The 69,168-nt window shown below is 53.0% G+C and overlaps 3 protein-coding genes across 5 annotated transcripts in view; 1 reads left to right on the top strand and 2 right to left on the bottom strand.

Moving 5' to 3' along the window:
- Nucleotides 1–14,114: 14,114 nt before the first annotated feature.
- MFNG (MFNG O-fucosylpeptide 3-beta-N-acetylglucosaminyltransferase) lies at nt 14,115–30,859 on the bottom strand. The gene is made up of 8 exons (XM_033514634.1): nt 26,470–30,859; nt 21,819–21,867; nt 21,209–21,311; nt 20,968–21,121; nt 19,864–19,949; nt 18,433–18,598; nt 17,848–17,933; nt 14,115–17,009 (listed from the first exon to the last, which is right to left on the bottom strand). Exons 1-8 carry the CDS (start codon nt 26,806–26,808, stop codon nt 16,943–16,945), a joined length of 1,050 nt encoding a protein of 349 aa, XP_033370525.1. The 5' UTR covers nt 26,809–30,859; the 3' UTR covers nt 14,115–16,942.
- Nucleotides 30,860–31,315: 456 nt separating this feature from the next.
- Nucleotides 31,316–47,469, bottom strand: CARD10 (caspase recruitment domain family member 10). 2 transcript variants are annotated; one of them, XM_015626891.2, is made up of 21 exons: nt 47,405–47,469; nt 45,310–45,528; nt 44,835–44,972; nt 44,185–44,510; nt 42,178–42,360; nt 41,671–41,826; nt 41,423–41,548; nt 41,094–41,288; nt 40,857–40,994; nt 39,999–40,114; nt 39,715–39,755; nt 38,922–39,042; nt 38,289–38,469; nt 37,336–37,459; nt 36,743–36,983; nt 36,397–36,466; nt 35,963–36,062; nt 35,500–35,658; nt 33,415–33,536; nt 32,661–32,776; nt 31,316–32,437 (listed from the first exon to the last, which is right to left on the bottom strand). In XM_015626891.2, the coding sequence occupies exons 1-21, from the start codon at nt 47,409–47,411 to the stop codon at nt 32,230–32,232; spliced, it is 3,087 nt and encodes a 1,028-aa protein (XP_015482377.1). In that variant the 5' UTR covers nt 47,412–47,469; the 3' UTR covers nt 31,316–32,229. The 2 variants fall into 2 exon arrangements, with proteins under 2 accessions (XP_015482377.1, XP_015482376.1); XM_015626890.3 differs by lacking the exon at nt 47,405–47,469 and having other exon boundaries at nt 45,310–45,652.
- A 14,392-nt stretch (nt 47,470–61,861) lies between these two features.
- Nucleotides 61,862–69,168, top strand: part of CDC42EP1 (CDC42 effector protein 1) — an 8,125-nt gene continuing 818 nt past the window's right edge. The window contains exons 1-3 of one of the 2 annotated variants that reach the window (XM_015629522.3): nt 61,862–62,176; nt 65,691–66,578; nt 67,580–69,168. The exon at nt 67,580–69,168 is cut by the window's right edge and continues 818 nt beyond it. In XM_015629522.3, the coding sequence (XP_015485008.1) occupies nt 66,134–66,578; nt 67,580–68,379 (1,245 nt within the window). In that variant the 5' untranslated portion in view covers nt 61,862–62,176; nt 65,691–66,133 and the 3' untranslated portion in view covers nt 68,380–69,168. Of the gene's footprint in view, nt 62,177–63,477; nt 63,583–65,690; nt 66,579–67,579 lie in introns of those variants that run through there. The other variant, XM_015629523.3, reaches the window with a different exon arrangement.

The following is a 69,168-nucleotide window of genomic DNA, read 5'->3' as shown; positions in this document are numbered from 1 at the left end:
GGCACAGAATTAACCTTCTTCCCTCTCCTGGCTGTGGATATTGTGGACATTGTCCAGGGGAAGCCACTTCCAACTCTCTTGGTTCTTGTGCTGTCAAGAAGAGCAACAGTGAACTCAAGCAAAGATGGAGAAACAAAATCAAAGGGCAGAAAGATGTTGGGTTTTTCCGGCTCTGATCCGGAACTACAGTGGGACAGTTCAAGCCAGACTGTTGAAACAGTCTGGAGACAGAAGAGCAGAGAACAGAGGGACCAACCCAAGTGCAACAAATGGTCCTCTCCACACCCCCAACACCTCAGGAGTGAATAAGAGCAAGTATTGGCTCTATCAGACTTGCTTCTGAAAAAATGTCGTTGTCAAAACAGAAGATCTCACCTCTGCTGACACCTGCTCTGCAAGAGGAGGAGTAGCCAAAGGAACCTGGCACCAGTTTGGTCTGCTCCAGCCTTCTTCCCACATGCTCACTTCCTGAGGGGGCTTCACATCACCATGGATGGAACTTCCATTGCAATGGGTTGAGGACACCTTGGAGCTTTCTTCTGCCTTATCCCAGAGCCCTCCAGCACTACAGACAGTGTAGGGAAGGAGTGTTCCTCAGAGAACAAATGCCTGAAGACAGACAGCTAAAGCACTGTGTTATTGGGCTCCCCCAAGCTCACACATATCCTTTCTCTCCACCTGCCCCTGCACAAGCGTCAGAGAGTGGCCTTGAAGGTGGCCAGCACAGCTCAAACTGTCAAAAGGCAAGGGCCTTTAGATCTGCAAAGATCAAGGTGTGGGAGGGGAAGGGAGGGGAATCAAGACAGGAAAAGCAGGAGAGGCTTCCCAGTGGTCTGTCCCAGCAAGAGGGAAGGAAGCAGCAAAGTCCATCTCATCCACTTTGTGTCATCTTTTAATCTCTTGGGTTTTAATCTTTCACATCAAGAACGAGACACATCATTAAGAGTAGAAGAAATCCCAGTTGGGAGGCAGATGGGGATGGTGAAGGAGACAAAAAGTCGTCTTACTTCTAAGTCTTCTGACTTGTTCCCTTTCTCTATGTTTCTCTCTCCCCTCCTTCCTTTTTCCTCTCTGCTTACAAGCAATAATATAGGTGATCTGAGAGATACAGAACACACTGGGGGCCTCAGCACCTGCAGGAAGGGCAGTGTCATGGCCTAGGGGTGGTGCAGGTCAAGCCCTCCCTTGGTGACAACCTGCGGTGACACACAGGCACAAGGCTCAGTGTGCCAGCTCCTCCAGAAAAGCTCTTCTGCAGCCAGAGGGACAAACAGCAAACATTGCCAGCCAGCTTTTCTCTTGTCAGAGACAGGGTGACCTGTAGAAGCCAGCCCACCCCTCATCGTGAGAGGAGAGACAAGTTTTTGGAGGGCAGAGGAGGACCTGGTGGCACTGACTGACTTGTCCCACAGCCTCAGGCTGGGCACTCCACATCTCAGCTTCTCCCATCTGTCCAATCCCGTGGATAACAATCCTCACCTCAGAGGGTGATTGAAAGAGGTTAATGAATTAACATTTGTAAAAGCTTTAGATAAAAGGCTAAGGATTATTACTGTTGTTATGCATGGAAACAACTCCTAACGAGCATTTCCCATCTCCTCCCTCCTCTGAGCCTGGGGGATCATCTGACACAGATCCTGCCACACAGGAGCTCCCCCAGAGATGGAATTACAGGGAGAGGGCTGCAGGCTGCCAGAGACACTAATCAGGGGAAGACAAATTGGGGCCACTCCATCAACCAGCAGTGCGCAGGGCTGTGGGGCCGAGAGCCTCTCCACTCACTCTCTAATGACTGGTGACAGGTCCATGCCACTCCTGTCCAAGTTCAGCAGGAAAAGGCTGCTGACTTCTGACCATAGCAAGCCTGCCCCTCCTCTTGCCCTTTCAAGGCTGTCGACTGACCCAAGATAGATGCGCAAGGATTTGCTTTAAGGAAAGCTTAATCCTCAAAGGAAACTTCTGGGCTGCTGGCTTGCAGCAAGATTCAGGAACAGGCCAGACAGACATGCCAGTCATAGGCATAGGAAGAGACTAGCTGGGATCAGTTTCTGGTGTCTTAAACCTTGAGCAAAACGTTTTTTAGGGTTTGGGATGAGAAGTAATTCCAAGCAGAAGTCTTAACGTTATACATCTCTTCCTCACACACAAGTACAACCTCAAGGGAGAAAAGCCCTCCCTAACTCGCCTGCTATAAATACACCAAACCACTTAAAATGGCTACGTTAAAAGAGAGCTGGTAATTTGATAGTGGTCTCCACTTAATTAGATTAGGCTCTTCTTGAACTCAAGGACTGAAAGCAGCTGATCCTCCTTTCTTTTTCAGTACTATCCCATCAGCTGCCATGCAGGAAATAATTGTAGTCGCTGATGTCTTGGGCAGCTGGATCAGCAGCCCCACGTGTGCCACAAAGTGCAGAGCTCCAGGTCCCAGAAGAGAGTGGCTGCAGCAGTACAGTGCCCCGTCTGGGCTGCTCAGCAGTGCTGGAAGGAAACAGTGCTGTGCACAGCTTGGTGACAAAGTTCTTCTGTCACATCTGGGGCACAAATCAGCCTCTCTGCACTGCAACGGGTGGGAATGACTTTGAGCTAGGCAACTAGCAAACACCACAGTGAGTCCCCCCTGCAACAGGAGACCAGAGGACAGCACTAACTTGGTCTTCTCAGGAGACTAGAGCATATGCTAATAAACTATATATGCAGCCAGAATCTTTTTTAAAGTATCTTGTTTGCCTGACTTCTCACTTAGAGGGAAATAAGTGACCTGTTTGTAGGTGACTGGAGCTAGTTGGCAGGGTCTGTATCTGATCAACATTGATAGTAAGACAGAAAGTCACTTGGAAGGGAGAGGTGAAGCTGTTCTGGCCTTAGGACAGTGACTAGACTTCATCAACTCTTGAGGGATTTGCCAAACCTCCCCAGCAAGGCAGTCAGCCAGTCATTACCTTTCTCCCTGGAGTCCAATCCAGCTCTCACTCAAACTGAGGATAATTGTGGCACTGCTATTAAACTGCTGTATTGGACTGATGCCCTTCCTATCCGGGTCTTCCAACCTTTGCTCAATGAACTTTATTCTGTCCCTAGCAGGGCTGCATTCTGCTCCCTCCACAAAACACCTCCAGATTTGGAGAATTAAAACTGCCAGACCTTTTGCCCTCCTTCAACAATGGAGGAACCTTGTTTTAACAACACACAATTTTATATTCAGTATGCTCTTAATTAATAATAAAATATGTCTCGGGTTGTTTTGTTGTGAGGTTTGTTGTTGTTGTTGTTGTTTTTTTATCCTCCTTTTTTTGTTAGTTATTCAGTTTGATTTTTTTATTTTACCTCGTTAATGTAGTGGTGATTTAGATGCAGTTTCCTCTCTCTGCTGCACTTAATGAGTCGTCAGCTTTATTCACTCTCACCCGCATCCTCATGGGAGCATGCTTTGATTTTCTAGTGGGTGCATGAAAACACAGATTAAAGCAATTAGACAGAAATAATCTTAGGGAAAGGGGAAAGAGATCCAGAGCACCTAATTATACCATTTTAATCAAGATACAATTATGCAGAGACTTTTATAGATTATAAATTAACCAAACTCCAAAGGCAGAAAAAATACCATTTTAAATATGGTTCATTACGCTTGTTGTTTCTGTCTTCTGAACTCCCTCAAACTGGACTTCAGGGTTAATTTAGACAAAAAAATCTGGACAAGGCTGCGCAAAAATGGAGGAGAAATAGAAGACCCTGCTTGCTTGGATCAGGGTCTGGAAATGGCCTCTGAGGGAAGGTGGGTGACCAGAGCACATTTCTCACTCGCTGATCTCACCAGTCTTTTCACAGTGAGTAGGTGGACCTGCTGGTCAGCCAGGCTTGACTGAGGACCTCCAGCCACCTGCATGGCTCAGGTAAGGAAAGCCCCAGATGAGCTCTGGGTCTTGCTTTGTCCGAAAAGGCTGTGCCACGCTGCCAGTGAAGGACTGTGGGTACTGTAGTCTAAGGAGCAATTTTCCAAGCTACAAACATTCCAATTAGAAACACAGTGAGTGGGCAAACAAAACACATCAGGCTGGATGTGTTTTCTTCTGAACCCTGGAGGAACTTAAGCCAGCTGCTCCAGATTTATAGCTGCTCCAGATTTATTGCAGCAAAACCACGAGGCACTCAGGCTCTCAGAGCACGTAGGAAGGTGCTCTGCTCCTGCCATCTCTGCAGAGGAGACAGGGAGACCCTCACCCCCTCAAAACTCCAGGGAGTCCCAGTTTCCCATGTAGCTGTCACACTGACTTTATAATGGGGAAAGTGTCCAGACATTGGGCAGAAGCAGGAGGAGAACTCGGGCACCTCTGACTTTGTGGCTGCAGCCCAGTGATGTCTGTGAAGCATCCCGCTGTTCACTTCTGCCGTGAGCACAGCTCAAGTGATCCCTCCTGCACTGGCATGTGGCACTCCTTGAGCTGCTTCCAGGTGATGAGGAGACAGGAGAGGGCTCACCGCAGTGATCCTCAGCTTCCTGAGAGGTTTGCCAGCAAGTCTCCTGAAAGGTTTTGCTGCACTGCGGCCTGTGCAAAACACTTCTTCAGAAGAGTCTGCTGCCAGGCACCTCTCACAAGGGTATCTCAACCCATCAGGGCTGCTCTCCATGGCCATGGCCACCCTATACCAGGAGCAGCAGTGCTGAGATGGCTCCTGTCCTCTCCATTCAGGGCAATGCTGTCATTTGCCAAAGGACCAGCCTTGACCATTTCCCACCTGCGAGTCAGTCCTGCTGGCATTGTCTGGGAGGTGAGGAAGGCTGGGATGTGCCCACAGTGACAGCGACATCACCAGGACAGGCAGCTGGGAAAGGAAGGGGACTGATGGGTCCTACTATTGAGCCTGAGGCTCCAAGGAGTGAAAGACAGCTGCCCTTTCACTCAGCTGTGCCAGAGCCAGGCTGCATCCACTGCCTCGGCGGGGAAAAGCCTGGGCTGTGTGTCCTGTATCTCCCATCCACGGCTGTGTCCGAGGGAGCTGATGGAGACAGACATGGGAGATTCCTAGGACATCTCCCTCTTGCATCCTCCTCGCCCATTTCCCCCTCCCGCAGTGATGAAAACACGGCTTGCGAGGCTGCTGCACTTCATCATCACCTCCTCCTCCGGTCAGGGCAAAGCCCCTAAGGGCTGCAGGGTTTTGGGGGCGGCCCCGTTCCCCATCGGAGGGCTCGGTCTGGTGGGTGAGCGGTGGTATCGGAGTGCCCTCTGCTGGCCCCAATTCCGGACTAGCTGGCCTGTCCAAGCCTTGCACACCCCCCTGTAGCCCTGGAAAGCTGAGCCTCGGCTTGCCCCGACACCCCTGCCATGGTGGACACCTCTCCAGCAGCCACACCAGCCGGCCCACGGGCAACACGGAGCCCTGCCAGGGCCAGCCACAGCCCCAGAAGAGCCAGCACGGTGGGGAAGCGGGGACAGAAATCACTGGAAGTCAGCAATTGCTCTCCTGCTTACTGAGTGCTACGGCAGAGATGCGGCAGAGACTCACGGTGACCTTCGGGAGGTGTCCCCCATTCCGCGGAAGGAAAAGTCCATCCCCTCCTCCTTAACCCCAAGAGGCAAGAATGAGAGCTGTGGTGAAGGGGGCAGTGGAAGAGAACTCTCTCTCCCTTTAGGTTTGAGGCTATTCAAATGGTTGACCCTATGAATGAGTCTCAACAGAGCTGGGGCAAAACATCCTGACCATTTACCTGTTCTAGGTGGTTGGGATCTTCCATCACACTGGGATGCGCATGCTTCTTATTCTCTTACTCCTCATGCCAAATTTTCCTGCAGAGCTCCCCTAGATAACTCCCAGTGTTTTGACTGCCCCAATTTTCCACAGTGAAACCGGCAGGGAAGACTGGAATCATTCTGCCTGGGCCCAGGACACCTGGATTAGGACCCATCTGTGGATTCCTGAGTTATGCTAAGAAAGCTTCCAGGACTGAGTATGCAGAGTGGGGGTCTGAAGTCCCTGTGGATCAATGCTGATTTACACCAGCAGAAAACCTGGCACGTCGTCTCTGGGCTCTGGAACTAAAAAGGTGACCTTCAGGTGCTCTCAGGAGTGGAGAAAAGGAGAGAGACGACAATCCAAGGAGCTCAGGTCCCTCTGTGGAGCCGGTCATTGACGCAGGGATCACGCTGACCTGACAGATACGAGGTGAGCTAACTAGCAGTGCTCTTCTCAGGCTCTTTCCAAGCTCAAGTGCTGCAGAAATGCTGAATACCAGGTCTAGTTACCATTCAGGGCAATGGTTAGCTGGAAAGAGGTAATGGAGACTGGTTGTCTGGGGAGATGACTTGGGTTTGGATCTGGGAGTGTGTTGAGGTATTTGGGGGCCTCTAAGGGAGAGATGCAGCGAGGTGCTGAACATGCCAGTACGAATGGGCCTGACAGAGCAGAGAGGAGTCCCAGAGGAGCCCTGGAAAAGAATCCCTGAGGAGAAACTTCTTCCCACATGTCATGGTAGGCAGCTGAGCCCTGCAAGCACTTCCATCAGGAACTGCCCTTTATAAATATTACAAAACAGTGACAGAAAAAAAAAATGCAGTGGAAGGAGGGTTTTTTAAAGGAAAAAAAAAAAAGGCATCCTGCAGCCTCATCAGGGGGAACAGTGCTGTGTCCTGCACTGGGAGAAAACATTGAAATTGCTTAGATATGCAGAACATCAAAAGACTACATCATGGGACTAACACGAGGTGTTGCCACCCTCACTGGGACTGCTTGTGGTCTTGAAATGCCATGCATGGCAGCTCTCTGCCAGGGAGGGGGCTATGAGTGGACACCATTCTTTCCTGCCCTTCATTAGAGTAATGTAAAATGCAAGCTGACAGCATCTGAGGTGAAGTAAAAACCTGCCTTTCCCTCAGCTTTTCATTAAGCACTGCTGAAACCACTGCCCTCTCTCCCATCTGATAGTCATCTAAATGTCGAGCCACAGACAATGAGGAGCCAACCCCTGCTCCTATTAACCAAAGTGCTGGAAGAATTGCAGGGCAAAAAAACTACTTTGCCTGGTAAAAATGTAAATGTCACTTTACAGAAGACAACTAAAATTTGACAGAAAATCCATCACCTCTTCCAAACACTTTGTGAGCTCTTTTGGATGCCATGCCATGGCTTGTTGAGCAAGTAAGGTGGAACACAACTGCTCTTTTTCCACATCCATCTACTCAATCTCCATCTGCAGTCCATTCATCTGTCACTGGATGGGCCTGTCACTGCCACAAGGGCTCCCATTTTTAAAAAGCGCCAAAAAAAGTGAAAGGCAGCCAAGACCTCCTTCCTTTCTCCTCACTAGACAAATTCCAATCCCTAAGATGTTGGCATGGATCCCATTCTCCATGGTCCCCTGGCTAAATCCCAACCACAGTGGTGTCAGGCTGGGAGTTCCCTGGGCTCCTCTAAATGAAAATTATTTTCTGCAACTGAAATTGAGATCCCATTATCCCACTCTGGATCACTTCCAAGTAGCACAGAAGCCTTCAGCCTGTTTTCTCACCCACTAGGTACCAGTTCCTACCAAGTAAATCAATACACTTTCCTGGTGACCTGCAGCAGTGTTGGGGAACAGCTTCAGGGCATCTCAGGGTTTGAACTCAAAGGTTCTTCCTTCCAGGGGGAAGAAGCCTGTGATGATTCCTGTGCCACCAAAACTAGACTTTCAAGAGAAGAGCTGAGAGATAGAAATCCACACTGAAGTCCTGGAGCAAGCCCTGACTACAAAGCTCTGCAAGATTATTTTCCTCAAGGTCTCTATGGCCTTCTGCCCTATTCACAGCCTGGTTGATCTGTGTTGGCACAGACCATGTGGGAAACAAAGAACCAGAATTCTTGAGATATAGGAAATGCTTTTTATCAGAGCTCTACCCAATCCACTCATCCATTAGTCAGTGACTCCCACTGTCTGCCAGACCGCTTTAATTCCCTTTCTGTGAATTCTTCCTGCCTTCACCACCCTGGGAGTTCCTCCATAGATCAGGTGGAAGGCACGAGGCAGTATGTGAAATAGTTAACTCCCCTGCTGAAGATGCCAAGCTCCTTCAGCCGTGCCAGGGTTCCAAAAAACTAAGAACACTCCAGGTATTTTGCACTCCAGTGCACAGAGGGCTCTCAGAAAAACTCACAGCACTGTGGAAATAACCACAGAGAAACAACCAGAAGAGCGAATGAGAAAAAGAGATATAAAAAGGAAAGCAGAAAAATGCACACATTTGAGGGCAGGAAAGAGCAATGTGGAGATGCAGAGCATCATAAAGTGAGAAGATAAAATTATATTCACAGACACCTGGCTATAGGGAAAGAAAAAGGAGGAAGCCATATAGAGGGGAGAGCATAGATGCAAGGAAAAAGAACATGGAAGGGAAGGGGTGAGTCAGACAGGGAGAAAGGGAGGGATCTGTAGGGATTGCCTGATGTCAAATCTGATAGAAAAGAGGATTTATCTGCAAAAATAACCCACATCTAAGCCACAGCTTCAGAGCAGCTGCGCACACAGCCACAGCACCATTTGCTCTTAAGCAAGAGAAAAAATGTGCTGGTGCAGGTTGCAAGGCAAAGCAGGGTCGTGCCACACCAGGAGGCTCCCCATCCCAGCCTGCCCATCAGCCTGGACCAGGGCGAAGGCAAGGGAGAGAGAGAAAGAAAGGCAAGTCAGAGGAAGGCAATGGCGATCAGGGGCGGCGGGTCCGTCCCTGTCCAAGGTGCTGACCAGAGCCTCCTTCCTCCAGACCCGGCTGCTCTCCTCCTCCTGCCCCTTCCCAGAGGGCAGGGGCCACTCTGGGGACTGCAGGCAGACAAAAGCAGTGTGGTTCCTGGAGCGAGCCGAGCAGCGGGGAAAGACACACACAGTCAGCTACAAATAAAATATATTTTCCCCATTCCTCTCTCCTGTCAGTATTTTCAGCAGTGGGGCTGGGCTTTCTCAGGGCAGCACTGGATGACCAGCAGCAAAGTGTATGTGCATGGCTGGGGAAGTGAATGAGCATAAGGAACCTCTGCAGCTGCATTTCTGACCTGTCTGGAAATGCCATCGTACGGACTAGACATCCTCTCCAAGAAGGACAGCCCTCACTCCTCCTTGAACCAGCCTGTGTTGCCCTGGATGTGTCTGGGTGCGCTCTGTCCCTCCTGCTGCTGGATCCCAGAGATGGGAGGATGAACTCACAGCTGTCCCACCCGCACCTGATCCATCCAGAGTATATAACCAGGAAATAGCAGTCACAACAGTGTGGGTGTGTTGGGCCATGTTTGCCACCAGGGAGCTTTTGGTGGGGAGGTTTCACTCCATGGCCTTAATGCTTACAAAAGGCTTAGTCTGAAAAGAGGTCTGAAAACCACAGCCCACCCACAGGTGGACAGCTGCACTGTCCACACAGCAGTTTGAGCTGTGGACTGCCAAGTCATTTCAAAAGATGAAAGGGCTGGAATGGAGCTTGGCCTCCTCTGCCCTCAGCTCTAGGATGTGTCTCTGTCTTTTCCCAAACACATCCTGGCCTCACCAGGCCATTTTTGTTCCACAGAATTGCAAAGCAGCTGCCTCACAGAGGAGAAAGCAGTGCCCAGGACCCTGACAGAGCTGCTCAAAGGGCATCTACGGATGGTGTTGGCACAGCGTTGCAGAACAAACCTGTCTTTTCAAGATCAACCAGGTATCAGTGCTTTACTATCAGAAACTGGGTTTTCAATTCCCAATAGTCTGGCCCAGAACAATGTGTTTTAAAGAGCCAGTTGGACAAACATTTGATGGAAGGGGTATAAGGGGCTGCAGGACTAGATAACCTCCTGCTGGCTGGATAACAGCACCTCTCTAACTCTCTGTGATTCTAAAATGTGACCAAGTCAGAGAGCAGTTTCCAGTCACGCAGATCGTTGTGCTACCAGACTAATAACAACACAAACACTTTTTAACAGCACTGAAATCTTGCTTATATGTCACATGTAGCAGGAACTTGATATGGCACAAACATGATTCACGCTATGCCCATGTAACAACAAGCAGGACTCTAAAAGCACCTTTCTTCAGGTCACCATAAGAGGCAAAATTACCTCCAGAGATGCAGATGCAGGGCATCAACTGGGTCCCAACTCTTCTGTGAACCAAGCAAATTAGGGAGCTTTTAATCAACTGGGCCCACCTTACATGAAGATGTTCTGTCTGGCAGCAAGCCAGCCCCATCTTTTGGGATGCCTGAAGCCAGGAAAATAAATCAGGAAGAATCAGAACAGAACAGTGCCAGGTTAGCTAGGATAAATTACCTGCCCTGTGGCATCTCCCCCAGCTCTGCTCTCCTTGGCTGTCCTATGCCCAGTAGCTTGCTGGCTGAGTAGCCATCCCTCTCTGGTGGGCCAGTGCCACACGTTTAAGTTGGAACATCATTCTCCAGTTCTAGGAAATTGGATTAAGGGTCAGACAACACTGACTGTTATTTACCTTTGATTAAAACCAGCCCTCCTCCCTCCCAGGCCTGAGAGACCGATGTTGCTGTTATTTACTCTGCTGCCAAACCCGGAGTTCAATCCCTGCCCTGCGGCACTCAATAAAAGTCAGCACAGAGGTGGGGGTGTGCAGCAGGCAGGGCTGAGTGGGTGGAAGGGGAGTGATTATCCAGGCCACCATGTGCAGTTTGTTTCTTTTGAGACTCTGGCTCAGCAAGGACAGGGGTGGTCAAAGTGCCTGCCTCTGTGGCTCATGGGGCTGAGGAATCGAGCCAGGGTGATCCCAAGCAAGCCCTGTTTGCCCCATGCCTGTCTCTGGTGCTCTCCTCTCAACAAATCCCCATTTCCACACAGCTTCCCTTTCTGCTTATGTTCTTCTTTCTCTCTCTTCCTTCAGCCTCCCCTCCCTGCCTCCCCTTTCTGCCTTTTCCTCTCTTCTGCTCCCACTCCTTCCCACCCTCTTCCCCCCAGTCCCTTTCTCATTCCTCTCATTCTCCTCCTTCCCTCTCCCCCACTCTCCAAGCCGCTATTCCAGGACAATAGAGCAGATGGCAGGCTGTTTGTTTTATATGTCCCTTTGGAAAATCAGCTCAGCTGTTGAATCTGCGACTTTTGCTAAAAACAGACACCGTCCAATAGAGCTGAATGCCAGGGAGAAAGGAGAGGGTGTGGGGGGGCCCTGCTCTCCCCACCAGCTGCACCGAGACTCTGTCTGCACCCCACGCCATGCCTTTGGGAAACAAGCCTGTCAGAGAGCCCAGAGAGGAGCTTCTCCCCTGCAGAAAAAACACTGGCAAGCAGGGAGCTTGGCCAGCTTCTACAGCCAGCCTCGCTGCAGCCACAGCTGATGGTGATGTGGGAGAGGTGGGGCAGTGTGGAAGGGGCAGACTCTTGTCAGCACATCCATCCTGATCCTGCTCATTGCCCCAGCCTGCTGCTTCTCCCAGGGCTCGTGGAAACGGAGGTACGTGGGGTATGCTCAGGCAGAAGATGTGGCACAGAGCAGAAGCTGATGCTCTTTGCCAGCCCCACATCTCTTCCTGTGCTACTGGGAGAGCTGTGAGTGAGAAACCACCAGCCAGCAATGAGTGTGTGGAGAGGGGAAGACAGTCCTTGCCTTTTTCCTTCTGGCTTTCCCCTCTATTCTTTTAACCCCTAAGCCCCAAGGTACTGGTCATCAGGCCACCATTCATTTTCTGCCAGCACAGCCATGAAGAGGATGTAGATTTTTTTTCTCTGGTTCTTTCTCTTATCCAAGCCACTTGCTTCATCCCTCACCTCTCCCTTCACATGTGATTATACCAAACATATTTCAGATCTTCATGGTATTTCTGGGTGCAAACTCTGCTCCTGAACTCTGCCCCTCCCTGGCCCAAAAAAACATCTTCTTCTCCCTGCTTAGACATGACAATACTGCCTCATCAATCCTGTAAGCCCTCTCCTCCTTCCTCACCCTGTCTCCGCTTCTAAGTAATTCAGAGTAAGCACCCTGTCCAGCATGAAGTACAAACTTGCCTTGGCTCAGAACCAGGGCTGCTGGATTCTCTCTCTGCCAGTGCAATTGCTGGATATTTGATGGCATATCCTGCATCTGATACGTGGCCAAAGGCACCAGCTGCAGATTCTCTCTGTGCCCCACTTCTGGGGGTGGGATGGGGAAGGCAGGGTTTCAGAATAGCAGCATCACTCCCCATCCAAATGCCCTGTTTCATCACACTACTTTTTCCTACAGTGCTAAAATCAACACTGTTTTGTTTTTGAGCAGTGGCAGAAGGGTCAGGGCCAGAAAATCCTGTTTAATTTGTTCTTAAAGTTCACTATGGATCACATGCAGCTCCCAACAAAACCAAGAGAGGCTTAACCGAGGCACAGTCAGCTGTAAAATCGGAAGAGGCTCCTTAGCCTTGCAAAATCCTGGAAGGCATTTTAAACACAAGAGATAGGCAAGGAGCCTATTCTTGGGGTCTGTAATTAATCACTTACAGTTCAGGCAGGGAGAGAGATAAGTTCCCAGCTTTCTTGGAGCCGAAGCTGGATCAAACATGAAGGGAAAAAACCTCTCAGGCTGTCAAGGAACAGCCTGAAGAGGCAATGCCACCTGAGCAACAACAGCTCAGCTCTGCACTCCTTTAAACTCCCAGGTATTTAGGCAGAAAGTCTCCAGGAAAAATTCCTGCATCAGCTGGTGAGAACAAGCACAGTTACTTGAACACTTATGATGCTGCTTTGTCTTCTGACAAAGTGTTGCTTATGTCTGTGGCAACACTTGCATCCTTTTCAGTGCAGCCACACGATGAGCACTATTTGGCAGAAGAGAAAGTTCCAGGTAGTCTGAGATTCCATCTCGGGCTCCAACTGCTAGCAGGCTCCTCGAGGGAAAACATAAGGATGGTCCATGCCTCCCTGTGACCGTGCACTCACTGAATGCAGTAGTCACCCACCCTCCTCCAGCTTTACATCCATCCCAGAAGTGTGTAGAGCCAGATGTCAAGTCGGGTTTTTGAGATTGATGACAAAAAAAAAATTAACAAATTAATTAAAAGAGCTGCTGATCCCACTCTGGACTGTCTGAAAAGCCTGCATTGTAAGCAAGGGCAGAAGAAGTAAATTAAGAAGCTAAATCTATTGTAAGCAAGTGACTGCAACACTGACGAAAAGCCACTGACTTATCTGCAGTGTTATTAAAAAAAGGAGAGGTTCAGGGCCAACCAAACGGATCTCACCTGAACTCTGTCTCACAGGCTGGCATCCTCAGTGGCACTGCTGAGCTGCAGTTGCCCTGATCACAAAAAAAATCCAGAGCTGGGGGGCCAGGCAGCTCCCAAACAGCACTTTCAATGCACTGCTGAAACTCCCATGCTCCTCCAAGGCCTCGCTCAGTGGTTTCTTTCCTTCAAATCTCCCTTCTTCCTCTTCCTATTCCTCATCCTTTGGCTTCTGTCTGATAAACTGCTTGCCTTTTGAAGGCTACTTCCTTAGCAAGAAGCCTGGGGAGAGAGCTGAAGGCTGCAGTGTGAGTACAAGTTGGGCAAATCCCACAGAGGCTCAGGAATCTGTTTTTCTTTGGCAGCAGAGCTGTTAAGAGGAGTTGGCACCAGAGACAGAACCATTGTCTAGTGTTGCTATTCTTCTCTCTCTCCCCTTCAAGTCTTTAGCAACAACTGCAGTTTCCCACCTATTTCAACTAACTTCTCTTTCCCCCTAAAGAAAGGATAGTCATTAGCATTTTTTTGCACTGTCAAATAGGGCTCTTCTTATAAAAAAATCTTCACGCTAAGGGGAAAGTGAAGAAAAGATATTGTTAACATGAAAGCCTTACTTAATATTTTACATTTCAAATACTGTAACTGCTTTTTTTTTTTTTCCCCTCCTTCTCCTTTTTCTGAATTTTCAGTACACAGTTTAAACATCATTAATAGTGGTGGTTGCTATGGCGTTGGGCAGGCAGAGGTGTCTGTATTTGAAACCTTGAACTGCACTTAATGTTGTACAACAGCAGGGTCATGCCAACACCCTTGACTTTGACCCCATTTTTCCCAGTAAAATATAAAGACCATGTCTCCATTCCTTTTTATTCTTGGGAGAGGGCTTTTTTTTTTTTTTTTTCCCCTTTTTCCCCTGCAATGAGAAAAGGAAGTGTGAGCTAGAGAAAGGTAAAAAAAAAAAAAAAAAAAAAGAGAAAATACAAATTTAATAGACCCAGCGGAACCTTTCCAAAATGTTTGTTACATCAAGAGAAAGAGAATAAAAAAAGACAGCCCCTGAAAAGTTTCACATGAGATTGTTTCTCATTTTCCCAAGCAGCTAAACATTTTAATAAACTAGGAAAATGAGATTGTAAAACCACAACATCTGACAGCAAGCCCCAGGGGCAGGAACCATTCCTGAAACTAATTTTAACTCATGTTTTAGCGTTGATCAGATTTCATGTGGTGAACGTCCCATTAAGCTGTCTCTCTGTTCTTAGAGAAAACCTGGTTTCTTTTGTCGACTCAGAAGCTATTTTCTTTCCAGAGTACTGTCGTCACAGGCATAGCAGGACTTTTCTGTCATTCATTTCTCTACGGCCCAAGAGCTGCCCTGCCCCAGACATCTTCTCATCTGTTCTGTTTCCTTATGAGACAAGACATTTTCCACAAAAGTGGCACTTAACTGCTCCAGCAATGAAACCCAGTCTTAAACAGGTCCCCATACAGCCACTCAAGGATTCAACCCATTAAACATCTGATCTTCAGCTGTGCAAAATGCACCAGGTCAATTCAGACCAACTGAATCCAGGATCCAAAGCAAGCTTTCAGTTTCTCTGCTTTGCTTTTACCCCAGGGAAGTGAAGCTGCTGTACCAGTTTCCTCACATGAATTGCATTTTGCTCTGATTGTCACCAGGACATCTACAGACAGGACCAGCTTTTTAGCTCAAAGTCTCCATTAACATCAGCTGAAAAGATGAATAGGGAAAAATGATATATCCACGTAGTGTAGGTTTCTCTTGAAAACTCATTCTTTCTCACAAAACTGTATTTCATCTTCTGGCTGCGTTCAAGCCCAGCCACTGTGGGGCAGGACTTTTTGGTGCTGCAACTCTCTTCCAACAGCTGTGTCTCTGTTTTGTGCCATGTAGATTCTTGGCTGGCATAGCCACGTGAGCCAAGGGCTTTCCACAACTCAAGGAATGGTCACTGGCATCAGCTCGCTCCTGTGCCTGCTCAGGATGAGCTTCTACTTCAAAGGCCTGTTGTGCAACAGAAGAAAGCAAGGATGTGTGCTGCTACACAAGCTGACTAAATGCCAGTAAGAATGACCAGGTTGAAAAACAGCTCTACAGGCTCCTGCCTTCTGTTTTTTTCCAGAAATTAAAGTGCTTGTTCCTTTCTAGATTCCCCCTTTGCAGAGGTGGAAGGTCTTTCTGACGCCTTTCCTTTAAACTTTGTGTGCGCTGTGTAGGAGATGCTGGTGCTTGGGGGTGGAAGGAGGTGACAAAGTGGCCAGTTTTCAAAACAGCAAAGCCACACTGACAGTCCCCTTTGGCTCTTCCAGCCCACCAGCAGCAGGCTTAGTCACATCAGCAGCATCAAAGCTGAGCAGCTCTTTAGAGAAAGGGCATTTGTCCTTTCATCTGGAGATTACAGGATCTCTCACAGATCCCAGCAGTCTGTTTTGAAATGCTCTTTCAAGAAAAATACCTGTTTGTGGCACCACCTGCCATTTAAAACAGCCTCTTTTGCCTTCCAGCTTTTCCTGAAAAACCCTCCCCCAGCCACTTAACTGTGGGTACAAGGACAAAATGATGCCAAAGTTCATTCCCCAGCAAGGACCATTGCCCAGCTTTCACTCTGGGCACTGTATTGAGAAAAGAACCCTTCACAGACATGCCAGAAACCTTGTAGCCTGTTTGGGTCCGCTCCTTCCCCCTGTTGCGCTCAGCAGGGAGAGCAGGAAGGCAGAAAGCCGCAATTAGCATCTGGAGGAAAGACCCACAGAGATAAAAAGCTCTTTGCCTTGCTGTCTCCATTCCTTCGTGACTCAATTTTTTTGGTTGGGGACAGAAAAGATTATAAAGCTGTAACCTCTAATCCGCTCCTAAGCGCTCCTTCTCCATCTCTTCCTTTCTCCTCTCTTTCAGGCAGTTCTAATCCTTTATGTCTCTTCTCACAGATAGGAGCTGGAGTCTAATCTCAGACGACAGGTTGGTAATTAGAGCAAGAGATTATCCTGACCCCACATCAAGAAGGTAAAAGGAGAGGAATAATGCAGCACCATACAAGATCGAACCCTCAACATTCAATGCGGGAACCATCCCCATCTCACTCAGTTTCCTCCTGGCTCCCTTACCCCACGCCCTCCCTTTTGTTCCAACAGAGCTGGGAATTCCTAATTCTTCGTACTTCCTGCCCATCTCCCCTCTGTTGAGCAAGGACTATGCTCCTCCAGGATTCATTCAGACAGAAATGGTCACATTTTCCATTTCTATAGACTTTGACTATGCAGAGACTCAGCAGGTCTGTGGCTGCAAGTGTGGGCAGTAGGGAAAGCATGGATATGGAGGAAGAGGCCCTGCTCAAAGAGTCTGGAGCCATGACGTGCTGCCACCCACCAGGAGCTGGTATACACACACATATATATATACACCAGGTATAAACACACAGGGCCCTTCCAATCCAGCAAGACTGCCAGCCAGGGCACAGAGCAGCAGCAGCAAGTCCTCATCTCTACCCAGGTGGCCAGCAGTCACTGTCTGATCCTCGATGTGCTCAGAAGGCACACTGCTGCCATCCCTTGCACACAGCCCAGCACAGCTGAGAAGCTCATTCATGTGTCCAGCCCATCTTAGCCATCTTTGGATCAGACCTTGTCTCTTGTCCTGTGTCACCGGTACTGAGCAAGGCACAAGAAAGCCCCAAAACCACCACAGCGAAGGTGAAATTGGGAGCACCAAGCTTCTTCAGTCTCCCACTCCCTCCAGAGTGTCACCTGGATCTGCTGTAGCTGGGGCTCAGGCATCACCAGCCAACAGCCTGCAGGCACCAGGATGTGTTGGGGTAGAGGTGGCAGTGGAGGGATCGAAACCTGCTGGGGAAAAAGCAAAGTAAGGTCAGAGGACAGTTTTTACACCAGCACACAGCTGGAAGATGAAGACCTCTCCCTCACACCCCCATTCCACATCAGGCGCCCACCCTGCACCACAGAGCTCAGGACTGGCTGTTCACCCTAAAATGTCTTTTCTCAGCAAAGCCTCCCTCTGATACCCAAATCCAGCTCTAGCCCATGGAGCCCAAGCCCACAGCTCACCCTAATCAGGGAGATGAGCACTGCACCAGCCCCTGCTACATGGTTCTCTTGATGCTCTTTTCATCACCTAGCTGCTTCCCACCCCTGCCATCTCCAGCCAGGATCTTCCTACTCATGCTCTGCAAATAACAACTTTAGGTTTGTTCACTCAAAGAGAAGAAGGTAAATCAAAGAACAGTTTTGTTTGCAGTCAGCCTGAAGTGAACCTTTTTCTTTTTTCCCTTCAGTTTTCTCAGCAAAGCATAAAATGAAAAAACAAGCAGAATTTCCTTTCCTGAGTTTAAAAGACCATTTCTGTTCCTGTCCCTGAGGTAAAAGGTTAGCTTGTTCAGCCTCAAAATGGGAAATAAACAGCAATACTTTTGGCTTAGGCATTGTCCAAATAAAATGTTTTGAATGCTTCATTTCTTCCCACTCACCCAAAAAGGTTTGCAAAGTTTGTAAGTGTTCACAAACAGATTAATGCTGGGGTGCCCCTCACCCAACAAGGCATGGGGCTGTAAGGTTTCTGTCCCTCCCTGCAGCCCTCCTGCACCCCGTTGGGCTGCCTCCCCCTCCCAGCCTGTTGTCTGAGGGCTCACACAGCAGCAACACCCACAGCACTCATGCCCCATACCTTGAGGGATCCTCCTGGGGCGAGAAGGGGCCGCTGAGCTCAATGACATTGAGTTTGTTCTCAAACACACCATAGCTGAGGGTGACCTACAAAGTAGTGGTGAGAAAGGAGTAGAGAGAATGAGATGAGTTCAGAAGCCAGGAATTTGCTGTGGATGACAAAAACTCCCATTCTAGCTCTTTCTCTGCTGGCTTAGCCTCTATCTTCCACATCTCTTCCCTCTTCCTTCTTCCCATGATGGTCCACCCTACTAATCCTTTGCAAGGCATACACAGTGCCATGTCAAAGGCCCTTTTCCAATCATCATTTCTGCTTGTCCTTGTACCACATTCTCCCAGGGATGCCCTCAATCCTCCCATCACTCCCCATACAGTGCTCCCCCACCATTGATCCCAGGGCACCGTGACTGCCAACTGTGCTGCAGGCAACATCTGCTCCTTATTTCAAAGAAGCATTTGTCAGGAAAGCCTGCCCGGAAGAATGGATGATTGATTCAATGCACATCAGTGCAACAAGGTGCCTGTAAGCTCCCCTCCACCTCTCCTTCCTCACACACCTCCCTCTTGCTTCCTTTCCCCTCCTCACCTGCTGCACGAGCTGAGAGGTGGGGATGAGCTGCAGGTTCTCCAGGTGGGAGTGGAAGAGTGTATTGGGAATCAGCTGCCCACCGACTTTGCACTCGATGATGTAACCCACGGTGCAGTCATCCGGCAGGCGGATGAGCTCAGAAGTGCTCAGGAAGTTCCTGCCACTGGAAGAGAGTAGGGCTGCACAGGTTAGGAAAAGGGTAGGGGCAGATGTGGGCATCCATTTGGGCAGGAGATTACTGAAAACCAGGGTAAATCCTGTAACTAGGCACAAAATCCCCAAGTTCCACCTGCAAATACTTAGGAATGGGTTTGCTCTTTCAGCATTCCCAGCCATGCTGTCCCTGATACCTAATCCAAGTTCTTGGTAAACTGATGCTGACAGACTCAGCTTCACTGAGGCATTTCTCCACGTGTTTGGTGAAGTGCACTGCACCCCTGGGAGGGGGGTCAGTCAGACAAGAGACACAGTGGGAGCATGTGGCCAGGTCCAGGGGGAAGAAATAACAGGACATGCAGCTTGGATAAGCCATCTACTGTAATGTAACACCACATACTTGGCCACTTTTTGATGACAGGCTAAACCAAATTTTAAGGCTTCTGGAATTGGAATTTACACAGTGTGAAACACTGTCTACTACAACAACCCCCAGCAAACTTAAAAGTGTTTTAAGCATTTTAGAAACAGTAATGGCAGACTTTATGCCAGGTTAAGCATTGTCTACCTGTGTCACTTTCACTTTACCCTAGATCACAGATCATCCTCTTGAGTGGGTCTACCATAAAACACATTTCATGGGCTTTGGCTAAAGCAGCCAGCTGGTGTGGACCAGATCTGTCCTTCTGGGTATGCTCAGATCTGGTTAAGGCTGGCACAGCCAATGGCTACCAGTGTACATGCCTGTGTATAAGCTAGGGCATCATGGAATACATCATCCTGTTCTAGGCTAGGATAACACGACCTTGGGACCTAACTCTGTTTCCATGCATCAGGCTGAGGAAATGACAGTGGACACCTGAAGCCAAAGAGGGTGTGGGGTGAGGGAACAGAAAATGAGCTCAGGAGGGAGGTACAGAAAGCTGGAGAGACTGATGAAGGGGAGGTGAGATAGGCAGATGGGAAAAGAGTCATTTGAAGCTGAAAGGGATGGGAAGGAGTGTGGGGAGTAAGCAAGAGCCTTAAGGAGATGGGGACAGAGGCATGCATCATCCTGTGACCTTGTTTCCTGATGTGCCTGCTCTTGCCAGTTTTCAATCAGTTGGCAGACCCAGCCACTACATCCTTCCTCCAGTCTCACATCTTGCAGACGTGCAGCATGTGGCACTCTGCACCTCTGCAAACACCACAGGCACAAATCTAGGTCTGACATGGCCAGGAATTAATGTGCATGTTGCTCATCCCCAAAGGCTCCCACACTCCCCAGCTCACCTGGCCCAGGGCACCATCTTCCTTGCCAGCTCACGGCTGATGCAGAACCCAGCCCCTCCCGTGGCAAACCAGAAGTGCACGGGTTTCTGGAGAGAAACACCAGAGGAAATCAGTGGCAGAGGCTCAGACAGTACCATACTCCCAGAGGTGGGAATGCTGGAAACGCGGCCTTGATGTCAGGACAAACACAGCCCTATTGTCACCCCAGCCCCCTGACTGCTGCCCAGAAGGACTTGCTGGCAGTACAGCATGGATTTTCACTTCCTCATAACTGGAACAGCCAGTTGCTCCTGCTGGCAGCAACAGTTGGGGTGCCTAGGGCAGGCTTATGTCCTGTCAGGCAAGTACCCAAAGGCAGAGCAGCAATGTGGGATTGCCCCTTGGATGATCAAACTTAGTCTAAAACCTACAGCCATGTTCAGACAAGATGGCAAGTTTTCAGCTGTTGCCATTGCTCCTGGGACCTGGCTCTCCTTGCAATACTGTGCTGGTTTTGGCCAGGGTGGGTAGAGTTAACTTTCTTCACAGTGGCTGGTGTGGGGCTGTGTTTTGGATTTGTGCTGAACACAGAGTTGACGATACAGAGATGTTTTTGCTATTGCTAAGCAGGGTTTACACAGAGCCTTTTCTGCTTTTCGTACTGACCCACTGGTGAGGAAACTGGGGATGCAGGGGAGGCTGGGAAGAAACACTGCTGGGACTGGTGACCCCAACTGACCAAAGGGATTTTCCAGCCCATATGACACCATGCTTAGTATATATATAAAGAGTGGGGAGCAGCAGGAAGGGGGGAACATTTGGAGTGATGGTGTTCGTCTTCCCAAGTCACCACGATGTGTAATGGGCCTCTGGAGGTGGCTAAACACCTGCTTGCCCATGGGAAGCAGTGATTCAATTCCTTGTTTTACTTTGCTTGCTTACATGGCTTTTGCTTTCCCTTTCTTTATCTTAAACCAGGTTTTCTACCTTTTGCCCACTCCCTCTGGTGGGGGAGTGAGCGAGTGGCTGCATGGGGCTTGGCTGCTGGTGGGGTTAAGCCATGACAAATGTGAGCCAGAGCACCAAAACAACCCACTGCCCCTGCACCACCACCATGGGTCGTACCGTCTGGTTGTTTGGCAGCGTTTCAGAGGCCCAGATGGGTCGGTTCAGGCTGGGTTTGCCCAGGTAAACATCCCACGTCTCCGTGTAGGAGGACAAGAGCTTCAGGAGCGCCCGAGGGTTCAGGTAGTTGTCATCATCCAAGTGGCAAAACCAGCTGGGGCAGACAGGAAGACACAAGAAGTTCGTGGTGAGGAGGGTGCCTCTTGCTCTCAGGGGTCCCCCCACGGCAGCCCTGCCTCACCTCAGGCCGCTGGCCAGGAAGGCGTCGAACTCTGCAGCCATCTTGCAGGACAGGGCCAGGTGGCTGTGCTCGGCAGAGCAGTTGGTGAAGATCACATGGCCACCTGCCAGAGGAGGGAAAGCTCAGAGCCAGCCCACTTTGCACGGTCACAGGGAGGACATCTGGGCAGGAGGGAAGGGGTTTGTTCACAGACAGTCTCCTCACGGCCCCCCAAAAGGCATCCAAGCCCATGGCAACATGGGTTCCACTCCTCCCCCTACCAGAGGATGAAACCTGGACAAAGCCAAGCAACTTGGCCAAGACTAGGAAGCCTGCCATCCACACTTCCACCTTGCCAACCATGTTGCAGAGGTTGAGGGGCTCTGTCATGTGCTGCTTCTGCCCATGGATGCTTTAAAGCAGAGAGCACTCTTCCTCCAGTCAGCTGCATGCCCTGGGTTAAGCCACTACTCCAAATCACCATCACCACAGGAAACATGGTAAGGGGTGTGTTTTGATGGGCACTGCTGGGGCAGGACAGCCAGCCCTCACACCAGACCCCTCTCAAGGCCAGGGCAGATCAGTGGCTGAAGGTGGAGTAGAAAGGTGGTGTCATAGGACAGGTCATTACCCATTCTGCTTTTCAAGGCACTGTCTTCTTCATCAGTGAAGATGTAGGTCTGGGGAAACAAGGAGAAGAGATGGCTGTCAGGGATGGAGCTGGTACTGTTCCTGGCTGCCCACCTCTTCCTCTCACAGCTGGACACACTTGACATGGTTACCCCACTCCATCCTCTGCTGCTGTACCCACTCCCAGGCAGCAGATGATCAGAAGGATGGCTGTGCTCCCCACTCCTGCAGGGCACAACCATCAGTGCTTGTGTGGCTTCATTTCCCCCCCCACCCCACTGCCTTGGGAACAGGGGTCCCACTACGCTGAGCGAGGGGGCGAGGAAGCCCTGGAACTGGTGTCAGTGGTAGAAAAATTAAAGCATTGTGGTTAAATGATGCTTGGGTTAAAAGAACATCTGCTTGTGTGTGAAGTGTGCACAGCCCCCTGCCACTTTCTGCCCCCACCTCCTCCTCTTGCTCCACTCTCAGGCTCCTCTAATCCCCCTTGCTGCCATTATGTGGCACATCTCCCCCTCTTCAGAGCCAGGCGAGGATCAGGGCTGGTGGAGAAAAGCTTTCCTCAAGCAGAAAATGAGCTTTCATGAAATGAAAAAGGAGTCGCGAGCCATAAACAGTCTCCCCACCAGCTGCCCACAGGCTGGTTAAACACAGCACCTGCACAGGCACAAAGGGAACAAGGCAGGCAGACAACAGCTCCAGCAGCCAGCACTGCTCCCCAAAGGCTCTGGCAGGGAGACACGAGTCTACATCTCCCCACACCCACTCAGCATTTGGGAGATGGATCCCTATCTAGAGGACACAGCAGGAGAAAAGCTGTGTACGTGAAAATAAGGCAATGAAGGCCCCTCAGAGATCACCTGGCCCAAGCAGAGACAGCAGGATGGTTTTGTGATCTCAGATGGATGAGCTACAGCGCTTGATGAATTACCCTCCAAGAGCTGAGCTGCAGCAATGGAGCATGCACACATTCCTACCCCGCCCCACCAGTAAAGTCACTTAGTTAAAACCACTTTCAAGAAGCAATTAACTAAGTCTTCAGGTAAAGGAACTGCTCTGGGTCAGGGGACCATATCACAACCTTCAGGCAAGGCAGGGACTGTCAGCAGCATGGGATTTCTCTTGCCAGCACGTCAGAGTTAGAAATTTCCACTCTGGCAAATGTTTTCATCTTAAGAAAAACAAAATCTGAAACTGTTGAAAGTTTCTGACATTTTCATTAAAAAAAAAAAACAAACAAAAAAAACCCCAAGAAATATTGTTACTGGAAATTACTTGCTCACAGATATAAAACCAACTAGATACCACGTGTCTAACAAACATCTCATTTGATTGGCTTAAAATAGCAATCTGCATCTTTTCCAAATTTTCTTGTAAAAATATTCTGAGGTTCCCAGTTTTCTCTTGATGCAAGATGGGAAATGTTTTGTTTTTTTTTGCAGACATCCAACACGTTTCTGTGGAACCCAAGAATAAAAGTACACCATCACCACAGGCAACACCAGACTGTCCAAAATAACTGGAAAATGGGAAATATGAGTGTGGGGACTAGGCAAGTATGATTTTTCTGGCACTTTCCAACTCTGATCTCTATGGCACACCTGGCTGTGCTCGAGAAATGCAAAAGAAAATCACAATAGCACAGGCAGCTGCCTCCATGCTCGTCTCTCCATCCCTCACAACCCTGAGGGTGGGAAACCTGGAACAGCAGTTGCTGCCAGAGACAAAGCACAGAAAGTATCCCTCCATTCTGGAGTGGGAAAGATGGCTGTGTAGGAAAGGATGTCTGCTGGACAGCAGTGCCAGCAGTGATAGGGAGCCACTGTGTCAAGCAGCTTTTCCTGGCAACTCTTCATGAACATTAGAGCTCAGGCAATGGATGAACACTAGACTTTGGGACCTCCTCAGCCCAAACTGGGGAAATAGCCTAGCAATAAAAATCTAGGAAAAGGGAATAAAGACGTGGAACCTGACAATCCAGGGCCATGTTCATTGCCTAGGTTCCCAGGGAACCCCTTTTCTATGAAGAAACCCTCTCCAAAATGCAAACACATCAGCAGGATTACTGTTGTCTCCTGCACAGAAAACAGATTCAAAATCTGTGGTGCGTTCATATCACTGAAAATCTGAGATCAAGTTCAGGATGGGCCATTCAAAGGTTTTATTTCAACTGGCTGGGTGTGTGGACTTCCAAAAGGAGGGGAAGTGCTAGAAATAGTTCATGTTACCAAACCACAGAAAGCTGGACTTATCTCCGTCAAAACTACTGGGGCCAGGAGTGTAAGTCACTCCAGGATTCCACCCAGCTAAACAGTCATCAGAACCCCCACTTCTATTTAGATTAAGCTTTTGCTGAGGAAAAGGCCTTTCACTAAAATGACTTTCACATCAATCTCCAGTGGGAAGTTTGTCATGGATCAGTTCTCAAGAGGCAGAGCATGGTCCAGCAAAGAGTGCCCATCTCCCACTTCCCCATCTCTCACCAACTGCATGATTTCAGATTAAACAGAGCATTTGCAGAGACAATCTCTCCCTCTCTTATTTTCTACCCAAACAGAGGATTTTTAATTCAGCTCCCATACAGTCTGTCCTTGCCATCAAAACCACAGCTGTTCCTGCCTCCTGTTACAGTCACCTAAGCCTGACCTGGGAGGTCTGGGTTGCTTCTTCCAGGAGGAAACCATGCAGTTCTCCAGCTCTGAAGCCAGGCTTGGCATCAGCAACACAGCCAGCTGCTAAAATTTCCCTGCTGGCTACTGGTGGAGAAAGACTCACTGAATTGGTCTCCAGCCATGATTAAGGGCAAGTGAGACGTAAGTTGCTGGATCAGCCCTAGGAGAAAGCAGCGTCTGCACATCAGGACTTCTGAGACCTGAATTTCTCCAGGACTGGCTCCTAAAGCCTGTGTCTCTCCATAAGGACTCACTAATAGGAGGTCTGGTGCAGTATTCCTTTCCCCACAACAATTAAATGTTCTTTGCAAATTGAAAGCTGTCCTTTTTTTGCTAAGCAAGGTTCTCTATATTGTCAAATTTTCTAAAACTAACCCTTTCCTGTAAACTTAAAAAACCCTTAAGCAGGAATATATTAAAAAAAAAGGTTTTGATTTTTACGTACTTCTCTTTATCTCCCTTTCTGCTCCTACTCCACTTCCCTCAAAGCCATTTCATATAAAAAGCAGAAGAAAAACAACAAAAAATGAGGAGGAAGGAGGAAAATACTGAGCTTGCAACAAAAATTGATAACACTGAAAAAGCTCCGTTTAAAAATGAGTGACACTCCCATTCTACCCCTTCCTTCCTTCATTCCTGCTCAGTCTGTGTAGTTTTCCAGAGGCTGGCAGCTGCATGGGAAATTCAACACCTCTTCCAAGGTTTGGACATCACTTGCATGCCAGAGGGGATCAGATGAATCTGGGGAGCTAGTATCTAATTCCTGTCATCAGCAGAATGGCCAGGCACTGATTTATCAAACAAAGGAGGGACAGCCGAATTGCTCCTTCAAAACCCACTGGGAAGGCCCCAGGAGCAATATCCTAATGCCAGTGCAGCCATGCAGTTGGGTTTGGCCTCTCCAAGGAGCTGCTGGGCTGGAGCAGGCCAGAGAGGAGAAGTGCATCTGGAGGAGGAAGAAGGGCATCTGAGATGGTGAGAGGGACACGCAGCCAGGAGAGGAAGCGTGCTCAAAATAGGACACGGCTTCCTGTGACGACCGCAGCAGACCAGACAGTTGCAGCACCATGAAATGGAAAACCACCCTTACCCAGAAAACTCTGCATTGCTTCAGGCACTCTCCTACCCAGCACCTCCGCCCCCGTCCCCCTTCCTCGCTGGGGCCTGAATTTGCCTTATAGGCACCCATCACACACAGGCAGAGGCAAAAAAAACCCACCCCTCAGGGCAGCCACAGGATTTCTTCTTTCTTGAGGAGCAGCTCTGCGAGGGAGGGAGGGAGGAAAGCACCGGAGCTCTGGGGAGTACTCCTGCCCACCAGTTTGCACAGCACCACTGATGTGGTGCCCCACATCAGTTTCTCTAGCAGGAAGGAAACTCTCCAAACAGTTCTAGCAAAGGATGGAAACATTGGGCCCCAGTTAAAAAAAAAAAATAAAAAAATGGAAAGCACACCCACATCACCTCAAGATCATGCACATGAAAGCGCCTGCCCAAGAATGGAAAGTATGGATTGTGCTGATGGTGCTGGGGGTTGAGCAGGGCTAACTACAGGAGGTCCTCCAGGAGCCTGCCTGCCTTGTTCTCTTGCCCACTGCACTGCACCTTTCCAGGGCAATGGGTGTCCAGGCACAGTGTAGGCATCCTGACAAAGGGCCAGGGGAGCCTGTCAGCTCCAAACCCAACAAACTCATGGCACTAGGAGGTGGAAATGCATTTCATACAGACACAGGATGGTCTGTGCACTCAGTCTGACACGGCGTCTTCACCAGCCTGTCACATGAAGCAGCTACTGTTGAAACATTTTGCTGGGTAGCATCTCCCTCTGAACATGAAGTGAGAAACGGAGAAAATGAGGCAAAGTACTGAGGGGCACTACAGTGCCCAGCCTCCCTCCTCTGGATTTTATCCCCTTGCCCTGACACCCCATCCTTTCCCCTTTACTAACACCTTCTCTCTAGTCAGAACCCACACACTCACCTGTTCGCTGACCTGGGATATCCACGTGTCCAGGAGCAGCTCCATCCTGCTCTGGTGAAACCTCTTGGTTGTCTTCACAGCTATGAAAATGTCCCCAAGCGTCAGGCTGCCCTCAGTCCTGTATACCTCCGGGGGATGGAGTTTGAGGTCCTTCTGCCCCCTGCCACCGGCTCCCTCTGGGCTCCCTTCTCTCTGTTGCTCTGGCTTCTCCAACATCCCCTCCCAGAGCCCTGGGTACCGAGCTGCTTCCCGAGCCCCACGGTGCCACACAGAGAGGAGAGCCACACTGGCAAGGAAGAGTGCGGCTCCGGAGACACCATGGACGAGCCAGCGGCCCATGGCTCCCGAATCGATGCCACCGCAGCCAGTATCCTACGGAACGAGGACAAACTCTGCCTGTGCCTCCGAGTGACGCTGTCTGCTCTTCCCGAAGCCTCCGAAAGGGCAGGGTTAGTCAAGAGCAAGGTCTGGACAGGATGTGGTCAAGGAACAGGGTGGGCAAAGACCAGGAAGCCAAAGTCAGCAGACCTGAAGGATCCCGATGAAGCAGGGGGGCTGTGATTTTCACAGACTACGGAGGGCTCAGTGACCCAGCGAGGCAGGGACACTGGAAAGTACTCCGAGGAGACGGCACGTGGCTGGCACAGCCTGCCAGGAGGAAAGCCAGCATCCCTGCTCCCGACGGAGAGGCCGAGTGTCCCGGGCTGGGGGTCGAGGGGGCGGCGGAGGAGATCAGAGCCATGGGTGGGCAGTCTGGAGCGCAGGCATCAGCTGCCCAGCGGCTGGGGAGAGGGCGGCAGACACGGGGCTCAGCCTCGGCACCTGCTCCCCGCCGCTCCCGGCCAGCCCCGGTCCCGCCTCCGGGCACAGGGCGGGGCGCCAGCCCGGGCAGGGAGCGTGGGGAACGGGGGAGCCCTGCCTCCGACGGGGCCTTTGTCTCCGCACGGCATCCCCGCTCCGGAACACCGCCAAGGTGACGAAGGGCACATATAGGAGGACAGACCTGCTGCTTGAGTGATTTCCCCGCTTGTCTGTGACAGTTCAGACCGATCCCTGCAGCCCTGCTCGTCCCGGTGCTCTTGAGAGAGGAGGGGATGGTGACACTGATGTGGGTTCTGGCGAAGTTAAGGTGCGGGGTCCTCTGTTGTTCTTGCTGGGAACGATTTTTCCCCAGGAATTCCCTCAGCCCCAAACTTTTCCTATGGACACAGGTCTGAATTGCTGCCCCTGCCTTTTCGTCCCAGCTTGCTTCCCAAAGCAGGATCGTGTTGTTCCCTGCTGTCCCTCCTACCGCCACACCCCAGAGTCTCAAGCTGGGCTGTGAACCCCACTTCTGACACCCAGCTCCTAAACCACCACTCTGCTCTGGAAGGTCACTTTTCCTCGGCCTCCAGCCCTGGAACCCCTGCCCTCTGCCCCATCTCACATCCCCACCAGGATGTCCAAGGACATTCTGCTGCCCAGGTGGCTGCAGAACCGGTGACACCCACAGGAAGAGATACACCAGCAACCACAAGCATGAGGAAGGGCCTACTGCCTCCCTTTCAGTTGTAGAATCACAGAATGACTTGCGTTGGAAGTAACTTTGAAGATAATCCAGTTCCAAGCCCACTGCCACGGGCAGGGACACCTTCCACTAGACCAGGCTGCTCAGAACCTCATCAAACCTGGCCTTGAACGTTTCTGGGGGAGCACGGGGGGCTGGGGTGTGCAGTGTCACTGCTGACTTTATATCCCACCCAGGTCCTCGCCTCCTGCAGCAGGGCTGAGCTCAGCAACTTGTCCCTTGTGGCTTTCGTGCTGTCCAAGATGTAGCTTCCACTGGGCAAGGAAAAGGGATGTTCTCTCTCTTTGGAAAACCTCAGAGATCTGCAGGCACAGCAGCAAAGTGGCACCTCCAGCTCCTTCCTCACCCCCCACCCTCACCACTGAGCCACCTTCACTTCCAGCCCTCTGGTTGCCAGCAAGGGATAGGGGTATCAGACACCCTCAAAACATGTGGGAGCCCCTCCCAAGGACAAAGACCACGATGGAAGGGAAATTGTGGGGTCAGCACCACAGATGGCTGCATGCTTTTGCTGGTTAGGTATGGGGCAGGTGACCATGCAGTCCCCTTCACACTACCTGTAGGCCACGTTGCAGAGCAGCCAGAGGAATACAGAGAGACAACCAGCCCAGGATGGGGGGGATGATACCCATAGCCCCATCTCAGCTTCCCTGTGCAGCAGGCGTGGGGACAGCAGGATGGCAGTGCTCTACATAAGCTGCTGAAATCAGAGCGCCTCCTCAGGGAGCTACAAGCTGTGGGCATCCAACCTCAGCATACCAAAAAAAAAATAAAAATAAAAAGTAATAAGTTTGGGCCCAGGAGAATTGGCGGGGGCGTGGAATGGCTCCATGTGGAAAAGGACACCCTGCCCCAAGCACGTGTCAGATCATGGGGCCTTAGAAAAGGGGGCAGGACAGCCTGCCAGGGTCCCTCTGTTCCACATTCCCACCGTGTGTCCAGCCACAGACACTCCCCAGGCACACAAGGAAGACCTCCATGCAGGGCTAAACCTATGTGCTTAGTTTCTCCACATCTCAGACACACTCTCACTCTGCCCCTGTCCCTGGCTACAACTTTTTACTTTTTTAAGTAAGAAACCACTGAATCCACTTCTCTTTCCTCCTCCCCTGTATTTCTCTAAGTCTCAAAGACTCCTGCCTTCCCCTGAAGCAAGAACATCTCCAGAGCATCTCCCATATCCCTTTGGAGAGTCCCTGCAGGTTTTATTTTTAGATCCCTTTGAATACTGATGCTTTCTTACACTGATTTGGGGCATGGAGGGAGTCACTCACCTTCAGGCCTTACATTACTGCAGGGATGTGAACATGGTGTGACTGGGATTGCTCACACGGCTGGCTAATGCTCCTGAACTAGAAATTAACCTTCCTGAGTGCTCCAGCCACATACCAGCAGCCTCGGGCACCTGTAAAGGAAGCTTCTATAGCTCCAAGGCATCCTGCTGCACCTCCCAGCTGGCTTAGGAGATCATTTGGGAGGCACAGGTGAAGCACAGGCACAGCTCCTTAGTGATGGCCCCAGAAGACATTACAAATACAATTCAAAGCTCCCTCATACAGAGCATGGTGCCAGGAACCTCTGCTGGGGCAGGGAGCCACTGTGGACGAGGCTGGTGACTGCCCAGGGTGACACATACGCCACCTCAACCATCCCCTCCCTGGAGGGAGAAATCTTGCTCTCACTGCCTCTTTACAGGGGTTTGCACAAGGCTGTTACAGCAGGTAATTGGTGCCCAGGGCTGCTAATTGCATTGTGCCTGTTACCTAAACCGTGACTCATTGCTCCAAGCAGGCAGCCACCCCCCCAGGAGGTAAAAAGAAGGTGGGCTGGGGTGTGCAGGGCAGAGAGGGTCATTTATGTTTGCCTTGGAGCCCTCTGCCTCACTTCTCACCCACGTCCAGAACAAGTTAAGGCTGGATTTTGAGCTGGATAAAGAGAGAGCCTGGAAGAAGCCTGGGAGCAGGGGAGGCAGTGCTGCTGCTGCTTGGCTAGCTGGGCAGTGCCAACCTGCCTCCCAGCTACCTTCCTCTGCCTCCCCTTCCCTGTGGTTGGACAGCCCAGGGAAGTGCTGGGGGATGTGATTCTTTGGGAGGGCAGCAAGGGCTAAGCTGGGAGCACAGCCTGACTACCCAAGGTGGAGGGGCTGCTTTTAACCCCCTTCAGCCCAGGCCACAGGGCTGGGGCTGTTTCCCGGTGCCATCAGGGACAGGAGGAAGTTTCACGCCCTGAGTCACAGTGCCTCATACTCAGTGTTTTCCCTGAATACTCAAGTGCTATTTTTCCCCAGCAAAGATGCAAATTCAAATCTCCAAATCCATGACAGGGTGAATGGGAACTTGTTTTGGGACTTGTCTTCTCATCAGTTCAACAAGAATCCCACTTTGTTTGCCTGCAGGGCAAGCACCCTCCCAGGGGACTGGCTGTGTCGGGATGCTCAGCTGCATCCCCTGGAGTGGATGCCATTTGGGAGCTTTCATCTGGAGCCCTGTGTATGCCAGCTCCCCCTTCCCTGAGAGAAGAGCTGCATGGCTCCAGGGCAGAGGACTTTGCTCTACATTTTAGTGACTGCAAGTTAAAATCTTCATTCTCTTTCCTCCCCCCTTCACTCTCGTCCTCATAAAAGACACTGGCAACTGGTTTAGAGCCTGAAATAACACCTCACAGGGGACTCGTGAAGATCAGCAAGTTAATCTTTGCTCAGAGCTTCACAAGTGCATGCATGGCACCAGCAGTGCCAGACCACAGGGGCAAGGAGGACAGTCAGAGGACCTGACTGGCGCTGGCTGCCCATCTTCTCCCACTGACCTCAGAATCAGCAGACTCTGCCTGATTCATACCCCAAGAGCCCCAAGCCTCCCAGCGTCACAGACTTCATTTTCCTCTGGCATGCCTCAGGAAAGCCCACCTACCACCCCAATCACCACCTCTCCACACCTATGTATCCTGGTACCCCTTTCCTGTGGGTGGATACAACCAACAGTGGCTGCATAACAGGATCCAGGACCATGCACCCTAAGTGAGCGCTGCTGTGGCTACCCAAAGCCTCCACCTTCCCCCTGCCAGAGTCTGAACCCACTCTTGGCCCTGTGTGAGGGTGAGAACCCCACCTTGCAGGGGCACTGTCCCCCTTTCTCCCAGCAGCATGGCTGGGCTCAGTCTCCTTGTTGTCCCCCAGGAGGGTGAAGTAGCTGGCTTGTCACTTCACACTAACCAGGGCACGGAGGGATGCAAAGCTCAAGGGACCCAGCCAGACACAATTCAAAACTCAATTGAGTTTTGCCCTTACTTTCCTAAAGCACCCTGACCAACATCAGTGGTGGGGAGAGGCAAGGGGCTGAAAACCAGGGGCCAGGTAGAAAAGGGAGGGGACAGAGTCTGTGGCACACTTAGCCTGTCCCCTCCCCACACTTCTCACTGCCCTACAACAGCAACGGCAGTGCTCCCTCCTTCCCCTGGAGGGCTGGGCAGTTGGGTCTCACCTCAAGGAGGAGCAAAAGATCCCATTGTGCATCACCCATGCCTTCCCAGTAACACACAAGCCCACAGCCTGCCACCTATTCCCATTATGAATGGTATTTAATTCTCCTTTACGGGCAGTTTGCCAGGGAAAGGCTCCATTAATAATTTACAAGCAATAAAGAGTACAGCTCCTATGAAACGAGGGTTTGTTGCAACCTTAGTGTCACTCCAGCCGCAGTGGGTCACAGGAGGATGAGCCATGTGCCCTGTGGGGCACACAGGTGAGGTAGATGGGAAGAGAGGACCCGGAGCACACAGTGCCACCGGGCAGGGGAGATGGTGGTGACGGGAGAAGAGCTTCCAGTGTGTGTGAGAAATGCTCCTAGGCAGCCTGACCCCACACAGTTCCCTCCCTACGTTCCCTGTCCGTCAATCTGACCACACACAAGGGCAGCCCACGGTGCCAAGGAACAGCCCACAGGGGTGGTTTCCACCACGATGGTGCAAGACATCTTTCCAGTGGAATACAGAAAGCTCAGACAGGGGAGGCACTGTCTGTTACTTCCTGGCTATTGCTGGCCATCAAGGGGACAAGAAAGGCTACCCTGGGGGGCCTTAGCTACCAGCCTCCCCTCAGGGAGGAAAAACACTCTACCTGGAGGGGCTTGGGAAGGCAGGGACCTCTGAGAGCAGCTCTTGGGGACAGTAGGTGGCTACCCCCCCACCACTCCCGCTCAGTCATCGCCCTCCTCAATCCACAGCGGGCGGGTTTGCTCCTGGAAGATGCATCCACGAACCACCTTGGGCAGCTCCTCGGCGTGGCTCCAGGCGTGGGGCTCCACTCGGGCCCAGGAGCACGGCAGGGCGTGGAGAGCCCGCTCCACACCGCGGCACACCTTCAGCACCTCCGAGTCCCGCTGGCCTGCCTTCCCCAGCAAGCTCCTACGGAAAACACAGGGACAAGTGCTACCCTTGGCACAGAGAGGTGGGGTTGCAAAACCACCCAGCAATGCGCTCACACATACAGAAAGCCAATTATTCCCCTCACAGCACCAACCCCAACACACACATCCAGTGCTCTCGCCTGATCCTTGTCTCTGAACAGAGACAAGGGCTTCCCTCTCCTCCCGACACCCTCCACCCATGCCACACCGTCTTTCCTCACCTGAGCCCTCTGACGTTCTTCTCAGTGACCTCGACATGGATAACAATGGGGTATATTTCACTTTTAATTAGATCCCTCACACCCTCAACTCCCAGCTCTAGCAGGCAGTGTTTATTCTGGAAAGGAAATTGAATAGATTTACTGATTTAAATGGAGAAAAAATAACCCCAGCCCCTGACAGTTACATTAAATCAAACCCCATACTGTGCAATATCATTGCTTTTCCAATACTAATTCCATTAAAAGTGAGATTTATGGACAGTGCCAATAGAAAAGGGGAGAATTAAAGAGCAGGGTCACCCACTCCATCACTGCCAGTCCAACCCAAGGGCTCACTGGACCCCTCTCTCAGCCACAGCTCATCTTCACATCCCCTTTGTCATCGCTGTCACCCACAGCCTCACATTTCTGCTCTGAGCAGAGCTGTTGCCACCTTGAACATGAGGAATGTGAGAGCAGGGAGGTCACTTCTGAGTATGGCATGTCCCACTGCCTCCCCCACAAATCCCCGTTTGCCATTTATTTTATCTGAGCTCGTCAGAGACTCTGGGAAATGTCCATATCTGCTGGTCCACAACTCCACAGCACCTCGACCCACAACACTCTCCAAATTACACAGCCCCCAAGCAAGCAGCTCCTTCTCTGTCACCACACCACTCTCCCTCTTCCCCCATTCAGCTGCCTCCTCCCCTCCTCCAGTCTGAATGAGGTGCCCCATCCTGGCCCTTTCTCCCCACACCAAAAGGCTCAGCACCTTCTCCATTGCCTCCCGGATCATTTGGATTCGTCCACTCTCCCTCTGGTCCTGGGGGGCAGTTCTAGACACAGGGTGCTCCTGAGCATGGATTGCACTGGGATCCCCTCCTGCCAGCTTGTCTGCAAGCCAAGAGGAAATAGGAAGAGAGAGATGTCAGCCCCTTCTCCCTCTTGCACAGACTTTGTACCTCAGATCCCACACGTTTGCTGCTGTGCTGGTGCTTGTCAAGTTCAGTGTTTATGGATTCTGGAGAGCAAGGCTAATTATACAGCATCACACTTTGGCATGGATCTCCTGCAGCTTTCTGGTCGGGAACAAGCGAGATATCACAGCTGAAGACACCTTGCATGGCAAGAGCAGCACCTTGTGTTGTACCACAGCAGCCTTAGCTGGCTCACAGACATTACCCACCCACTGCCACACTGTCCCAACCCCTCCCTAACAGAGTATGGCAGAAAAATAACCACTTTATCTTGCCAGATAGGTTTTCTGCAGGGTTTGAGTGCTACACAGGCTTATATTCGGCTCCTGTAAGTGAGCACCACGGCTGGGGAAGCAAGAGGAGTGGGTGTATGCTGGCAGAGTGGGAGGAAAATGGGCTGAACCTCCTTTTGCTGGTGGCAGCCTGCTCAGAGGCAGGACAGCACAAAGCAGCCAGTGCCAGGAAAGCAGCAGAGAGGTGATGCTGGGACAGAGCACAGGGGCAGAGCCGGCTGTGCAGAGCTGCAGCATGGTCAAAGCAAGGACCGCCAGGTGAACTCCCAGCAGAGGCTGACCCAACACACACACCCAGACCTGGCTTGGCAGCCGCAGGCCCTGCATCCCAGTGTGGCTGAGGCGAGTGCCAAGCTTCACCTGCCCACCATGCTGCTCTAGGCAGATGCCCACACTGCCATGGAAACATGAGGAGGCATCATAAAAAGGCTTTTAGGAGCTGCTTGTCCCTACGATAGAAATAAAGTAATATTTTTAGCAGAAGGCATATTTGGAACTGCATCCAGAGCATGTTCCAGTTATCCCAGGGCCCAGGCTGGCTGGGCATACTCTGCCTGGTGGCACAGTAATTCCCAGGCAGACCTGGATCCTGCAAAGCCGTGTTTCCTTTGCAGGCAGCATACTCTCCTGGAGGATCGGAAGAAAATACAGGCAGCAAACAAAAGAGAAATGGCTTGGGGTTCGTGGATTATTTTCCTTCCCTCACAGCAGGCAAAACTATCGGGGAAAATGGAGTTTTTGCCCCCAGTGAAAATTCCCAGTTGTAGCAAAAGCTTGGAAGCAGGTCCCCCATGCAGTGTGAGGGGGACCCTGCAGAGGGCTCAGCAGGACAGGATATATGGCCAAGTCACTCAGCTGAGAAGCCCAGCAGCCAAAATTTTCAGAGCCATCCTTCAGCAAACCAGAGATTTTTCACTACCTCCATCATTACCCTGCAAACAAGTAAACCAACTCATTTTTCAGTCCTGCAGTTTGCAAAAGGAGAACTCTAAACACTGAGAAAAGGGAGCACTGGAGGAGTAAGGAGGAAGGAGGGAGGAGGGAGGAGGGAGTTGTCCTCTCTGAACGTTCCTTGTGGGAGAAATGCCCTTTCCCCAGCAGCCTCTTCAGCTGTCTGTCAGCCTCACATCTGCTGGCAGAAGGAAGAGGATAACAGCCCTAAGGTTGGATCCTCCCATTCCTTGGGCAGGAAGAGCTGGCAAGAAGTCAACCTGCAGATCCCACATCAGCCGGGGTTTCCACCTGTGGGAAGAGCCACCCAGAGCAGCAAGGCAATGCTACACCACCACCTACCCAAGAGAAGAGAGATCCCCATGCCTCAGGCTACCAGCAGGGAGGGCTGGCTTCCCTGTGGGCCAAAGGGATAGGAAACAGTTAAAAACAGCAGGGAATATCTTGCAGACACTCAGCCCAAAAAAGTGACCTGTCAACAGGTATTACATGGCAAGTCTGAGAGATTCCCACACCTACCCTCTGAAGAGAGATCTCATGGATTTTCCATGACTCCCATGAGACCATAACTCGACCTTCCAAGAAAAGAGCAGCTCCTCACTGAAATGGCCTGAGCAGCCACATATTGCTGCCTACCTGCTGGGCACACATGGAAGTCCAGGCGAGAGGTGGGCAGGTCCAGCAGGTTCCTGATGAGCCGTGGTGCAATGCAGCTTGGGGACAGCACCACAGGACGGGGCATCTTGACCACCACAGGGCGTACCAGGCTGTAAGGCTTCAGGTTTGTGTCAGGGTCTGGAAGACAGCATTGAGGAAGAGAAAGCCAAAGGTGAGAACGCAGGAGACCAGACCATCCCATTGTCCTGTACCACCTCCTCATCCTGAATCATGGAGGCACCTACCAAACCATCTTATGTCCCAAGAGAGACCCTACCCTGGTTACAACACTCACTCATGGACAGATATGCTGGATGTAGACCCCTTGCCTGTTTTCTGGGACTCCCGTGACTTACACAGCAGTTTATTTTTCACAAGAAGTTGGATGATCAGGGGACAACTGAGTCTCCAAGGGTGACAGGGCACAGGGCTAACAGCTCACCTGAGCAGGGGTCCAGCCACAGCTGCTGGGGGCGCTGTTCTGGGCTCCTCTGTGGTTTGGATTTCACCAAGCGCAGCTGGCCCAAGGCCCTTTTCTTTAGCTGAGGAGAAAGTGAGGGCAATTAGACTGGGAGCCCTGCCCTTTTCACACACATGCAGAACCAGCTGCAGAACACCCTCTGGCAAAAAGGATGGAGCACCCTTACATAAAGCACGGTCTGCCACCCGTTAGGTTCAGTCTGGGAAGTGGGGAAGTGGTAGAAAAGCAGTCACAGAGGAGTAACACTGCCTGGCCTAAAAGCTTTGCTTGCTAACCCATCTGCCACCTCTACACAAGTTGGTTTACCAACAGAGTGGGACAGATTGTCTCTGCGGTGGTGAGATGGCCATGGGCACACACACACACGGCTCTCATCACCCATTTCTTTGGCTTACAGTATTTCTGGGGCCTCTCTGCTGCCCGGGCATCTGGCGCTTCTCCTGGATCTTCAAAAGCTGATGAGCCCTGAAAAGACAGAGAGCTCACACTCAAACAACTCCAGAAGCCCCAGGGACCACAGCCTGCTGGGATCCTCTTCACCAGTCCCACAGACCTGCTGAAGCACAGGCATATCAAAGCCCTCACTCAACCTCCCAGTCCCTCAAGGGCTCCCAAACACCATCACACTGGTCCCCATACCAGACTTACTCATCCTACACCATCGAGAGGCCAGGACCGCTAGGGCATGGCCAGCACAGCCATACGGGGCAGGTACCCCCTGCCTGCCTCCCTCCTGGTTACCTGCTGTAGTTGGGCACCGTGCCCTTGTCCAGGTCCCGCATGGTCAGGGGATCGACGCGGGAGCAGTACCACTCCAGCCGCCCTTTGTGCATGGTGTCGGTGACGTGCAGGATCTCCCGGCACTTCACGCACAGCGCGTAAGGGTCCGACGGCTCCAGCAGGGACACGTTGGAGCGGACGTAGAACGAGTCTCCAGAAAACTTCTTGCCTTCTTCCAGGGCTGCCCGCAGAGGCCGGTATCCTGGAGCACGAAGCACGGGTCAGCACAGGTGGGGACGCAGTAGACAACAGTCACCAATAAGAAAGCCAAGTCCCCAGCACAGCTGTGATGCTCTGGATTTGGCTTAGGGTGCAGAGGAGGCAAACAGACAGAAGGTCTGTACCTCTGTCCCATAACTCAGAGGATGCACAAGTCACACCAGAGAGGGAAAGCTACTGGAGCTACAGCCAACCCCTGTGTCTGACATGGTGGCCTAAGACCAAACAGGAGAGGAGAGAGAATAACTGAGATTGATCTCCAGGTTTGAGTGGAGGTTCTGGAAAGAGAGGCAGAGAGCTCAAGTTCAAAGGTGACCCAGCTGCCAGCACCTTACCTTCTAGATCAAGCTGAAAGATGAGACTGGATGGCTCATCCCAGTGAAGCAGGCTCAGGTAGGCAACCTCCCGCGTGCAGTTCTCCAGGGAAAGCACCTCTTCCTTCAGCAATGGCACCCTCAACTAGCAAGGACTCGATGCTGTTAGATCTAATGGCTGGAAGAGCATGCATCCCCCAGGCTCCCTCACCCATCAGGGTTACACAAAAGGTGTTACAGAGAGAGGCAGGTCTGGGAAGAGCTATATCTGAGGACAAGGCATCCTCAGTCTGACTCTGGCGCCCTCCTCTGCCTCTGAAATACCTGCTACCAGCCATCACCCACCGTCTGGATGGTGGGCTGCTGTGAAAGGAAATGTGTGTGTGCGTGAACGTGTGTGGGAGCAGGAGCACTGGTTTGTTTTCAGCTACAGGTGCCATATTAATTCAAGTAGTGCAGCTGTATTTCAAGTGGTGTCATTCTTGGCAAAACAAATGCCCTTCTCTCCTTCCAGGAGCTTTCTTCAGAGCAATTATTCTCTATAGCTCAGGAGGGTCACAGAGGCCTAAGAAAATTTCTCCAGAATTGATTGGTGTGCAATGGGCATGTGCAGGATGCAGGATGCAAACTGCTCTGAAAAACTACAAGGTGACAGACAGCTTGAGGGACACAAAGCCGTACTAGCATCTTAATTGTGTGGCTCCTTTTTGTTTCTCCCTTCCCACAGCTGAAGGAAGGGCTTCAGAAGGTCTTGGCATTTTTACATGCACAGGTACACTCAAGTGCAACGAGACCTGGGTGGGTGTTTGTGCTGTGTAAAGCTCTATACAGGGAGCGGTCCTGGAAAATAAGAGAAATGGAGGTGGACTTCAAGCTGAGTAGAGGTCACCTTGAACTGGGGATCACTCCACACTCCTTGCATCATCTCAGGTTGGCTTTGCAAACCCACAAAAGGAGCCCATTCCCAGACTCACCTCAATGAGCCGGCACCCTTCCCTGAGTCCTGCTTTTTCAACCCGTGAGCCTGGCTTGACCCACTGGACATAAATTCCTGTCCTGTTCCCCCCAAGGATGGAGATGTCTGCTCCAAGCCTCTTCTCCTGTGGTGAGGGCTTGCTAGGATGACCCACACTAGTGAGCTGTACCACCAGTGACCTGGAAAGGACAAATGCCAAGTCTGGAAACTGAGGTTTATTGCCTTTTCTAAGGGAAAACCTTAGTCCCCCATGCCTTGCGTACAGCTACGGGGTGTTTACTGCAGCACAGAGCTCATGACTCACAGCGTGCCCATCACCAGGGCACACAGAACTTAAAAAGCCCCCAGAGCCCCTTCTATCCCACCAGCCCCGTCACCAAAGCCAAGCTGGGCTCCCACAGGTGCATGTCCAGCCCAGAGCAACATCTCCACCCCTGCCATAAACAATAGGACAGTGCAAAAAATTGAAGTCCTGCTAGGAAGCGAGGACTATAGGATCTTCCTCCCAATAGCAAGAAAGGGCCTGTAATGGGAGGGGCAGAAAGGCAGGGTCTCCCAAGTGTGGTCCCTGGCACCACAAAATGCCTCCTCAAGCACCACCAGAGTGCCCAGCTCAGAGAGCAGCAGTCACCTCCTGGTCACCTCCTTGCGGCTGGAAAGCGTGGACAAGCAGATCTCCGACTTCACCCTGGTGTAGGTGCTGCTGGAAGAAGAGGAGAAGGCCCCCAGCAAGGTGCCAGGAAAACTGCTGCCTAGAAAAGAGCAAAAGGGAGAGGGAGCATTTTACCTGTACTATAATGCTGCAGGGAGTTCATGTTCTGGGGGTGGCAAGGGTCTGCCATCCTCTCCTGACCATTTTCTAGCATCTGACTGGGAAACTGAGGATGCTGGGAGGCTTTGAATGGTCACCCTCAAGAAAAGGATTTCCTATGTTTCCTGAGAACAAGCAAATCTTCACTCCCTTCATCAGCATTTCAGTCAGAAGGCAGCAGCAGCCAGGGCCACCTGGATGTGCCCAGAGATCAGCCACCAGCACCCACCACAGGACCTGCCAGCACCAGGAGCTTCACCCCAGGAGACTTACAACCCATCACACAGGTAGTAGCAGATGAAGGGAGTATCCAGTAACACCCCAGGGCAAAGGTATTCCCTCTTCTATTACCTACTCCCCCCAACAGCTCTCCATGAGTCAAACAGAGCTGATGCAAATAGCTACCTGCTCTGCAGAGGAAAAGCCAGCTTTTCCAGCTGCTGTGCCTGACAAGGCACAGGGGAACATGAAGGCCCACAATACCATGCTGCAGGTTCAGAGCACTCACAATGAGCTGCACAAACCAGAGGTGTGAGGGAGGGTCCACTGTCCAACCCCTCTCCCCACAGCCCCCGCTTCTTTTTAGCTAAGCCCGCTGAGGAAAGCCTTGTACCTGTTGCATCTTCAATGCTGCTAAAGGAGCCACAGGACAAGCTACAAAGGAGAGACAAAATGGATCTGTAAGGCAGCAGCTTTTCCAAAGCCTGTTTGCATCCCATTCTCAATCTCAGCTCTGCAGACTTCCCCACCACCGCCACGCACCCCTGGAGCCAGCACACAGCTTCCAGCCAGCCTTTCCACCCCGTTCCCACTCCAGGTTCTCTCCTAACCCTGCCAGGCAGCTCTCCCTGGATCCCACAGACCCCACAGAGGAGACAGGCAGGCCTCAGCAATCACCTTTTGTAGGGCATGCACCTCTCTTCCCGCTGCCGACGGAGGATGGAGCCGATGCAGGGAGGGAAGGGGAAGGTGGAAAGGCGGTTGATATCCTTCTCACTGTCGGGAGTCCCATCCTTGGGCAGAGTGAGAGACACGATTGCTAACATCAATACCCAGCACCACTCCTCCCTTCCCTTCAGGCCAGGGGAGCAAACAGCTCCTTGGCTACCACAACCCTCTTAGGGATAATCCACATCCCTCCAAACTCCCAGGGGCACCTTGTTTTCCCGAGCAGATAGCTCAGACAGAGATCCATGACTGGTAACTGCATCACCATCATTTTGCAAAATACAAGCTGTGGGAGCAGTGGCAGATGAAGAGACTATCCAATCCTTGTCCTTATATTTCTGTTTCAGCCACTACACACCCAGAGGTGTGAGTAACCTGTGGGACTCGACTTTTCAGTGTGCTCTGGGATGACAATTCAAGGAGTCAAAGGAAAGAACCTGCCTCCCTTAAAAATAGTATCATGCTGCTACAGGGTTAAAAAGAGTCTGGATTTCTCCTCCAGCCTGTGTAGATTAAACAGTGTTTTAGGAAGGATAGCATCTTACACAAGGCCTGTTGGTTTCTAGGATGTCATATGGGATGAAGGATTTTCACACACTTTGTGTGAAACTGGCAGCACTGGCCAGTTTGTTAGAGACTGAGAGCTTTGCATCTGAGATCTGCTCACACCTTACACACCACCCCACGACCAGTCATCCACCAAGTCACAGCCCCACGATGAAGCCACTCCAATGCCTGTGTGCCCTTCCTGAGCAGTGTCTCCACTGGCCTCAGCTGAGGGCCAGCCTCACGTGGTCAAGCACTCACCATGCTCTGGATGGCTGAATCCCCTGGGAATGGGGTGACAGAAGTCCCCAGAGTATCCATGAGTCCATTCGTAGGGTTGTCTATGAGGCTCCAGGTGCTGCTGAGGTTGGAGCAGAGGGAGTAGGAAGAGCTGCACATCTGGGAGAGAAGGGACTCCATCATCCCATTTGCATCCCCCAGAAATCAGTCCTGACCCCTTTGTCTTCCCTCCTTCCCCTTCCTTCTAGCCACCCTCACCTTGCTGAGGCTGCGGCCGCCTTGGCACCGCTGCAGCTGTGCCTGCAGCGTGCTGTTCAGCCCTTCTGCCTGGCTCAGCTTGCTTAGGAGCTCATCCCTCTCCTCCTCCAGAGCCCGCACACGTTTGCGGTAGTGGTCCTTCTCAATCAGGCTCTGGGAGTACTGCAGCTGCACCCCATCGCGGCTCTGGATGGCCTGCAAGGAGCCAGACTGAGAGCGAGAAAAGACACAGAACTGCACTGCTGATCCACACCTCCCACCCTGGCATGGCTGGACAAGATCCACTGGGGAAGGAGAGGGTATCCAGAGCCCTGTGAAAAGCAATTTACCTGGTCCCGCTCTTTTTCGATCTCCTCCAGCTGCAGCAGCACTGTGTTCATACGATGCTTGTAGAGATCACAGTCCTTCTGCAGCGTCCGGTACTTCAGCTGCAGATCTTCCACCTCCTGGAGGTACTGGTAACAGCAAGCAACGAGCATTAGCTCTCCTGAAAGCGACTGCTTTACAGCCCCCTCCCTCCCCTCCCTTCCAGGCCCTGCTTGGTGTGCAGGGACAGAGGCAGTGATGAGTGCTCTACCTTATCCCTCAGCTCTTCGGCCCACTGCAGCTCATTCTGCAGGGAGTTGAGTTTCTGACAGAGATCCTGCCGGTCGTCTTGGGCTTCCTTCCAGTCATGCTCCAGGATGTCCAGGAGGATCTGCTCAGAGCCTGGAACTGCGGTCTCGCCGGGTTTCTAAGAGGCAAGAGGGTTCTGTCACTGCACCACAAGCACCAAGGGAGCAACAGACCAGGGCAGTGACTGCCGGATTGGCACAAATGCCATCATCATCCTGCATCAATCTGCTGTGCACTCCACAGCACAAAGTCACACTTGTGAGCACGACCAAGAATTAGAGAGCTGTAACAAAGCACACATCACTACCCAGACGCACTGGCAGCCACCACAGCCAAGCAATATGCTCAGAGGATGGGACAGGCCAGCCCAAACCAATGATTTCCCCATCTTTCCAGTGGCGACATAAACAGCACTGGGGGTGGCCCAGGAAAGGAGGTGACCTGGAGCCTGCCCTGCCCTGGCAAGTACCTGCAACATGCCCTGCAGCTCCTGCAGCGATGCTGTGAGCCGCTGGTTCTCAGCCCACAGCTCAGACACGGTGTCAGGGTGGCCCCGCTCCTCCGCCTCTCGCTGGGGCGGCGCTGACGCCTGTTTCCGCAGCAGGCCGCACTCCTCTTCCAGGCTGGAGACTTTGCATTTCAGCTGGTCCACCTGCAACCCAGGGAAGAAACAGTCTGACACACATGGCCCTGCACCTCTGCCTTGTTAGGAGAGCAAAGCAGAGAAGGCGCTGAGAAGAAAACAGGTCTGGAGGCAAGTAAGGCACAGGAGGCAACCACAGGGAACCATGTGAAGGAGTATCCTACTGCTGGGCCAAGGTTAGCAGCACAGCTGCACACAAAAGCTTCTCCCTCAGGGAAAGGAGGAAGACGCACTTGCATAAGCAAATTCAGGATCATCTTTTGGTGCAACAACTTTCTTGCCACCTTGGGGCATCCACAATGCAGCTGGCCTTGACTGTGGGTGGAGGTGGGACCTCTGCTGCACTGCCAGGACCAGCAGCTGTGAGTATCTCCTAGACAGACTCCTAGACAGCTGAGAAACAAATTCACGGCAGAAAAATCCACTGGAGGCTACTCAGTGTGGGAGGCCACCTCTGGCCTGAGAGGTGTTTGAGGTTCAAGCTGCTGGAGGCTGATGCATTCTACAGGGGCATCATCATTCCCTGGCCTGGTCTCACACTCCTCCACCAACATGTCACAGGAGACAGGAAAGGTCAGAGACTTAGGAATAAGAAAGGTCCTGCTAGAACTGTAATAACTGATCAGACTGATCGGAGAACTTGTTTCACAGGAAAGTAAGGCTTTGAGAGGAAATGGAACAGGAGAAAGGTATCAAAGCCACAAAGAAGCACTGCCAAAATTGCCAAGGAGGGATTCAGGAACTGAATTACTTCTGTGAATCTACCCAAAAGACCTACAATGAGTTTTGGGAACCAGATACTTCTGGACCCAGGAGTCAGGAGGGGAAGGCAAGCTGAGACGCTGCTTCCAGGGGGATTTCTTCACCCCACGGTTACCTACAAGTGATTCACCTCCCTGCTCCAAAGAGGCCCAGAGGAGCTGGCATTGGCAGGAATACCAGAAAAAAACTAGGGGAAGATCCTACCACTGGCAGAACAGAATGAGGTATGAAAGGTAATCACAAGGCTGTGTGAGAGATCCAGGCCCAGACTGGTAGGGGGAATGTCAGGAGGCAGCAGAGAACTTAAAAATATGGGTTATTAATAGGTTCAAGGTAGGGCTCTCCTTGCCCAGGCAGGAAATGGGTGCATGTTTGCAGGAGGTGAGAGCTTGGCAGCTGGAGTGCAGTGTCACAAATTCCTGCAGCTATGCAGGGCATGAGTCTTACAAACGTCATGAGAGACATGAGGAGGCGGTGGGGAGTGGCAGGGGGATTGGAGTCCGGGCCAAAAGGCTCCTAAGCTCAGCAAGGCTGGCTGGGCAGCTCCAGGCAGCACACACACACACCCAGTGTGGGTGGCTACACAGCCACTGGCCTCTCTAGGGAGAGGAAAACACAAACCCTTGAAGGGGAAAAAGTAAATACAGATTGAGAGAGTGAGCTGCCTGCTCCCTGCCTGTGCTGCCCAGAGAACAGTGCAGGCAGCACAGGGCAGAAAGCACAGGGCAGCAAGCACAGAGGACATCTCGTGGTGCCAGGCTGAGCATCAAGGGATGCCAGGGAAGACAATCAGCCCTGCTTCTGGATCCTCTAGTGATGTACCTCCAACCAAATCAGCTGGCAGGAGCTGGTGATGTATCTCCAGCTGCCTCCTGTACTGTGCCCATGTCTCAGCCTCTCTGCAAGGCATGTTTCCATCAAGAGCAGGGCAGGATCCCCAACACACATCCTGTGTGCCATCTGCTCCTCCGTGCTCACAAGCCACCACGTGTGGACATCCGTGTGCATCCTTCTCAGCTGTCAGACCTCCACCACATCCCGCTGCCCACCTTGTGCTCCCCAGGATCCTACCAGCAGCTGCAGGTCCCTGCTCCGCAGCACGGCCACGTTCTTCTCCTCGCAGAGCTGCGCATAGCGCATGGCCATCATGTAGTTCTCGTCCTTCAGCCTCAGCAGCTCCACGCTGTTGGAGTCCCACTCCTCTCTCAGCCGCTGGCAACGTTCCTGCACCTTCAGGAGCTCCTTCAGCTGCTGCTCCAGCCTGAGCTGTTCTTGCTCCAAAGCCTGGTTTTTCACCTGGAGCTGGTGTTCCTTCAGCAGGTGCTCTTTCCGTTGAGCCCTCACCTTCTTCACCTCCATCATCAGGAACTGAGTGAGCCCCTCAGGGCCTTCTTCATCTGGGGAGAGACAAAGGAGAACCTGTTCCTGGCTGCTGAAACAGGGGTAACCCTAAGAAATGGATTTTCCCAATGCTCTGTTTTCCACCAAGAGGTGCCAAGATCTCCTGAGGGTTTGCAGCCCTTGTTGTTTCAGGCTTATGGCACTGCAGTAACAGCTGTATACGTGTCCCCCTCCCTGCCAGTTCCAGAGTACAGAACTGTCAGGATTCCTCACACACCGCCAGCGTGAACCAGGTTTTTAGGCACGTGAACTCGCACAAAGCTTTCTGTCCCTTCCCATGCAAGCAGCAGCTGAAGGGAGAACAGAGCACCTGCTCCTACCCAGGATCATAGAGCAGCGCTGGGCTGGTTCCCTCCCCGTGAGCCGTGTGTAGTGCTCAGGGTAGTAAAACTCCAAGGATTCCAGGAAGGCTTCGTAGCCTCGCTTCCCACGGCGCCGAAGGATGTCCATCAGGTAACCTGGACGAACAGAGAGACCTAGGATGAACTCCCTGCAAAACAGAGAGAACGCTGCATAGCCCCACTTCACAATATGAAAATAGCATCGCCATCAGTTCTACTTCCAGCCACAAAAATGGGAATGGCTAGAGGAGACAGAATGGGGTGAGAGCACTGCCCTCTTCTGTGTGCATGCAGGGGGAGGCCCACAGAGGATCAGAGGGGAGGCCCTGGGTACAGAGCACCTCAGAGAACCACAAAGCTGAGGGAGCAGTGCAGTCTGTGTAGCATCCACTCTGTGTCTGGTTATCCCCCCCAAACCAGGCCCATCTGAGTGCAAGTTTGTGTCTTGTCCCACCTGTCTGGTTGCTCTTGCAGGGGAATCGGCACGAGTTGAGCACCTCCTCCTCATCCTGCTCGTCTATGACGCGGCACTGGCGCAGGTACGGGGTGAGCTTGGCGGGGTTCAGGGAGCGGGTCAGCTGGTGTCGGGCACTCTCAATCTTCTCCCACAGGGTGTCTTCTTCCTCCTCCTGCTCTGAGAGGCTGCTGGCTTGGAGAGATGCATTCTCCATGGCTAGAAGGATAAAAGGGAAGGATAAAATGATGAGGAATGATGGAGGAGCATAGGTAGGAGGCATGAGTAGGCATGGGAGAACATGAGCCGAGGTATGATCCTGCAAATGATCCGTTAGTCTTGCAAATGGGACTCAGATACATTAGAAAACATTTTACATACAAATGGGTTCAGCAGGATCTTGAGCATCCACCCAGAGCCTTAGATATGCAGAAGGCAAGCGGTGCATAAGGGAGTTAGGAGTGCATACAGTAGGAAGTCTAGAGAAGACATCATCCTTATCTCTCAAACATTCTTAAATCTCCCCAGCCATCACACACCATCCCTTTTGCCCCATCCCTGAGAATAGGAAACTCTCAGGACCAAGAGTTTTCACCGCCTGGGACATGCTTTCTCATACTTGGGGCTGGAAACTATCAAGCAAATGAATCCCTGGCACTGTGCACCAAGCATTGGTGACCAAACAAGTTCTCAAGAGCACCGTCCCACAGAGAAACCTGGCTACAGGTACTGGAATCATCAGGGAATCACATGAGCATATCTTTCATATCTCTACCACACAGCTGTAAGGAGCCCTGAAAATACGTAGCAACAAGGCAAGCACTCTGCCAACAAAATAGAGCAAGAGAGAACCCCTCAAGTGAATGGGCCAAAACCTCTCAGAGCCATGGTGAACCCTCTCCATTAAATCCTACAGGCTGTGATGGATCAGGTATGCATAATGTGCTCTTTCTCCAGCTATGGGTGGATCAACTCAAACAGTTATCTATTTTCACTCGAGAAATGAAGTCTGCTTCCCAGGCCAGCACAAATCCTTTCAGCTGTCAAGGCAAAGCACAGCAAAGTTCTCCTGAAACTTAGAAGCCATTTCTCCTCCAACCAGTGCCTGGTTACCTGCTGCTCTGGTGTTAGCATTAAGTCCAGCTTTGGTAGCCCAGGCACACAAACATCCCCAGGGGCAGGGCAGAAATTCACGTTCCACGGGGGAAGGAAATGTCCTAGTCTTTTTTCTTTTCTTTGGAAATTTGGGGGTGGAGTTCTGTTGGGTTTTGGTTTTTTTCTTTTCTTGTGGTACGAATGATATCATGCTATTGCAGACTGACAGCCAGCACAACAAGGAGGATGTCTAAGAGAGCTGTGCAGAAGTTAATCCTCCAAATACAAACACAGGAGGCTTGGGGTCTGATGGATGAAAGATAGCAGGAACAGTGAATTGCTGACACCACGAAAGATTCCCAAGTGTCTCATTTTCTGCACCAAGGAGCTGAGGAGCCTAAATACAAATACAGATATGTATTGTTCTAGGTTGACTAAAAATAGCGTTTCTTGCAGAAACTGAACTCTCGTTTGAGACTCTTGCCACATCGACACAAGTATGCTGGAGGGGGACGCAGCAGCAGGCCACAGAAGTTGAGCTGTTCCAAACTCCGCAGCAGATTTACCCCTTTTCTCCGAGAAACTCAAGCCGGCTGTGCAAACCTCCACCAGCTTCTCGGCAGGCAGGCTCGGCAGGGAGGGAAAGGGCGAGGGGAGGGAGAGAAGGAGAGGGGAGGGGTGGGCAGAAGGTTCCAGAGGCGGTAGCCCCGCTCCCGCCCGGGGTACCCCCCTCCCGCGGCGGGCGGAGGGAGCGCTTCCCTTTCGCCGGTCTGAAGGCGCTCCTCGAGAAATGCCGAGCCGGAGGCCATTCCTGGGGAGGCGGCTGGGGAAGAGGATAAGAAGCGCAGACATCCCCCACCACCACCACCACTCCCGAGCCAGTGCGAAACTCAGGTCCCGGGGCGATGCGGACGAGCAGCCGCCGGCTCCGGGACAGGGGGGGCCGAGCGGGGCTCCCCCGGCGCCGGGAGCCCGCTGCGGGCCGGGGCTCGCCCCTTACCTGCCATCCCCGCTCCGCTCCGCTCCGCCGCGCCGCCCCGGCAGGTGTGTCTGAAGCGCCCTCCCCAGCCCGCCGCGCTTTCCCACCCTCTTTCCCTGCCTCCCTCCCTCCCTCTCTCTCTTTCCCTCCCTCGTCCAGCCGGCTGGAAAGAAGCCGGCAACCCCTCGGGCTATGGAGAGCTTAGCTCTGCCCACCTCCGGGGGTCGCGGGGGCAGATCCCCCTCTGCCACTCCCGGTTTCTGAGAGCCTCCGGCTGCTGCCCACCTGGGCGAGCAGGGGAAGGGTTTTTCTCTGCGTGTGTCCTGTCCTTCAAACTCGCCTCGGTCCCTAGCCCCGGGATAGAGCTGCTCCCCGGAAGGATGTGGCTCGCCAGCCACTTCTCTCCCAAAACGCACCCCACAGACCGGTGGGGGAAGGAGGGTGCCCACCTTGTCCAGGACCCTGCCCGGGCAGGATGGAGGTCTCCTCCTTGCCAAGGCACAGCCCCACCCCCCCACACACCCCCCCCACACACACAGCCCCCCACACTGCTGCAAAGAAGAGATTCATAAGAAGAGCCTTCCTTTGGTTCCAGAGCTGCAGAAATTGTAGCCAGGCCACCCAAGTTGTAGCCCTGGTTCTGGATGGTGAGGGGATCCAAGCAAGGGGAAAAAATTGAGAGTGCTGGAAAGATGCCTGATCCAGGCCAAGAAGAGATCCCACAGGCTAGATTTTGGCCCCAGTCCTCAGCTGTGTCTGTGGGTGGAACTGGGTGTGGAGACAGCCCAGGGCACTGTGATGGAGATGTACTCCAGGGCATGCAGGAGCTTGCAACCTGGGCCTGACCCAGCCCTGAGTTGCCCAGGCCAGGAGTGGATACTGGCAACCCCTCATCTGGTCCAAGTGGCCACAGAAATCACAGGAGTGGACCTGTGTGTGCACACAGCATCACAAAGAGTTTGCAGAGTACCCTCCACACCTGCCATGTACTCAGTTGCCCAAATCTGTGCAGGCCACTGGACAAAGAGGGCTCTGGGAGAGATGGCACTGGACACCAACATCAAGCCTCCCCCTTCAAGGCTAAGATGTTTTTCACTTTCTGTAGCAACCCCATTCCACTCTCGTTTCATCACTCTCAGCTGTGTCAAACCTCAATAGCCAGGCTACGCAGCGCAGGCTCTGTACAAGAAATTCCAGATGCATTATCAAGCTCATAAGAAATGGGAGTTCCCTGATTCTCCCCAGCCTTGGAGTCAGCCCACAGGGTAGCCCAGAGTACTGCTGTGTACCTCTCCAGGGCTCTGAACTCAACATGAAGGATGCATTGCTCCTGCCCCTGCCAACTCGCTCAGAAAAGGGAGGTGCCTTTAGCACCCCACCACTGCAACTTCTAGACCCCACCTCTGCAAGGAAACCTTCCTCTCCTCGTGCACATAAGTGAAGAAGCAGATGTCTGAGCTGGGCCACCCTTTCCTAAAGAATTCTGCTGCACCCAAACTGAACATCTTCATTTGTTTCTCCGCCAGGGCCAGTGGCAGGGCTCCTGCACCAGCTTCAGTAAGGTGATTTGAGGGAAGGGAGGCTTTCACGAGACCCTTTCCCCATGCTGCTATGTTCTTTTCAAGATCAAGCACAACCACCACCTGGGAACTGAGAGTGCATCTGTGTGATGCACAGAGCACACAGCCTTTTTGTTGCAAAATACACACAGATATCGAGCAAACGCCAGGCACATGCATGCACATGGGGCTTTCAACAAACTGCCCTTGGACGGCATCCATTCCAACAGGCCCTGGTTGACACCCTGAGCACGTGAATTTTTTGTTGACTCACCCTCCCTGGGAGGGGTCCCAACAGCCCCCTGCCCTCCCTTGTAAGCACAGCTCCCACACAGAGGGCTCATGGTGACCCGGGAACACCAGCAGCAGGGCACAGCTCTGTCTCCAGCCCTTACCTCCAGCCAGAGGCATCCAGCTGAGTGATGAAAAGCAAGTACAAGCAAGGCTGCCTGCTGGGAACCAAGTCATGTTCTGACTCAGGCCATGTCAATTTTTGCCTCCTAGTTATTCTCTTGAAAACAGCTCAGGTCTGTCTCTTTCCCTCTCTAGTGAAAAGATTTCCTGAGCTGGATATTATGTGGTGATAGAAGATAAGATCTTCACAATCCTGATAAAAGTCCCAAAGCAAGAGTTGGTTTCTCTCATTCACACAGAGACCAACTCAAGGCTGATGACAAAGAAATCCTCTTCCTCCACCCACCCTGACCCCACGGGCAGTGGCTGCAGTGCTTTGTGACTCAGAGCACTCAGACATCAGACAGAGCAGGTCCCACATCAAGAACAGCCAAAGAAATATCTTCACCCTAGGTTGCCCACGGAAGAGTCTCAGACACCCAAGTCCAGGGAAAAATAAATAATTCAATAATTGACTGGTACTGCAATAAGGGCAGGTCCTTGGACTGACTAAGTGACTAATTTCCTTAATTTTTTTACAAGCTCCATTACCTGTTCTCCTTCATGGAGAGTCTCTGAGCTTGGCTACTCCACAAGCAAGAAGACCACCCTTAGCTCTGGGCTGGGTAACTGATCCCAGCAGCTCCTGAGAGGGGCAATACATTCCATCCTTGTTTTTTGGCCAGGGTGTGGAGGCACAGAGATGCAAAGCTTATTCTTTGGAGGGAAGCTGCAGCTGTGTAAGACAACCCCAGTTTGCTGGAGATACACAGACCCACCAGACTGTACATGCTCACAGCCAGGTGTTACATTTCCAAAACAGCTTTTCCAGTAGTACTTGCTGGCACACTTCAGTTCACACTAGGAATGACACCGGAGTGTTTGGGTGGGTTTTTTTTTTTTCTGTTGTTCTTGTATTGTTGGTTTGGTTTGTTGTTTTGGGTTTGTTTTTTTTCAAATCCTAACCAAAATAGTTGCACTGGTAAAACTTTCCAAACCACACGGGCAAACACAGGAAATCAGTAACAAGCAGATGGTGAGCCACGTGTCCTTTCCACCACCAGATGAGAGGCTTAGCACACACGGCCCAGGGAGTGTGGCAGGCTGCTTGGTTTTCTGCAGGACCTTGAAGTGTGGGGTGACCGATGGCACTGAGAGGTCAGAGGGATCCCTCCGAGGCAAGTGAGCCCGTGCTGTGGAGAGCTGGGCTGGATATGCCTCAGCACTGCATTGTTTCCCTCTGCCTGGAAATAGCTTTAGGAAGGTCTGAGGCGGGGCAGGAATTCAATAAATTCCTGATTATGTGGCTAAAATGCCATTGGTACAAAGCTCAAGCTGTGGTTACAGATGGTGAGCTGGGTGCTCTGTAAAGCCTTGCCCTGTGTTTTGGGAAGAACAGTAAATTTACAAAGCTGAAACTGCCTACCCACACAGTGTCCAGTATGTGAGCCAGTCAGAACATCTTCAGCAATGTATTTCTTGCTTCATCCTTTTTTTTTCTTCTTCTTCTTCCCCAATGAAAATAAGCTATTCTTCTTGCAGCCTGGTGATTTGCAGAGATTTACAGCGTCCATTGAAGTTTTAGGGGGGAGGTTTGCTAAGGTCTCCAGGGTGATCACCCAAGTCGGGTTGAGGAAGCGAATTTTAAATAATTCCCCTAATAATAAAAACTTCCACCCTGCAGTAGCTGTCCCAACACGACTTGGTGTCATGAAAAAACTCTCAGCAGTTTCTGTTCCTGTGTGGAACAAAACAAATGCCAAAAATACAAAAGAGCTTGTGACACAGAATTACCAACTCCAGCCTGATCTAATTGGCTCATACGCTGCTTCACGCTGGATTAGTTAACACACACCGAAAAAAAAACCAACCCTTTTATAATGACACTCATCAAACTCAGTGTTTATATTAACAGCCTTCGCAAGGACTTTGACTGCCTGCTCTTTTGCCTGACACATTTAACAGCAGATGTAAAACCGCTGCAGCACACGGACAGTGGTTTATTCCCTTCACAGCAGTGGCTGCAGAGAGGAGGAGGAATGAGGTCCCCCCTCAAAAACCGAGCAGCCTTTTATAGCAGGAAGGAAATGCGTGTATCTATGTGGAGATAGCAAAACAAGCAAATATTTCCTTCAGCATTCCTCCCCCTCACCACACGAACACACCCATTGCCTGGAGCTACAGGAGGCAAAAGCATGTGGGAGCCTTTTGGTAAGGCATTGGCAAGAAATCTGTGTCCTCATTAGGGCACCAGAGGTGTGCAGGGTCACAAGGAAGACCTGAACTAGAGCAGAATGACAGGATTAGAACCACTGGGATGAGCTTTCTCGCTCCAGTTGCCTCTGGCAAAGGGGCTCCACCTCAGCAGTTGCTTTATTCTTAAGCCGTTATCCCAGTGGGATTAGTCCCAGCTCTTTGCCCCTCTCTCTCCAGGATATAAACCAATCAAGGGTCCATCTCGCTGGTCATTGTGAATCCAGTCTGGCTGGTCACCCTTTGCAAGAGGACCATTAAAGTCTGCCCTCGGCTGCACAAGAAGGGTCTGAACAGTGACAGCACAGAGGTTACAGTGAATACAGGTGAGCAGTCTGTATTCAGATCCATCTTTGTGTTTTACTGGTGTGTGCGCAAGCAGAATTTGTTTCTCAGGGAGAAGAACTACATGGACTGAGGGTGTACTCACAAACAGTGGGTACCTGCTTGCAGAAGAAAACAAATTACTGTCTAAGAGGAGAGGTGGTGGGGAATGGAGCCTAGAGAAGGAACAAACCCAGCGGCGTTTCAAGTGCAGCAAGCAGCAGCTCACCAAACCCAGCCCGTTTGCCTTAGTGCCTCCTTGCACGCCAAGGCTGCAGCCACCAGAGGTCAATGTGACCACATGAACCTCACCCAGCTGCTGGGTGCTGCACCCCTTTGAAACTGGGACGTCAAACACAAGTATGAAATAGTGTTTTCCACCTCTTAGGACACAACTTTGGGACAGATTTGCATGTAAACCAACACTCAAAGCATTAATCACAATAGGACCTCAGCATTATCTGGGGGGAAAAAAGAGCTTGAGAATGACAATCTCTCTAGTTTGCATACTGCAAGCCCACTGAATTGAGACTCTTACTGGGCTGTGGACCCCACAAGTGCTCCTGACACCCCGAGCATATCTCAGTCCTGCTGGTTTCAGTGTCACTCAGGTATTCTCACCAATCCCAGCCTTGGTAGCAGGAAAGGGGTGGAAATGGGCAATCTGTCCTTCCCCGAGTCCCATTTCTGCTTTCTAGGATGTAGGTCTGTCATAGTGAATGAGGTCTGCCCCAGAACCGGGCTGGCTGCATAAAACAAGTAGCTGACCTGCAGCCAGAGAAAGGCAAATGGGTTAAATGAGGCAGGGTCATCAGTCTGGGTTAGAAGTCAGAGGGGGATGATGAGACTGCAGAACCAAAATCAGTATGTCTAGATAGCTTTGTAACAGCCAGCCATTCCTCTGCACTCCCACATGCACCAGTTCTCCTCTCTATCTCCCCTAAGTCCTCCCCTAGACCTCCTCAAACAGACACCAAGAAGCCCTTTCCATCCTGGCCTCCCAACCCCTTCATCACCTGTGTGGACACCCACCTAGTTAGAGCAAACAAAACACTCCTATTCCACCTGCAGCAGAGCCCCAGCCTTGTGGGATGGACAGGCTTCCCCAGACCGTACACATCGTCTTCTCCAAGAAGACTCCACTGCACTGCAGGATCATCAGTGACCCCCTCCAGAAGGCCAGCTGCCCAGACCCAGCACGTTCCCACCATCTCCCAGGAACTTAGGATGGGAGCAAAGAAGGACCAAGAGACAAACCCTGGCTCGTCTTTGCAAGGCAGATGAAGACAAAGACACTGAGACAGTGAGAAGAACCGGCTCAGATGTCATCAAAAAGATAAACAAACTGTCTGTAAGCAGTCTGAATTCAGAGGAACAAATTGTCACCAAGACATCAGCTGCTTAGCTGGGAGCTCTGCTCACCCCTCTTCAGAAATACTCTGTATGCTTCAACAGGAGGAAAGGATAGAAAGCACCACTTCCATTTTCCCTTCCTCTTCTCTGAGGTGACCCAAGTCCTGTATGGCTCCTCTCCTGAGCTGGTACATAAAGATGCCCCAGGGTGTTCGGCTGGCAGAGTCCCTGAGTCACTGTCAGGCTGAGACTGGCCAGATGCAGACGGAGGAGAGGCAGGAGGGATGATACAATCCCACAACACTCACACTAAACACGTGCCATGTCAGGGAAAGGCACAGGTCAGGACTATATCAAGATCTTTTCCTCTGGGCTGGAGAGCAAACCAGTCCAGGACATGAACAGGGAAAAGAGCTGAGCACATGCTAAGAGGACAAAGTCCCTGTACAGAGGGCAGAGAACAGCCAAGCGCTACCATCACTTGTAACACAGCTCCAGAGCCATAGGGTGTCACCACCCCACCAACCAACCTCCTGGGGAAGGAGGTGGTTGGGCAAGGCCAAAATGCTGAGGGTTGGCCTGGCCACCCCTGGAAAGGCTATGGGGAGCTAAAGGCTGTGCCTGTTCCTGCCCCACAGACCTGCCACGGTTCCTGTGGGGTCCTTCCCAAGACCTTTCATGGAATGGCTTTAAAATGACAGAGAGCAGGTTTAGATTAGATATAGAAAGAAATTCTTAAGTATCAGGATAGTGAGGCACCTGAACAGGTTGCCCAGAAACAGTGGATGTTCCATCCCTGGAAGTGTTCAAGGCCAGGCTGGATGAGGCTCTCAGCAACCTGGTCTCGTGGAAGGTGTCCCTGCCCTTGGCAAGGCGGTAGGAACTGGATGAACTTTGAGGTCCCTTCCAATCCAAACACTTTTATTATTCAGTGATTCCATGACCTGCGCTGTACCCAACTATTCTTATCCTAGAGCTGCTGCACTGAGCCAGCCCTGGGCTTACCCGTGGGACTGCAAAGGGGCTGTGACTCCCATCTGCTCCTGGTAACGCCTGGTAAAATGGTGTGTCCTCTAGGGCATCCACCAGAGGTGGCACAGAGCGCTCCTCAACCCACACTCAGCATGAGCCAAGGACTACAAACCAAAGCTGAGATGGGACAAATTTGGTGCAGATGTGTCCTAAGCCAGAGCAGTATGGTGCCAGAGGTGAAGAAAAGAACATGGCATCTTGGACCTCATTTCCTGCTCCACATACCACCACGGCCACACCAGATGCCCTGCAGGATGTGACCCTAGATAACATGGGAGGTCTTCAGCCCTCCTGGTGTCTGTATGGGATCTGTCCTGGAGCCATCATGGCTGAACCGGCACCCTCTCCGAAACATTGCTCCATGCCTGGCGTTCCCAGTGCTCCCCATTCCTCTGTCCCAAAGCCAAAATACCCAGCTACCTCCTTGTCTTGGCCTGAGTGGGTCTTTGCCCTTTAGACCATCCCAGAGAGACCAGCATCAGCCAGAGACAACCATGGGAGGAATCAAAGCCTGGCATGCAGCAGGAGCTGTCCTTCACTTCCCAGGAAACTAACCACAGTCTCTCCCTTGGAATAGAACTTCACAAGGCCCCAGAATGCAATCCTAGCCCTCCCTGGAGCTGGATGGCCATTTCCCCTGCAAAGAAGTCACACCCTGCCACATAGATGGAATCCCTGGGCTAAGAGTCACAGACAGTCGCTTGCTGGAGCCCGGCCAAGAGCCGTGAGCTTTCCAAGTCCTTTCCCTTTCTTGGGGGTCTGGTAGTCACATAAACAGGAAGAGCCTGGCCCTCTCCCTCCCCCTTGCAGGGCTCTGCCTCCCTCCCCTGCTCTGCGGCGGGCGCCGGCGTGATGCAAGCCCCAGCTCTGGGCTGCCTGGCCCCCTCGGGAGGAGCTGCCGGCTGGCCCCTGACCTCCAGGCTCCGCATTTCCTGTGGCAGCCGAGGGGGGAGACCAGACAAGGCCCCTTCTTCCAGACGCTGGGGCTGGGCGTAAAGGGGCCTCTACGGGCCAGCCTGCGGGGGAAAAGGAAAGGTCGTGGCGACCTTTGCCTGCGGCGGCCCGAGGTCGGAGGAGGCAAAGATGCCAGCAGCCCCGGTGGAGGTGGGAGCGCGGCTGGGACACAGGCGGCCAGCCTAAATGACAGGGCGAGGGCCATGCTCCCGCCCCAGCCCTGCAGCCAGCTCTCCAAACCCTTCTTTATCTCCCGACATTTATTTTTAAAAGCTTTGTGGCCTTCTCTCCCAAAACCAAAGGCAGCCACACCAGGTCTGGGCTGCAGCCCAGGAGGGAGCAGAGCCGGTGCCTGCAGGAGAAGGGTGCAGCTGCAGAGCCCAGCACTGTTAACCCTCAGCAAGCTAAACCCAGCTGCAGGAATAGGAGCCCATCCTAAAATGAAAAAGCTGGGCTGTTGCCTAGGAGGATGTTACCCCTTTCCCCCAGGTCCTTCTAGGAAAGACTAAGCTGAGACAGGCATCCTGCGCTCCTCCACACATCTCCCATGGGTCATGACAAGGACTGAGATCTGCAGAGGGAAGCAGGAAGAAGGACAGAGCCTTGCTGAAGGCATTCAGTTCAAGAGGCATATATCCCTGTCTCTGGGGTCCCCATCCATGCTTGGGCTCTGTGCAAGCCCTGCATTCTAAGGGCCCAGGATGCTGGCCACACGTGATGCCCGCTCTTCAGTACCTAGCAAGAGGTGCCGGATGCCTGGAGGGAGAGCAGGGAGGAGGGATGGCATTCCAGATGGAAACCTCTGGTATGCCTCTGCACTGATCTCCACTCTGCCCTGGAATGTGCCGGCCAGCAGCATGTGGGAAAGTGGAGGCAGCAGAGACCTTGGATGTGTCAGCTCCCCGGCTGAGTAAACAAGAGGAGCCCTGGCAGGCATTCAGCCCCAAGTATCCAAGACCTTGAAAAAAGGGGGCTGGAAACAGGGAAATTCTTCTGTCCCCTTCTTGATTAATCTTTGCAAAATATGTCCTAACGTCTCCCCTAACTCGGATGCTAGCACCATCTCCTCATATCCCTAGCAAGTGTGGAGAAGAAGAGTGGGGAGAGACTCTCCCTGTGGAGTTTCCAGCACCATGCTGTTAGATCTAACATCCGGAAGAGACACTGCCTCAAAAGGAGGGTCTGGAGAAGAAAGAGGTAGGATAAAAGGATTTATCACCCTCCCACCATGCACACATATCCATGCCCCTTGGCAGTCTCCCAGACAGCAGGAAGCAGAGAGCATGGAGGGAGCTAACACCAATAATGGCACTGCCTCGGGGAGCACAGTGACAGCTGGGACAGAGGCACAGTACAGCTCCCAGATAAATACCTTCCCGGCCCCACCTGGGGACATTCACACAGCAGGGTGCAAGCTCCAGCCACACTCCTGGTTTCAGAGGCTCAAGAGAGGGCGACAGTGCATTCCCCAGTGCTGGTTGGAAACGTGTTCCCACCACTCTTCAGGTTGGCAGCATTGCCTCCCTGGTCTCCTCTGTAAAGTGCACCCGCTGTGAGTCAGCCCCTCATCCCCTCTGCACCTGAGCACAGGAACCTGGGGAAGAGTGATGGGCTGGGGAAGGTCCCCCTACATCCCACCAGTGGAGCCCATGGTCTCCTGGGGGCCGAACTCCTCCTGCAGCAGTGGCGCTAGGAGGCTGTGCCTTCTGGCCACCGTCCCGTGTCCCCTATCGCTCCTCGGCAGGCGCAGACTCCCGGAGAATGAGCCATTGTTCCCCAGCCCTACAGCCTCTTCCTGTCCCTGTAGGGCTGTGTGACAAACAAAAGCAGAGCCAGACGCCATGGGGAGGAGGCTGGATCTGCTCCCCTCCTCCAGATCCCGCAGCAACCCCACAGGCAGGCAGACGGATGCCCGCCTTGGGGGAATGGGCAGGGACACCCCTATTTTTAGCTGCTTCTGCATCCCCACCCCCTTCCTTCCGTGGGCCAAAAATACATGGGCTGGATGGACAGGCAAAATCATTAGGATAAAAGAGTTGTCCAGGCCTTGTGTCCAACCACTCCCCTGGCTTTCACCTCTTCCCTTTGACCAGAACGTGTTCCCCAAGCATGGTCTTCCCACTTCCAACATGGATGACTTATCTCTTCATCCCCATTTCCTCACTCTGTACACTGTACCCTTCCTCACCCCCTCATGCCACTCTCCCTCTGCTCTATGGATGCATCTCCCATTCCTTAATGGTCCTCTCTCCCATGCCACACCAGCCCTGGGGGCCTACTCCCTTCCCTTGAAATCCCCCAGCTCCTCCTTTCCCCAAAACACCTTTCTGCACCTCCTCATGCAATTCATTTCCAAAAGGCTCTTTCCTCCCAAAGGCCCAGAGTTTCCCACTCACTCCCATCCCTTCCTTCCCCTCTGCACCCCTCCTGCCCTCACCATCTCCTCCTTTCTCTCCCCATCCCAGCTGCCTCCAGGCTGCACAGGCTTTAAACTCCCGTAGAGGTGCTCCCCCTCCTTGTCCTGCCAAAGGAACATACTTGAGGGAGGGCAAAAAGACTCACAGATCCCCCTGCACACAGAGAGCTCCAAGCACCAAATTTATACTTAAGCCCTCCCACCAGTCCCTCCTGCACTGACTTTTACAAGGTCTGTGAAAAAGAACTGGAGAATCAAGTGTGGGGTTGTTCTGGGGAGATGTAGTCTACATACATAAATATATATTTTTATATTTACATCTCCTTTCCTAGTATGTGGAATCACAGAAGTGTTTCCAGGCCACAGGCAGCTGGATTCTTGGATTACTTCTGGTTTATGCAACATCCTCCCTCTCCCTCCCAGCTATGTCCCAAACACCCCCCCTTCCCTCTCCTCTGTGCCATGTAAAACTCGGAGGGAGAGCTTAGATCAGGGTCTGTCCTGGGGTCTGTCCCTCCATCCTCACACCCAACAACACCCATAGCTGCCCCACAGCACCCCACATCCCTGGCCAGCAGACAGGACTAGCATATCAGGAGGAAGCTGGGGAGTGTGGGGGGAGGAGGAAAGATGAAAATATTTGGGATAGGAGGAGATGGGCAGAGGGAGGGAGGCAGCCCGCCAGCAAGCCTGGGAACTCATCCGTGCCTCCTCCTGGGCTTTGGCAAACCCAGAGGCTTTGAGTTCCCAGCCCTGCTCCCAGGGGAAAAGCACACACTCCCCCCTTTGCAAATCCCACAAGCAGGACGTGGTCAGTCCCATTCCTTCAACCTCCCACTGCTCCAGGGGAGGGGAGGAGTTGGTGGGGAAATTAGAAATTTGGGTGTTTACAGGGTTATCCACCCCACTTCTAGCATGAGTGGGTCTAACCCAATGCTGCTGCTTGCCTGGTGGTGCTCTCCACAATCCCCCCACTTTCCCTCCCCGGTGCAACACAGGGATTCGGGGAACCAGAGAGCTCCGGCCCCTTTCCCTGGTTATCTCAGAGGCAACAGGCACAGTCTGGCCGAGCACATGTCTGGGGGTTCAGCCAGAGGAGAAACTGCCCCAGTGGAGAAACTATAGGGCATGAGGGATCCAGTGCCTACAAAACCACAGCTGGCATCAGACCAGGGGTGCTCTTGGCAAGACGCTGGGTGCTTACACCTACCCCTTGCCCCAGGGTGTCACCTCCTGCCACCACTCTGGCTTGCTCACCCTAAAACCGGCTTTGCCTTCAGCCCATCCCCAGGGCAGCGAGACATGGGCTGGAGGCAGCACCAAGAGCCATGGGCTGAGAGCAGGGAGGAGGGATCTGACAGCAGCAGGGTGAGGTGGGGCTGGATGAGGCCATGCCAGGTGGGGCAAGGGAGCTCTCTGCACCCCATTGTGGCAGGGTTCTGTCCCCCACTCCACTGCTGGCCCTAATCCACATACTCATGTGGTACATGCCCTCACAGACCCAAGAGAAGAATGGAAACATCTGGAAGTCACCTGCAAACGAGCAGCACTTTTAGTTAATGAGGAAATATGAGCCGGAGACCCTGGGCAGCAACAGGATATCTGCTTCTTGTGCACTGAGCAAGGCACCCCCTTCCCACCGAGCCCCCTGCCTGCCCTCCTTCTTCAGGAAGTTTCCAGCACTGTTGTGCTCTTGGAGCTCCATCCCTGGAAATTTCTTAGGGAAGGAGGGCAGGTGGGAAGGCAGCAAACTGAAATGGCAGGGAATATAAACCCAGGGGTGAGCACCCTATCACAAGCTGGGATGCCCTCATCACCTTCCCACACACTGGGGAAAGAGAGTAGGAGGATTTTTCTTTACTGGAGGGAAGTCCTGTATCAGCCTCCTTCAGGCATTGGGTCTGCGAGCAGAGGGCACTGCAAAGTGAGATAGGGTGAAGGACTGAGCACCAGGAAGTGTGGGGCAGAGACCTCCGCCCCCCCACATCTGTCCATTCCTCCCTCCCTCCCCATCACACTCAGTCAGTCACCCACAAGACCTCAATCCCGTGTTGGAGGGATGAGTGCTGAGGAGATGAGGGGATGCAATTTGCACAGCCCTGTCTTTGATGTTGCAGTAGTCAAAGCAAATCCTCATCTAGGAAAGCTGCTGGGCCACTTTTCTGCTCCGTGATAAGCCCAGTGGCCGGTCTCTCTGTAATGGTGAGACTGGTACTGCTGCCTGGGGCTTAGGGTTACAGATGGGATGAAAGGTTGGGGTGACTGAAGGTAAATGAGGTGGGAGGGGTCCAGGCATAAGCTCCTGCCCAGGGCACCCATGGGTGACACAGTGACTGCAGCACTGTCCAGCCTCACAGCCACCTCTCATTTATCAGCCAAGGTGAATAAATAGGCTGAGAAGCAGAATTGTATGGATGGACTTTCCAGGTGTATGAAAGAAGGGGGTGCAACCAGGCAGCCAGAGGCCAGGATGAGTAGTGAGACCCAGAGCTGGCACATACCCTGACCATGGAGGTCTCCAAAGCACTTCAGTGCTAGACCTAGAAGTACAAAAGCCGGAGCTTGGCTAGCATGGCCACAAGTTCACAGGTTTGGGGAAGGACGCTGAAGAGAAGGCATTTCCAGATGCTTTCCTGGACATGAAGCCCATCCTGGCCTGGACCACAGAGATGCTTGGAGTAGGAGCGAGGAGAAGGAAGCAGTGACTGCCCTGCAAGAAGCAGAACGTGGCCCCTATCCCATCTGGAAAAGATTTGTTCTGCATTCCCCAGTGAAGGTGGCTGCCGTCGCCCAGGCTCTGCTTCCTGATGCAGCCTCTGCTGCAGGGCACAGGGATGGGGGTGAGGGAGAGCCCCTCAGGCAGGGTGAAGGGAAAGGCCCTGGCAGGCCATGCAGAGGGAGGAGACCCAGAAAAAGGGTCTTTTCCTGCCTCTCCCAGCACCCCCATTAGCTTCCACTGAGCAGGACCTAGGGGAAGGAGTGCCTACCATACCTCTGGCAAGCTGGGGGATGCATGTCATGATTTCTCCTCCTTTCCTTGCTGATGGCACTGCTCATCTCCCATCAGAGCTAAGCTTCCATGTTCCTCCGAGTGACAGACCCACTTAAAGTACCACCAACATGCACATACGGTCTAAATTCCTAATGGAGAAAACTTCCACAAGAAGGCAAAAACTCCAGCTTCCATTTTGCAGAAGAGAAGCCAGAGAACAGTGCCAAACCCTACCACTGCTACTCAGCAAACCTCTGAGCAATAAGGTGCTCCTGCCTGGGCACCCCAGCACGAGCCCCCCGAACCCAGTGAACGGCCAGGCTCCATTTTGACATCTCCTCAGCAGAAATCTTGTCATCCCTTCAGCCAAGCCCTGCTTAACCCCAACAAGTCTTGTCTCGCCTTCACCAGCAGAGACACCTCCCTTCTCCTCAACAGGGCCCTGAATAGGTACTTTTATGTGGCCAAGTGGTCCCCAGCAGAGCCACCAAGCCAAGCCTGAAGGCCATGAGGGTCACCAAAGGCACTGATGATGCTACACGCCCACCAGCAGGCTGCCCCTCATCGGCACTGATAGAGTCTTCTGCCCTGTGACCATCAAGGGACAACACACGATGCCAGAGGGATGTGGTGTCCCATGTGTGGGCAGAAAGTCTTCATGGTGCCACCAAAGAGCACCTCCGTGCATTTATCCGCTGCCACCCCCTCACCCTGGTCTGACACACTGTCGCTGGTATGACGCTTGTCCCGATGCCCTGACACTTGTCCTGACCCTGTAACAAACACCAGCCTGGCTCACGTGGCCATCAGGGAGGCTCTCATCCTGCTAATGCCCATCCCAGTGCTACCCACAGGTCCTGGAATGACCACCCACTCGCAGACCCCAGTCCTGACTGGCAGTGCTACACCGCTGGGAACTTCCTATCCAATATGGCATCAGGGGACCCTGTGGGATACCCACGGGGTCACACACACACACACAGGGCTCAAACCCCCGTCCTTTGGCCTGCAGCCAGGCTCCTCTAACCGGGTTAGACAGCAACCTGGCCTTCCCCCTTCCCCCAAACCCACTGAAGCAGGCACCCGGGAGCGGGAGCAGCCAATGCCGGCGGACGGGAAATGGCACCGGGGAAGCGGGGAGGAGGAGGGGAGCGGCAGAGGAGTTCCTGAAGTTTTCTGTCCTGGATAGTTGGAATAAATCTCATTTTCTCTGCTCTCCTTGCCGAGTCGAGGATTGGCTCAGCGCTGCTGCAGCCCGCCCTCCTCCTTCCCACGTCCCCTCCCCGGCAGCTTCGCTCCCTCTCTCCCGTGGCATCAGGGCGTCAGCCTGCGAGAGCCGGCCTGGGGGGACAGCCGTGGGAAAAGGAGGGCGACGCTGGCTCCCCTTTGTCCCCCACGCCACCCCGGAGCACAGCACCAGTAACCCTCGGAACAAGTTACAGGGGCCTGCGGAGAGTGCCTCGCAACTTTTCGGCTGGAGGAGCGGGGAAAAAAATAATAACCCTGGTTCGGAAGAGGTAAATCCTGAAAGTTTTGATTAATCAGTTTGCAGAGCTGGCGGCAGGGGGGTGTCGGGACTAGAAGGAAAAGGGTGGAGAGGGTGTTTGGAAAGGGGAGAAGCGGGAGGGGTGGCAAGGCGATAGAGACGGGAAGGATGGTAAAAAAGAAAGGGAGCAGAAGGCAGGAATGCAACAGGAAACTGGGAGTGAGGAGAGGGGACACGGGACAAGAGAGAGAGGCGGGAAGGAAAGGGAGTGAGAAGAAGGTCCCACGGATGGGGAAAGGCAGGAGGACGCTTGTCTCCCAAACCTGGCTCTGGATACCCCTCAAAGCCCCACAGGCTCTCGGCACCTCAATTTTGGGGGTAGGGAGGAAGAAAGGGAGCACTTTTCTCACAAGTGGGCAGGGAGGGAAGGGATGGCTGGAAACTGCCCATCTCCACAGCTCCGGCCTCCTCTATGTCCCAGCATGTCTGCTTGGAAAAATACCCTTGTTATACAGAGATATCACTACGTGTATATATAGCAGCCAGCAGCACAGGAGTCAGATTTAGGCGTCTGCCTACCGCCCGGCACTGCTCCAGGAAAGCTGAGAGGCCCAACCCAGCCAGCCAAGCCCCTTTCCCCCTTCCCCAAAAGCCTGTCCCTGCTGGCTTTCCTCATCCCAAAGCAGTCACCCAACAGGGGAACTCTGCCTCCCTTCCTTCGGGGAAAGGGAGGTTTTTCATCACTCAGGAAGGTTGGGAAAGCCTTCCTGGCCACCCACAGCCATTTCCACCCTCTCTTCCTGCTGTTGAGACCACCCCAAGTTTCTCACCCTCTTTTGCAGTATGTCCCCTTTGGGGGAGGGAAGAGGCTGCTTGCAGCAGCTCTATCCAACTAAACATCTGGATTATTTCCCCCCCCCTTTTCTGGTTTCCGCTCTTCCCAGCAAGCAGAACAGCTCTGGCCATTCCCAGCTAGTGGAAAACCAGTGGTAACCAGCTGAACTCCGGGGGAAACGGGGAGGCCAGGCTGGGAGCAGGAGGAGGTGCTGGCAGTGGGTCTTTGAAGGCAGGGGGCTTCCCAGAGGAGGCAAGAAGGGAGCCAGAGAGAGTATGCCAGGGAGAGGGAGGTCGTGGTGGGCTGTGGGCTTGCTGTGCCAGGAACTGGCGAACACGGGGGGCTGCCAGATGGAGGTGGTGGCACCTGGACAGAGAGGTGGCCAGGCAGAGGGGTCCCTTTGGCCAGTGGAGGAAAGGACAGCACACAGGTCACCCTTTGCCCGCAGAATCACGAGTTTCCCTGGCGTGGAGGAGTCGGTTCGGGTGAAGGGGAGGGCTCAAAGGGGCAGGGAGCCACACCAGGGGCAGAAGGAAAGAAGGGAAAGGAGGAGATTGGAAGGAGGAAAAGCCCAACAGGCCTGCCAGAAACCTGCCATCCAGGTAGGGTTGGGCACCAGCTGCTTCACTCCCTCCCTCCCTCCCTCCCTCTTCCCAGCGCTTGATGCCTGCCAGCAGGCAAGGAGAGCCAGAGGCCAGGAGCTGCTGGCTGGCTTCCCTGTGGTGACCAAGAGACAAGGAAGGAGAAACCCTTTCCTCCACCCCACTCCCTCAGTGTTTGTCCAGATAGAGAACAAGGGGATTCTCTCCTCCCGCTTTTCCCCTTTTTCCCCCACTCTCCCCCCTTTTCCTTGTCTTCCTACCCTATCCCAATGTTCCCCATAGGGGTGTGCAGGGCAGCTGTATTGTGTGGGGGACCTGGGGTAGGGTAGGAAGGTCCCCCCTCAGAGTAGCCCTGGCTGGTGCAGCACATGCTAAAGGGGACAGTCCCCACTTTGAGTTTCTCAGGGGCTACAGTGTGCAAAGGAAAGGGAAAACTTGAGTGCTGTAACTCACGTAATCCCCTCTCCCAGGGTCACTTGCTTTCCTGGAAGATCCTGGGGACAGCTCAAAAATATGGTTGCATCTCTCTCCCTGTGGTCCCAAGACCCCAGTTATGGTACAGGGACCACCCTAGTAGTTTCCTTTGCACTCCAGGAGAGCCCTGACCCAATGGCTATGGTTGGGCTTCCACCAGAGAAAGGAAGTAGCTCCCCAGCTGTACCCTCACCCCAGATCTGCCACATGTCTGGTTTGTCCTGGCTGCAAAGCAGCACTGCATGGCCTCTTTGGGCAGGAGGAAGACATGAGCTGCATGAGCCAGGGAGCTGGGGGCCAGCAGGAACCCAAGCTGCCACCATTCTGTCCCTGCCAACAGCCACTGCCACCCCAGGAGGCCACTGCCACCCTGGGGAGGCAGCCAATGGTGCTAGGCACTGCTGGGGGAGGTTTGTTTTCTCTTCCCTAGCCATTAACCCCTGGCAGATAAGAGGGGCCCCGGGTGAGCAAACAGGGCCAGGGCAAAGCAAAATGCATCTAGCCAGCCAGGAAAGCAATTTCTTATCCAGGACTGCCTTTCACCGGAGCCTTTGCCATCCTGGCACAGCCTGGCTGCTCCGAGGTGCTGCAGGGACAAGCAGGAGAGGCAGGGAACGTGGCAGGGGAAGCCATGCAGCAGTGGGGGTCCCAGCATATGGAGATCGAGAGATGTGAGGCTCCTGCATCACCTCTTGGCACGCTGTCCTCCACAGCCAGCCCTGCTGGAGGGACACAGCTCTGTCCTGACACCACAGCCACAGAGCTGAGCCCAGGGAAGGATACATCCCCAGCTGGCTGCCCAGGCCACTGACACTCTGAGATGCCCCACAACCAAACCCTCTCCTTTCCCCAGCCCACTGTCTCCCACTCGCTGTGCGCACCAACAGGGGATCTGCTGATCTGAGAGTCCTCCCCACTGACTGGGGAGGTCATCACCCTGCCCTGCATCCAGCTGCTGCTTCCTGCCTGCCCCTCAGTGCCTCGGGATCTGCCTGAGTGCAGGGACCTACCCCACCTTCTCCTCCAGCTCAGGCAATCACCTCCCTTGCCCTGCCTCAGTTTCCCCTGCCTGCAAAGCAGCTGCCCTCCTCACACTGCTGACTCCCTGCTCCTCCAGCATGTCTGCCCAGCACCCAGGGACCCAGCCAGTGAAGGACAAACAAAGCAATATACAAATATTGCAATTTTGCTTCCCACCACTCCTCCCTGAGAAGCACATGGGCCCCAGGCCTCACCCTCTCCTCAAGGGTTCATCTGAATAGCAAAAAGGAGGGAGAGGTTTCTCGCCCCAGGAGCTGGGGCAGCCAAGCAGGGCACTGCTCTGGGAGGAGGTTCTGCCTCGGAGGGAAATCCTCAGCCTGTGATGCGGCGTGGGTCTGGCAAAGCTGCTTTGCAGACAGGAAACTAAGGCACACTGAGGTAGGTCAGCAAGGTGAGGGAGAGCACATGTTTTTTTGGGAGGAAAGCCTTTTTCTGCCTCACCAAGAGAAGGGCCAGGTAAGGGGGCAGCCAGTAGCAACCTCGCCACTGCCTTATGCACTGCCTTTAACCTCCTCAGGCAGTTCTGTGGATACAGACAATTGGATTGGGAAAATCCTCTCCAAGGGTTTCACTGTTCCTCTTGCCTTGTTTAGGTTGCCAACAAGGGGACCAGTGCTCTTGCCCTGCCAGTCCACCCAAAGCTCTCTTCGTTGCCTGCTGCCCCATCCGTGACTGGCTCCCACTCACCCAGCGCCAGCAGAAGACGGTGGATTAACCTCTAAGTCCACAACCAGACACAGCTTCCAGCGACATCTGCAGAACAGGGGGTGACCCAGACAGCCCCTGGGGACATCTCGGTGCCACCACTGTCCTCAGCACTGAGGACGTGCTCTCCGAGGGTGATTTCATGAGCGCGACGTAGCGCAGGGAAGGAGGAAACCTGCCGAAAGCCAGAGTGACACGAGCTCTTACCCCAGGAGCATCGGAGCACAAGCAATGGGGAGGCTGGGGATGTGACAGACCACCCCGGTGCTGGAAGCCTGGTGAGGGCTGATTTTTGGAGCTTTTTCAAAGGCAGGGCGAAGGGTGCAACAACATGAGCCTGGGGAAGCTGCCGGTGCTCAGCTGGGTGTCAGGCTCCCACGGCAAGCGGCGGCTGAAGTCGGAGCTGACGCCAGACATGATCAGCCCGCCGCTGGGCGACTTCCGGCACACCATGCATGTGGGGCGCGGCGGGGACGTCTTTGGGGACACCTCTTTCCTTAGCAACCACGGCGGGGCTGACACAGCCAAACCCAACAACTTCTTTGCCCGGACGCTGCGGCACGTCCGGCGGGCGCCGCTGAAGAGACGGGGCAGCGGGGGCCAGGCAGGCGCCTCGCCCGAGCCCCCAGCCATCTCACCCATCATCAAGAACGCCGTCTCCCTGCCGCAGCTCAACGAGGGGATGTATGACGGAGGCGGCGGCGGCCGGGGCTTGACCAGCAAGTTCTCCTTCAAAAGTGCCTCCAACAGCTTCTCCAAAACACACCAGGCCTACGGTGAGTGAAGCAGAGGCTGGTGCCCAGTCACTGAGCATCCTCTGGGGCCCTTCTCCATTGCTCCGTGCCTCAGTTTGTCCCAGGGAGGGACTTAGGGTTTTAAGGAGAGATGGCATATTTAAGACTGCCCAGTCTTGATAATCCCTCCGAGTTCTGAACCATGATCCTTGCTCCTGCTCTTGGAGATTCTCCTCCCAGGGTGTCCCTCAAAGTGGGGCAGGGATGGTTTCTCTGTTTCTCCCCTTTCCCATAGCCCCACACAGCTGGCAGCCTGTGTGGAGCAGCTGTGAGGGAGCACCCCCCATCTACCCTCAGCCCTACACCTTTCACTTGAGCGGCCTCCCTGAGGAAGCCAAAAAGGTGCTGGGACAGTGAAGCAGATCCCACTCCAAGGTTGTGAGGTCAAGGGGACCCACAGCGTGGCCTTCCCCACCTCCACACAGATGCTCTAACCCTCTACTACCTAGCTGTGCCAACCTCTATATCTCCATGTCCTGCTCCCGAGGGATTCCATCCCTGCCTTCTCCATGCATGTCCACATCCCTCCCTGCCAGCCACGGTGCCCTTTGGGGAAGGGTTGTGGGAAGGATGGGACAGGCCATCTGTGTGGCTCCTCTCCAGCCTCACAGCGCGGGGCTGTGCTCAGCCTTTCCCCAGGGAGGGAGGTCTGGAGCAGAAGGTCTCGGGTGGATGTGGGGTGCCTGCAGCGGCCAGGGGAGGTGGCCAGGCTCAGAGGGAAAGGCAGGCTGAGGCAATGCTGCCATCTCCTGGTCTCACCTGCCTGGCTCAGGCCCCACTGCCATCTTACCAAGCCCAGAGCCCACCTGGAGACCCTCTGCTGTAACTCTGGGCTTCGGAGATGTCACTGACCTGTCCTGTAGAGGCCAGTGCCACCGACGGGAGCATGACCTGAGCCACTTTGGCAGCAGTGTCCCTTATCCCCTGCAGAAGTAAGTCAGGCTTCCTCCCTTGCCTCACCAGCTATACCTTCTGCCTCACAGGGCTGGAGTCTGGATTTTGTACCATCCCTCGTGTCCCTCGCTTGGAAAAGGCCCAAGAGAGCACCCATCCTGGGGAAGATGAGCTGGATCGCTCCGACTCCCTGCTGTCCTTCCGCCTAGACCTGGGGCCCTCCCTGATGAGCGAGCTCCTTCAGGTGATGAGCTTCTCTGAAACCAATGGGAACGAGGTGGGGGAGGATGGCCCACACTTCCTGTGTGAAGAGGAGACCAAGGACAGGGTCCCTCCAGCACCGCATGTGTCCCACAAAGAGGACAAGGCAGCATCCAGCTTCTGGGACCACTCCAGGCAGAGCAACCTGTCAGGGGCCAGCTCGCTGCCGGGTCTGTCGGTCCATGCCAACGGAGAGGCACACACCATCGAAGGTGCTGGAGCGAACTCTGTCCGGGCTGCAGGGCCAGGGGCGGCACCCAGAGGGTCCCCGTGGCAGGCCCACTGGAACGACTGCACCATTGAGGCTGGAGAATTTGACCGTGCAGCCCAGGTCCTGGCCCGCCATTACGGTGGGACCAGCACCCCACGGAGCTCGGAGAAGGGCGAGGGTCCCCGGCAGGCCCGGACACAGACCCTGTGGGAGAGCCCCAGCAGCAGCTTGTGGGGGTCGCAGGTGACAAGGGAGAGCCGGTCCCCCGAGGTCAGCTGGAACCAAGGAGAGGAGGAGGAGGAGGAGACCAAGCTCTCCAGCCTGCAGGAAAGCTGCAGCGGTGCCCGGGGGGGCCGCAGCAGTTCCTTCGAGTATGCCGATGAGGAGGAGGAAGAGGACGATGAAGTCAAGGTGTGAACGGCCATCCCTCCCATCACAGGCCCCACCAGAGATACTGGTGCCAGGGTCTTTGCCCTCCTCCCTGTGCCCCACCTGCTGGTGCCAGTGTCACCAGTAGACCCAGTGGGTCTCTCCTTGCCAAGTGGGGGCACTGGGCAGGCCGGGGAGGGCAGGAGGAGAGCCTGTCTCCTGGGGGGCTCTCTGGGGCTGGGCCAGGCTGCTGCAGAGGGCAGTGGGCACCACACAGCCAGGCATAGCACCCCTTCTCCAGCCTCACGGCCATGAGACATCAAAGGAACATTCCCATGTGCCAAAGGAACCCCAAATCCTTCCTACCCCATCCCATTCTCCCCAGCACCCTCTCTCTTAGCCCTCAGCCTGGCTCCACCTACATGTCTGGGGACATATTCCATCCTCCCACTGATGTCCCCAGCCATCCCCTGCAATGGCATATGTGCCTCCCCAGAGATATTCCCACTGATAGCTCTGGCATGTAGGGGCTGGGGTCCCAAGGGGCAGGCAAACCCCACAGAGCTAAGTTTTCTCTTTTCCCCTGCCCCCCTCCCCCCACCAAAAGTTGTGTGCTCAGTGTTCGGGAGGTGAGAGCATGCACAGAAATAATGAGGAATCTTTCCACTTGCCTCCTGCTGCTGGGCATCACTTAGGACAGCTTCCTTCCTGACCCCTGCTCCTCTCAGCAATTGAGAGGGGAGAAACTTCTGGCTGACTGGTGGCAAAGGCAGGTTGTCAGGTCACCAGATTCTGCAGTTCAGGCTCTAAAAACCCCTTCTTTTCACCCTGCCTCGG

Source organism: Parus major, chromosome 1A, assembly GCF_001522545.3.
Source record: "Parus major isolate Abel chromosome 1A, Parus_major1.1, whole genome shotgun sequence".
Classification (NCBI taxonomy): Eukaryota; Metazoa; Chordata; class Aves; order Passeriformes; family Paridae; genus Parus; species Parus major.
Note: the sequence above shows the minus strand (reverse complement) of the source record. Positions and strands in the feature narration are given on the sequence as shown.

Excerpts from the sequence above, each read along its gene's own strand:
- CARD10 (XM_015626890.3), bottom strand. The coding sequence starts at position 45,592 with ATGCCTCCTACCTATGCTCCTCCATCATTCCTCATCATTTTATCCTTC. Across the intron at positions 41,549-41,670 it reads CCGAAGAGCTGAGGGATAAG|TACCTCCAGGAGGTGGAAGA; the intron begins GTAGAGCACTCA and ends TGCTGTTACCAG. Across the intron at positions 40,115-40,856 it reads ATTCAGCCATCCAGAGCATG|GATGGGACTCCCGACAGTGA; the intron begins GTGAGTGCTTGA and ends ACTCTGCCCAAG.
- MFNG (XM_033514634.1), bottom strand. The coding sequence starts at position 26,808 with ATGGGCCGCTGGCTCGTCCATGGTGTCTCCGGAGCCGCACTCTTCCTT. Across the intron at positions 21,122-21,208 it reads TTCCTGGCCAGCGGCCTGAG|CTGGTTTTGCCACTTGGATG; the intron begins GTGAGGCAGGGC and ends TGTCTGCCCCAG. Across the intron at positions 17,934-18,432 it reads CCTCTCAGCTCGTGCAGCAG|GTCACCCTCAGCTATGGTGT; the intron begins GTGAGGAGGGGA and ends ACTACTTTGTAG.